This window comes from Engraulis encrasicolus, chromosome 19, assembly GCF_034702125.1.
Source record: "Engraulis encrasicolus isolate BLACKSEA-1 chromosome 19, IST_EnEncr_1.0, whole genome shotgun sequence".
Lineage (NCBI taxonomy): Eukaryota > Metazoa > Chordata > Actinopteri > Clupeiformes > Engraulidae > Engraulis > Engraulis encrasicolus.
In genome coordinates this window covers 36,706,957-36,779,045 of record NC_085875.1, presented here as the reverse complement: position 1 = coordinate 36,779,045, position 72,089 = coordinate 36,706,957, and the positions used below count along the sequence as shown (strand labels likewise).

The 72,089-nt window shown below is 42.0% G+C and overlaps 2 protein-coding genes across 3 annotated transcripts; both read left to right on the top strand.

The window, feature by feature from the left end:
* Positions 1-12,317: 12,317 nt before the first annotated feature.
* Positions 12,318-33,127, top strand: smyd2a (SET and MYND domain containing 2a). Its single transcript, XM_063184295.1, has 12 exons — positions 12,318-12,777; positions 13,806-13,869; positions 14,680-14,790; positions 17,902-17,968; positions 18,797-18,921; positions 20,810-20,877; positions 23,180-23,282; positions 24,058-24,168; positions 24,935-25,058; positions 28,257-28,431; positions 29,430-29,538; positions 32,213-33,127. The coding sequence occupies exons 1-12, from the start codon at positions 12,605-12,607 to the stop codon at positions 32,288-32,290; spliced, it is 1,308 nt and encodes a 435-aa protein (XP_063040365.1). The 5' UTR covers positions 12,318-12,604; the 3' UTR covers positions 32,291-33,127.
* Positions 33,128-34,090: 963 nt separating this feature from the next.
* cenpf (centromere protein F) lies at positions 34,091-67,232 on the top strand. Of its 2 annotated transcripts, none has more exons than XM_063184293.1 (20): positions 34,091-34,166; positions 34,773-34,971; positions 35,209-35,405; positions 35,918-36,030; positions 36,140-36,231; positions 36,348-36,696; positions 46,702-46,904; positions 47,422-47,547; positions 48,142-48,270; positions 48,845-48,967; positions 49,085-49,220; positions 49,800-53,221; positions 53,330-55,198; positions 55,310-55,453; positions 55,585-55,716; positions 56,103-56,264; positions 56,549-56,723; positions 57,084-57,542; positions 58,128-58,312; positions 66,289-67,232. In XM_063184293.1, exons 2-20 carry the CDS (start codon positions 34,810-34,812, stop codon positions 66,493-66,495), a joined length of 8,385 nt encoding a protein of 2,794 aa, XP_063040363.1. In that variant the 5' UTR covers positions 34,091-34,166; positions 34,773-34,809; the 3' UTR covers positions 66,496-67,232. The 2 variants fall into 2 exon arrangements, with proteins under 2 accessions (XP_063040363.1, XP_063040362.1); XM_063184292.1 differs by having other exon boundaries at positions 57,081-57,542.
* The last annotated feature ends 4,857 nt before the right edge of the window (positions 67,233-72,089 follow it).

Here is a 72,089-nt window from a genome sequence, read left to right as displayed (position 1 = left end):
TTTAGACATGATATATATCTTTTGGTTTCCTTTTGTTGAGTACATGGGCAGACATCTATTTTTTGCACTCTCCGCATGTGTGCAAGAGAGAGGGGGGGAACAAGAGCAACAAGACTTTGCTACAGTAGGGTGCTGTTTGGGGAGACATTAAAGTAATTTCTCCGGCGTATATAACACCAGGAGGCAGAGACATCTATTTAATACTTGGCGGCTGAGGACAGTGATAGCATATGACAAAGGAAATTGCGGCGGCGTCCCCCCGCCAGTTATTTTCCTTTATCTGGTAGCACATGTTCCTCCTCCTCCTAGGACCCTTAATGGAGACAGAGAGCACATATTGCCTGGTAAGAGCGGCTTTTTACGTGCCGACTGATGCCAGGAATCCGCCCACGGTACTCTGCCAGTGTTGAAGAGGTTAATTGGCATTGTGATAATGGATGGAAGGAAAGAGGGAAAGAGGGAGAGAGCGGGAGAGAGGGAGCTAGAGAGGAGAGGAGGGGAGAGAGAGGGAGAAAGACAGAACTGAGAGGAAGAGCACTGTTTCAAGAGGGCGAATTACACCAAACGACTTCCTTCTCAATGCAGTGGGGTCTCAGAACCCTCTGAATGGAACACGGCAGCTCAGTCTACAGCCCACCCAGAACTGCAGAGGTGCGTTTCTCCAAAGCGTAGCTGTTAGCCAGTTAGCAACTTGGGTAGTGGTCAATGGGAAATTGCATTGCAAACAACAAAGTAGCTAGCATAGTTAGCAACTTCGGTTTCGAGAAATGCACCCAGAACAGGAGTCCGCCAAAGTTCCGGCCCACAACAAGGGATGGAATAGAAGCAGAGCTGTGCTAGCCAGGCCATGCCCTCCTAGTGACGTGATACCTACAGTGTTGCTTCTAGTCAGGCCAAAAGCAATACAAATATCGTTTCTGAGCTCCTGAGAAATCGGGAACTCATCCCACTTTGCCGGGAAGCAAACAACCATTGGCAAACCAAGAGAGGCAGGTCAATCATGCAGTTTGGGAATTGTTAACTGGGAAATGCTCTTGGTCAGACCAAGTCTCGAATAGATTTAAAAGTTGATAATCAGACTAGAGCTGTGCCAGAGCTGTTCTCAAGTCTGCTACAGGACTTACCTAATTGACTGTGATTTGCGACCAAAGATTCTTTTAATTCTAATACAATGGACTGTCTCTGTTGTGACTTTATGGTCTGATCACAAATTACCTTAGCGTAAGTCCTGTGTCATAGCCTTACGGTCACCAAAATTGTAATGGCTATGTCTTAATCTGTTACTTAAGGCTCCCAGTACTGTCATAGCAATGTTGTTATGATGTACAGTAGTTAAGTATTTTCAGCAAATAGTGAAAAGGCCCGCCGGCGACCCCATCTGCAGTAAGAGGCTACTACAAATGGGACTTGTCTTCCTACGACTAGCTACACATGTCTCGACAAACAGCCTCTTTCAAGACTTGAGATGCCAAAGCAACAAAATTACTACAGAATAAAGGTGATTTAGAAGTAGACGTTTGTAATTTAAATATTAGACAAAGGTGTGTCTATGCTTCGAGGTCTCTAAAGCCGTACTATAACTATTGTATTTGCCTCAAGCTGTTTGGCCTCGGTTTGAGGCCAATTATGGTCACAGCACAAAGTGTTTTTCTTGGAGAGAAGGAGAACTGGACACTATAGACTTGAGAAAAACCTGGGTACCTTATTCATATTCACGACTAAAATACTGCTGTTGTGGTGCTAATAGTTCATACATTTCAAGCAGACGCAGCTCAACAAGGAGCTTGGGCCAAACAATGCAAAATATATTTCAAGAGATTTCAGTGAAGCAGGACACAGTTCAATTTAATCTACCAGAGGAGGAGAAAGCCTTGAATGTTTCTCGTCGTTTTGGCTTTGTTCATAGCAATTAGATATCTTTCCTTTGAATTACAGTTGTGCTCATATGTTTACATACCCCAGCAGAATAAACGCTTTCTCTGCGATTTCTCACAAAATATGAAGGATTACACAAAACCTTTTTTTTCACTCATGGCTAGTGACTGGCTTAAGATATTTATTAGCAATATTCTGTGTTTACTCTTTCAAAAGCATGATCACAACCTAAACTACCCAAATGACCCTGTTCAAAAGTTTACATACCCTAGTTTCTGATGCTGAATATGGCCCTGTTTAACATCAGGGACCGCTCTAAATTGTTTGTGGTAATTGTGGATAAGGCTCTTAATGTTCTCAGATGACAAAACAGCACATTCTTCCTGGCAGAATGGTTGTTTCCTATAATATCTTTGGGTGTCTTGCTGGAACCTCACATTTGAGGTTTCCCCTGAGTGGCTCAATGATGTTGAGATCAGGAGAGCAAGATGGTCGCTCAAAAACTTTCATTTTATTCTTTCTGAAGCTAATGACAGGTTGATTTGGCTTTCTGTGTCGAAATATTGTCATGTTGGCACCGTTGGAATTTCAATTCAGAAAGAGGAGTTTGGTTGGAATCAAGCCAATGGGCAAGGGAATCATTGCATTGCAATGATCATTGCAAGGGAAATTGTTCAGGAGGCATAGGACAACCAAAAAATAACTTCAGGTGAAATATAGGACAACATGAAAAAATGTTTTAAACTGTACAGGAAAGAGGCACTTGAGGAAAGATGGGCTGTTGGGGGTTGCCAGGAGAAAGCCATTACCACAAAAATGCAAACATGTTATTTTGCATATGATACACCAAATAGCACAGTGAGAAGCATCAAAATGCCTGTGACAAAGTCATTTGGAAAAATGAGATCAATATGGAACTTTTTTAGGCCACTATTAACAGTACCATTTGGAGAACAGTCAATGGAGCCTATGATGAAAGTTACACCATACCCTTCTGTGAAACATGGTCATGGACCACTGATTTCATGGGGACATTTGAGTTACAAATGCATTATACTTTTGATCCATACTCGCAGAATGATGAATACATTGCCCTGTGAAAAATACTGGAGGAAACTTGACACACATCAGCCTTGAAACTGCACATGGTCCATTGTTTGGACATGCCAACATGACAATATTTCAACACAGAAAGCAAAATCAACCCGTCACTAGCTTCAGAAAGAATAAAATGAAGTTTTTGAGCGACCGTCTCACTCTCCTGATCTCAACATCATTGAGCCATTCAGGGGAAACCTCAAATGTGAGGTTCCAGGAAGACACCCAAAAATATTATAGGAAACAACCATTCTGCCAGGAAGAATGTGCTGTTTTGTCATCTGAGAACATTAAGAGCCTTATCCACAACTACCACAAACAATTTAGAGCGGTCCCTGATGTTAAACAGGGCCATATTCAGCATTAGAAACTAGGGTATGTAAACTTTTGAACAGGGTCATTTGGGTAGTTTGGGTTGTGATCATGCTTTTGAAAGAGTAAACACAGAATATTGCTAATAAATATCTTAAGCTAGTCACTAGCAATGAGTGAAAAAAAAGGTTTTGTGTAATCCTTCATATTTTGTGAGAAATCGCGAAGAAAGCGTTTATTCTGCTGGGGTATGTAAACATATGAGCACAACTGTACAATGATTGCGCACGGAGCACAGTACGAATTGAATTGAAAAGACTGTGTCCTGCAATTGTAATAAGCAAAATGCAGTAAGATCTTACATGAAGATGTTTAGGGTGGTGCATAATCCACCTACCATGATTGAGTGGACCTTCACCCGTGTGTTTAATCCTGAAAAAGGACCAGGGCAGCTCTCTCTCTCTCTTCAGAATCTCCCCCCTTTAGCTGAATCAAAAGATAAGTACACAGGAAGAAGATTCACATTTCATCAGTTATATGCAGCCTTAGATGCACCATTTCACCATTACATCAACATACTGTACAAAAAAGCAACAGCATTAGCACTGGATATGAAAATGCACATATATATATATACATATATACATATATATATATATATATATATATATATACATATATACATATATATATATATAATTATTATTATTTATTTTTTTTTTTAAATCAAGACCATTGGTCCGCTATGATTCTGACTGGATGTTTTCATCCTGTGCAATTCAACGAGAAGGAAGAAGATTAAGAGAAAAAAGAAAGAAGACATTATCCTAAAATATTTATTTATTTCTAATGTTGATCTTGTGCAGCCATAAGTGGCCTCATCCATATGAAGCAGGTCACAGCAACATCTGTAGACGGCCATAAAACAGCATCTGCTCAGAGCACATAATGGAGGGCATTTAAATGTCCAGATGTCCCATTTCATCCGTATTAATAAAATAATTGTGACAGGGAAATTAAACAAAATTGCTCTCATCAGCTTCTCCACCACAATGCAATGCTTTTCAGAATACCACGCGGCGTTGCGCTAAACTTAATGCGAAGAAAATCCTCCTACGTATTATTTTTGGCCATTGTAAAAGCTGTGTTAATTACAGTTTGCTTCAGGGATTCATTTGACGACAGTTTTTTCTCCCATTCACTTCGCATGATGCACCGGCAACGGTGGCATTTTAGGCTCAGCACTGAGAGACTGGTGATGAGCATAAGCAGAGGTTGACTAAGGGCCAGTCTAACCATATTGTATTGTGAAGGGCAACCAGCATCACCTGGCTCTAGTGTATTGAGACATTTGTGAACTGAACAGACAAGCAGACAAGGCACAAAGGCATTTTGCAGATTTTGTTGGATAAAACAATGAAAAGATGTGTGACACATTGCTGAAACGGGGAGTAGTCACCTCACCGCAGGCTGTTGCACCTGTCTGCCTGTAGTCACACTGACAGTTGAAAGCTAAGCCCTGCAGTGAAAGCAAAAGATTACTGAGGCAACACGTGCCACAAAATTCACGGCCCTCGCTCCGCTCTGTACCCTCAGTCATACCAACTAACGAATGGAAGGCTAACGCCTCTCAGAGTGGGGTGTTTCTGTCTCCATAGTTGACAAATTATAGGCCTTGGCTTCTACTACACCAACATAACTGAATGACTGTACATGTTTACGCTTCAGTGCCAAAACGACACATTATTGGAGCCCCAGACTGAATATTTTTACTTCAGTTGAAGGTGAAGATTGTGCACATCCCAGGAAAAGGTGCAGGACAAAGGCTGACTGTAGTTTCGGAATAATCCAGCCATGAAATAATAAAAGAAAACAAAAAGGATTTTAAGTGTGCGGACCTCTCACTCCGAAACTACTGAATATTTTTACTTCTCAGAATCCCAAATCAAGGTCAGTCACTACCACCTGTGACAACAGCAATCTTCATCCCGACACTTTCAAATAAGCCACAGCCCAGTATAAACAACAGCCTGAACTGAAAATACCCAGAAATGCCCCAGCACAGGTTATTAAAGAAAGAAGATACGTAGCAGAAGACAAAAACAAGAGACCAGAGATAAAAATAAAAATACAACATGAAGATCCAAAGTGAATGAGCTTAGGCCAAAGCTAAGCCGTGCATGTTTGTCGTGAAGAGATTTAAGGGTAGGGGACAGCACAGCGCTGTCATCTGCACAGATTGTAATATTTTATCATAACCGAGTCTCCTTGAGCACTAAATCTACTTATACATCTTTTTTTCTCCCTTCCTTATCATTTTCTTTAATTCGAAATGGCAATCTGTACCATCTAATCCATCTTACTTTTTTATTTAAAAGAATATAAATATAAAATTATATTCCCATATGCTTTCTCTCTTGGAAAAAAAATGAGGGAATGAAAAAGAAAATGATTTGGGACTTGTTGTTCAGGAGGACTGCCAAGCCACAGAGGAACGGAAGGGTGGAGCGGAGGAGAGGAGAGGAGGGATGGCAAAGACCACGGGTCGTTTGGTAATCAAGACAAGAAAAATGAAAATGACAGTAATATTCATAAATGCTTCTTTGCCTTTGATGGATTTACAAACAAGGGCTAAATCTTTAGATTAGAACGATTGAAAAAATTGAATTAGGTTGGGCAAGTAGGGCAAGCCCGGTTGGCCAAAGCTCTGCAGACACAGATGCGAGCAAAGTCTTAGCATTTGGAGGAATATTATAAACATGTATTTGTTGTCGTGATGGATGGGGTGGGCTGATAGGGATGGTGGTGGGGTGGGGTGGGGTGGGGTGGGGGTGGGGGTGGGGAGTTAAGGAGGACAGGAGGACAGGTCCCGTGCTCCCTGCATGAATCTTATATTTAAATCCTAATCCTACAAATACATAACTGCTCTAAGCAGTGCCCAAAGCTCATATTCTACTGTGCAAAGGGGTTTGCCAGCATTGACTGAAAGCACAGTTGATAAAAGAAAATCAACATTTAAACTGCATGCATGTTAAAGAAAATGTGGTGGATAAGTATTGACCATGTATCGTCAATGCATGCCTTCCCTGAAAGGGCTAGTTTATTTTGTTTGTTAAAAATGCTTTGGTATATGAAATCTTAATTGTCATGTATTCTGGATATTGTGACCAAATAAAAAACATATAGGACAGATGAACAAACTCAATTGTGAAATCCCTGTGTTAATAAGTAGGCCATGTCCTATGTGGAAAATTGTGATTTGTGTTTGGGTCATGACACCTGGATTCTGCAATGAAGAAGCGAGGGGATGTTTTAGCCATTTTGATGAAGACAATATTGCGGCGCCTCTCCCATCTAGCCATATCTGCACTTTGAGTTGCTAGTTTCAATGCATTTGTCCATTTTGACTCACATCACTACCAGAAGGCCTTCTTTTCAACAGGACATGCAAACACACAAGAACAAGACGACAGACAAACTCTGCTGAGAGACGTCATTCTACTGTAATCCCATCAGAGGGCGATGTAGAGATGCTGGCTCGCAGGTTGAACAGCCATCTGACTGCATTACATGGTCATAGACATGGATACAGTTGCTTGTAACAACCAGCAGAGGGTAGTACAGGATAAAGTAAGTTTGGGTTCGCCATTTCTGCGGTAGCCTTACTTTTTGATGTATTTTGGTTTCAAATGTTGACTTTAGGGATTTCGTTGAACAGAAATTCAAATATTCACATAAACATAAACACACCTTTTAATTCATCTTGTTTTACTTATTTGCAACATTTGTGTCAGGTCAATCAATTTCTGCAATCATTTAATCTTTTTTTCTATTTCTACTTTATGCTGTGCCTTTAAGTTCTTACTTTATCTGCATAACTATAATATCAGAAATAGTAACACCATGAGATGAGATGCCTAACCTGTAGGCCATGTTCCGGTATACAAATACAAACCAGGAGGCACACACATTCCATACATTACTGTCAGTTGCTCTGGATTAAAATACCAGTGGGCACAGGATCAGTCCATCATTTAAATTGCTAAAGTCAAATCCCTTACGTTGTTCTGCATATCCATACCCACAAACTAGGCCTATAACCAGGGGCGGCCCAAGCATTTATAGGGCCCTAAGCAAAATGTCATCCCCTGGCATGGGGGCCCTAAGCCATCGCACAGTTCACTTATGCCTCGGGCCGGCCCTGCCTATAACCTTGTTAGGAAACTGGCTTTTCACCAAAACAGAGACAGCAGAGTAAGAGTAAGAGAGTTATAGACTAAACATGACGAATTTGCTGTTATTTCAGGTAGCAGTGAAGACCGCGTGTTTAATAGTAACATAATAATAAGTATGACAACATTCATGGGTTTTTCATTAAAAGGAAACACCATGAGAACAAAACTAATCATCATGGTTTCATGGTTTGTCAAATTCCAAATAGACCTTGCTTAGTCTATTTGGAATTTCATGAATGCACTTGCTAGAAAACAAGACTGTGAAAATTTTGCAAAACCAAATGTATAAAAACTAAATATGAGCAGTGTTGGCAGTTTGCTCCTCTTGTAAATGTTATTTGTGAGCAGGAATTTTAACATTCACTTACAAATGGGTGGGAACAAAAATCAGCAGGTTCCAAATTTGATGCAGAGATGAATAATTCGAGGGAAATAATACATAGGTTCTCAGTTTTTGTTTTCCCTGGCTGCACGATCCTGGCTGTGCACAACTCAACCTCTGATTGTTGGAAACCGCTGTCGGTCAAAAAATTAGCTCACATGGTTGGCTGCCAGTGTCTTGACCCTCCTCACAACACTGTGTTTGTAAACAAAACAAAAACATGTATTCCCAACTGCCCCTGTGCTTTACAATGTCTACTTTCCTAGTCTGTTTTAATAAAGTGTGCTTGGAAGAAGTATGTTTTTGCCTGCTGATGATGTTGTAATAGTCTGTTCCTCTCATGTTCGAAAGTGTGAACAAAGTTAACATGTAGTATGTGCCTCAAAGTCTGAGCCATGACAGGCTTGAGCAAATGGCAAAAAAAGTTAAATCATGACAGTCCCATGGATTTTTTCAAGATTCATGTCACAAAGCAATCTTAGCATACTTATTAGCATTTGATCATGTGGTCCAGTTCAATTCGTATGATTTATATGTGTGGAGCAGCACCACTTAAGCAAATATTGTCCTATTTATTTTCTGTCAATAGACCCCGATGCTGTGGGTACTTTGTGGCTGGAGCACCCCTACCCACCCACAGAGTCAGAAATTTGCCGGCACACTCCAGTATCAAAACTTTGATTATTGTTATAGTTGAGGATGGTATGGCCTTGGCACAGTCCCTATGTTTACATGAGACATTTAATTCTGAATGAAGGTTAATTCCGCTTTAAAAATGTCATGTAAACATTTCACAATTCAAAATTAAATGAAATATCAAAGCAAACTCGACTGAACTATTTAATTAGGAATTATTAATTCTGACTTAAAAACGCCATGTTACCGTAGAGGAGAATACAGTCGGTCATGGCCAGCGTGCTCTTCTATGCTGTGGCATGCTAGGATGGTAGCAGTAGGAAAATAGACACTGGACGCCTGGACAGACTGGTGAGGCAGGTTCGGTGGTGGGCATTGAGCTGGAGGCTCTCACTTCAACGGCTGAGAACAGAACCTTGAACAGACAGACAATCAGGAACACCAGCTGAGTTAAGTTTTTGCACAATTGCCTTTCTATTTATTTTTCTGTAGTTTTTATTTTCCCTCCCTGACTATTACCGAAATTACATAAAGTTACTCTACTCTGCTACTTTTTTTGTAGTAGGCCTGTTCTTGCAACAGGTTGATAGGCCTAAATGTTTTTGAATAAGAAATTACACGTGTGAAAAAATGTGTTCATGAAATGCCAATCGTGCTACAGTCATCTCACTCAACTTACTGAAGAGTTTGCACATCATGCGAGCCTAGGCTAGGTTGCCTCTAGATGGCAGTAGAGACCAACAAGTAGCAGAGCTGTAGATTGTTCCACCTCATTATCTATCCTTGCATCCTCTCCTTTTGCCCCCGTTTCCCTGCTGTCAGCCTGAGCACAATAACTTTTGGGGAACTTTTCCCCATTAAACATTCCGAATGCAAATGAGAAGAAATTTGAATTGTGCTTTAGCTAGATTTCTTTCGTCAGATAAATACATTTCTCCTTCATTATCAAAACAAGCCACACTCACACTTGTGCTGTCTAGAGGCACCCTATTTGTGGCTTGCTGATGCTCGCATTTTTTAATTGACTCGAGCATTAGGCCCACTGACCGGTAAAAGTCAATCATTAGACAGGTGCTCTTGCAAAATACTGAATAAAACTCATCTGAATGACATCTTGCCTTGATGAAGAGGCCACAAGAAAAAGGAGAGATGACGCGAGATTAGATAATGAGTTGAACCCTAGGTCTGGCGCCTGTGTCACTAAGTGCACAGTTGCACACGCACAAACCTAGCACTACTTAATTTTAACATCCTTTCCCCCACACTTGTGGATGCATTCATCCTGAGGGTTGAGGAGAGGGGGGCACACCTGTTGACTACAGTGGTTAAGACATCTGTTAATTTTATGACGACTCACATCCTATAAGCAGGGCCAGATTAAGATGACCTGGGGCCCTAGGCTACAGGTTGCTTTGGGCCCCCTCATAAGGCAAATTTCACGACAGTAGATAGACAGTGTCACAAATGCGGGCATTCAGGATAACATGTCTACTGTACTCAACACGACAGAAGATTTTTTTCTATATTGAATCTTGTCACAATTCTGCAAGTTTTCACTTTTGGCCAATCAGGGGCCCCCTGGCAGGTGGGGGCCCCTTGGCTGCAGCCATATCTAGCCTGTGCATTAATCCGGTCCTGCCTGTAGGCCTAAAAGGCTGCTTGTTCCAGACCCGGCTGCAGAACAAAGTTGTTGGACGGGCATTTGATGCAGTATGGGGGGGCACCTTGGCGGGGGTTATGGGGGTCCTTCCCCAGACAATGTTGTACACCCGTCTCCAAAAGAGTAGTTGCCTATCCATCTGTTTGGAATAACAGCTAATAACCTGACTTTTAATTAATCACTTGGCTTCAGAAGTCACTCATATGAAAGCTACAACCCTCCTGAATGAAAATGTATGTACAAAAATAAATTTCATGCACCAAAGAAAGATTGACCCTTTAATGAACTGGGCAGATTTTCACAAGACAAAAGTTTTGTCGCCTATCGAACATAATGTGAAAATGAGCAGATAAGTCACTTCAAAACACTTCAAATACGCAGATCGGGTGTCATACTTAATCACTGAATCACTCTCATCTCTCTAGAAAATCAACTTTGGCCTTAGGTGTATGTTTAGGGCCATTGTAATCATGGAAAGCAACACAATGGAAATCAATGCAGTTCAATGACAGATGGTGACATATTTGCTATTCGTAGAGCAATACATTTTTAACTTCATGATGTAATCAATGATAAGAGCCCTCACACACCAGCAGCATGCATGCAGCTCCACATAAGAGCGGTGTCCCTCCCATGTTTGACTTTAGGCAACATTTACTTATTCCAAATTCTTCACCTTTAACACCAAAGAAGTCTCTCCCACTGTCCTGTCTCAAAAAAGCCAGCCAAGAGTATGTCAGGCCTAATTCTGACAAAAATGAAGACTAATGGGACTCATACTTTGAAGTCAAGATCCCAAGATCAACCATTTTAGAACTGATAGCATCAAAACTATATGGTGTTGGAGATGAAGAATATGAAAAAAGAGAAATGGTGCATAAAGTGAAATATGGTACAGATACAGCTCTTATGAGGAGCTGCATGCATGCTGCAGGTGTTTGAGGGCTTTTATCATTGATTACATCATGAAGTTAAACATGTATTGCTCTACGAATAGTGAATATGTCACCATCTCTCATTGAACTCCATTGATTTTCATTGTGTTGCTTTCCATGATTACAATGACCCTAAACATACACCTAAGGCCAAAGTTGATTTTCTGGAGAGGTGAGAGTGATTCAGTGATTAAGTATGACACCCAATCTGCGTATTTGAAGTGTTTTGAAGTGACTTATCTGCTCATTTTCACATTATGTTCGATAGGCGACAAAACTTTTGTCTTGTGAAAATCTGCCCTGTCTGTGTTCAACAAAGGGTCAATCTTTCGTTGGTGCATGAAATTTATTTTTGTACATACATTTTCATTCGGGAGGGTTGTAGCTTTCATATGAGTGACTTCTGAAGCCAAGTGATTAATTGAAAGTCAGGTTATTAGCTGTTATTCCAAACAGATGGATAGGCGACAACTCTTTTGGAGGCGAGTGTATTTCTTAGATGCAATTTCCTGCATTTTAACCAAATTGTGGGCTCAGTTTCAGCTCTACACGGAACAGTACTAAATATGGGACAATCCCATTATTTCAAAGGATCACTGTTCACTTATTAGTTCACATTTAGGTCTACTGACAATGTCTCAATGGTGTAGCCTATTCATTCATTTGTTTATTAGGGCTATGGTGGTTAGGCAAAGGTGGAATTTTATCTTATACTTTATATTTACTGTATTCAGAAAAAAATACTAATTTGTTGCATATTAATGACCATATCAGCATGTTTAGGTGAATAAGCCCTGGGGGGGGCACAGCAGCTTGGCTGGGGGGGCAATGCCCTCCAATGCCCCCCCCCCCCCCCGTGGCACCGGCCCTGGCTTGTTCCAAATCTACTTGAGTTTTTAATTACAAATTCTCCACCCATAATGTTTTTTCTCCATAGGCTATACTGTAGGCCTATATAGCCTATTGTATGTTAGGCAATATTTAAGGCAATAATACATTTCATATAGCCTAGTCTGCCATAGGCTATATGAGTCAAACTCTACTCTTCACAACACAGAAGGTAGGCCTATGTGCAACCCAATGACCTCTGCAGAGCGCAGAATCTAACGGGCTTTAAGACAGTGAGGATAATTCCGTAGTCATAAAGCTTCTGGTTTAGGCTTGTGAGTTAGCAGCAGGCTGACCACTGTTAATGGAGCGCTAGCAAGCTAGCATGGGAGTGGTGTAAGCACTATGCCATGCAACCACAGTTACTGCAGTAGCTGGCTAGCTAATCGCACACGCAAGGCACAACAAATCTCCTGAACATCATCGTTCACGTAGCTGTTTTAGGCCACACAGGTTTTGAGGCACACGGTTGTTTGTTGGTGTTCGTGGTTTGCTCGCGAATTTCGTAGCTCAGAAGCGGACCTAGCTCCTTGTTGCAGGGAGTCGTTTACGTTAGTAAGGAAAATAAAGGTCTGGCGATAAAATGAAACAAGAAGGAATAGAGGGCACGGAGAGGTTTTGCAGCCCTGGCAAAGGGCGAGGACTGCGAGCCTTAAAACATTTCAAAGTAGGGGACCTCGTGTTCGCCTGTCCAGCGTACGCGTACGTCTTGACAGTGAATGAAAGGGCTGCCCATTGTGAATTCTGCTTCACGAGGTATGTCAGTCATGTTGAAACCGTGTAACAATGTTACTCTAGCTGTCAACAATGTTTACATGCAATGCGTTATTGTTGACATTATGTCACAGTACAATGTTTTATTAGAGACAAATAAATAAGGCAAACGTGACACTGGCCTGACCTGCACTGACACTCTGACTTGAATGAAACATGTATCAAATTTGAAGTAGTTCTAATTATACACAGGAAACGCTGGTCTTGTAACATTGTAAAATTGTCAACTCTCAATGAACGCACGTCACGATGAAGACAACACCGTACCTTTTACTTATGCAAAACTGGCTGGATAACATTATATCACATGATTGTCATTGGAATTAATCGTTGTGATTTGCATAGGCCTACAGTCTAATCTGACCTAGGATGTGTAACAACATATGTCCCTCCCCTGTTCTAGCTAAGGTCTTGGCTCGATTTGATTTGCCTTCACATTTGGCCTTTCATGTAGCCTATTTTGAACAGAGATGTCTTTCCTTGTATCACTTTAGGCCTACGGTTAGGCCTATAACAAATAGTTGAGCTAATCCAAAGAGATGATGAATGTTTTCAAAACAAACAAATGACAAAGTCAAACAAAACACTTATGCATGCATGCATTGTTTTTAAGCATGCATGTTTTTATGTATTGAAATTATAAACAGTCAACTGGTAAGTGTAGGCCCAGAAATGGCAAAACGACACCACTGTGAAGTGTGCGTTTTAATTCAACCAGCTGTTGCTCTCCAAAGAGCTAGTCCCCCATCATCACCCCCACCCCCACTGTTTTGAGCCTTTATTTTAGCCGTATCATGGTATCTACTGTCTGGTTTGAATAACTGAATTTGTTTCTGTACTTCGACATTGCTCTGAGAAGGCTGTGGCTGTTAATGCCTTATGTCTTGTCCATATAGTAGATCTAAGCTTATATCACAAGATAATCTTGAAATGTGTTTCATAGAGAGTGTGTAACTAACAGCACTGATCTATTGATTAAAATGTGTTTGTTTTCATAATTCCTTTGGCAGACGAGAGGGCCTGTCCAAGTGTGGGAAATGCAAACAGGCCTTTTATTGCAATGTGGACTGTCAGGTAAAGAGGATCACACACATTCAAACTTCACACACAAGTCTACAGGGAGATACACATTAGTGTTATTTTCTGCCCACTGTGCACAGACTTGTGACTATTATACCCTGAACTATGTGATGAAGTTGGGTATGGATTGACAAAACACATGGCCCAGTGTTCTGTAGTGTTCTGAGCGCAGTCAGGAATTGTTGGGTAGTGGGGTTTTTTGTTGACAATTTGACATTTTCTTTTCATATATATTATGTGAATGTTTTTGTTTTCACTTTTGAAATGTAGACATGGGTCAAAAGGACCATTTTGGAGGGCCAATGACTCTGATCAACACTGGGTTACTGTTACAGCAAGGTGCTGTTCAACTTGGCTTGGGTAGCTCATCAGTATTGGTCGTGTTAAAGTGGTAGTTTGCCATTTTACATTTAAAGCCCAGTCTTCAGATAGCCTCTGACGATTGAAAATGGATTTGAATTTGAACAGGTTTGATTTGATCAATACAGTAAGCCAGCCATAGCCCACTGGTTAAGGAGATTGGCTTTAGATCAGAGGATTGCGGGTTCGAATCCCACCCTTACCACTCCCCACCACACTCCATGGCTGAGGTGCCCTTGAGAAAGGGACCTAACCCCACACTGCTCCAGGCACTGTAACCAATACCCTGTGGATTTTAAAAAAACGTCAACTAATTGTAATGTAATGTAAGATGGTGCTACAGCAGCTGGACCGGTCACTGTTATACTGGCAGTCCCTTGACTTAGGAATCAGTTTGCTGAAATGGGTTTCTTACACCTGAACTGCCTATGATTTCTCCTGCAGAAAGGCGACTGGGCCATGCACAAACCGGAGTGCGCAGCCATGTGTGCGTACGGCGAGAACTGGTGTCCCTCAGAGACCGTCCGGCTGGTGGCCAGAATCGTGGTGAAACAGGTGAGGAGGAGCAGAGAGGAGGATGAGGGGGAAGGGGAGGTGTGTGGGACAATAGACTTTTGCCCATTAGCCAGGTTAGAACGGAACTTCATCCCACCAGAGGCGTGGTTTCGAGTTTTATTTGCATTTACCCCGCCATTCTACAGTTCTCACAGTGTCGATTTTAGAATCGCCTCAGACGTGCTTCTAGGCGTGCGGAGCCTAGTTCCACTGTGACATGTCGCCCTCTCTGTATTTACCGTCATGTGCAAACATCTATCCACACCCAGGGGAAGTGTAGAGGAGGTGTGTGGGACAATGTGGCACGCTAACGGGCTCTTGCACACCAAAACTATACGACCAGGCTCCCAACTACGATTAGGCAGTTGCCTGTCCCTTTCAGTCTCGGTCAGCCGCAGTCTTTTTGCCAAACACACCAGGTCGACTTCAACAACCATGAACACTTCCCTGGGGTGATGCCGGAGGAATTTTGGTGAAACCTCTGTGTGAATTCTTGCAGCTGGTCCTTTTTATATATTTACGCTGTGCGAAATGAGGACTACGCTTGCGAAAATGTGCCTTGACCAAAACAATTCCTAAACCTAACCGGTCAGTATACAATAGGAAACGATGCCCTAACCCTAACCGTCAGTATACAAAACTATGCCCAAACCAAAACAAAAACTAACCATCAGTAAAGGCATGTGTTTGCTTGTGTATTTTGTTTGAAAAGGTACAGGGTCTGTACAATGTGAAAATTTGAAAGAGCTGCTTAACCCTCAGCGTGAAAGGGATCCCTTGCGTTCAGGGCTCTAAATTGACTTTCGATGTTAATCTTACTAGCCAAACACACACTCACTAATGGGTCAAAGTGTCTAGTGAGTTGATCTTCTCTACTAGCCAAAGTGAAATTTCACCAGCATTTGGCCGGTTGGCTGGTGTTAATTTAGAGCCCTGCTTGCGTTGTATGATACACTTTCTCATGAGACTAGGTAGCCACAGGCTGTTTCCCAATTTCCATAAACAATGCAGAGCCAGGAGTGAATCAGGAAGAGCCTATAGGCCTATACTTAACGTCACATCGAAAAAAGGCTTTACCCACTTGGGTTTATGCCCAACCATTGATGTGCTGTTATTCTAAAAACAAGTAGTGGCGGGTGGCACGAAACTTCGATTAGACTAGCTATGAGCTGGTTGCTCCTCTCGGATACACAAAGCAGGGGGAGGGAGCCAATCAGAGATGCCTCATTTCTCAAATCCACGAGAAAGACCACAAGCCACTTTACCCGTCTACAAAGACGGCTTTTTTTTTCAAACAAAACCGATGCATAATGCATTCAATAATAATGGTGAACACAATATTGATGAAATGACGATGAAAGTAGATCTTTAAGAATGCACAGTTTAAAAAAGGTGTCTCCATGCAGAAAGGATCCCTCATCTAAACATTTGTTACCTTAACAACTTTCAGAAGCATGAGGGCCTTATTTTATGCAGTTTATTACCTCACAATAAACGAGTTATAATAGCAATTTGCCAGTCTTTGTTTTTCAGTATGTTGATATGATTTGATTAGTTGTTTCAACAATAACAAAATTCCCATCATTTTCATCATACCAGATTTTTTTTTATAAATGGTTCTCTTTTCATTGAAAGTCATGGCCTGATTTTTTGAAATTGCTGTTTCTGCCTTCTGTTTGAGTACATGTGTGGGAGAGGTGGTTATAAGCGGTTGTGTGTAAGCGCTGGAGAACGAGCCCAGCAGAAGAGCCTCAAGTGGTTCTGCTTTCATTCATCTGCAGTAGTTTTCTTCTGAGATCCACAAGTGGCATGGCAAGGCCATCGAGAGTAACATCACTTGGCCTGAGTTGGTAGGAATGGAATGTCAAGTCAACGTTTGCATAGTAAAGTGTCAGATGGAGTCTAACACCTGACACACCTTTATGTATAATTGTATAATTTGGTTATGCCCATCACTAAATTGTATACTTGCATGTATTTGTGAATACTAAGTTTTCACTTGTTTTCACCTGACACACTTTTATGTATAATTGTATAATTTGGTTATGCCCATCACTAAATTGTATACTTGCATGTATTTGTGAATACTAAGTTTTCACTTCCCTTTGATATGCACTGTATCATTTGCATCTACATGTACGTATTTGTGGATGGACAGCTCTATTTTTTGTGAGGAACATGAGCGTGAAGAACACCTCCACTATGAACGCTAGCATAGGCATAGTAGGTCAGATGTCCCTTTCTCTTTTCACTAAACTGGATACCTGAAAGCGTTGACCTTTTGTTGTTCTTTATCTTCATCTGGTTATCCAGTATCAACAACTAGTGCGATGTACTGAGCTTTATTGAATTTGTTCCACGATTAGATGCACCACGCCAATAGCATTGCAGAGAAGGCCTGAATCTACCTCCCCTCCTTCTTTCACATTGTATCTGACTTCAGCACCAACACAGGCGTCACAGCAAGCCGGCGCAAAACGGGTGCAATGACCACTAAAATACATCTTGCTGCATATGTCATGCTGTTTTGGTAGCATATCATAGAACTTAGATCTTTGAAGAACATAGAACTTAGAACATATAGAACTGCACTGGGCAAGGCTGAAGCTGTCAGCTGGGATGGCTGCAATGGTGCATCATTGTGTTTATCTGTATTTCTTCTCTACTCTCCTCTGAGTCAAGGATATGATGACATACTGTGAAAACGTGCTTGAATGTGATGGCAACTCAAGCTGCTATAAAATGTGATCAAACAAAACTGTAGTAGTAGTAGTCTCTGGCTAATTTATAAACATATGTGTTGTATCTCTTATCTTATTGTGTGAATTCCTTCTGACCTCCCTCGCATTTAATGAATGTCATTGTCTTCTCATGGCTGCTTATGTATGAAAGGAGGGGGTGAGCATTTTGCCATTTGACGGTGACTGACCTGAATCAGAATCACAAACAACCCCTGTGCTCACATGACTCAATCAAAGCTCCAGCATCAATCAGACTAATGTACTCACAGGAGATTACTACTTTTCCAACCAGGGTGCCCCTGCAACACATTGGTGAAATTCATATAATTATCTCTCTCTCTCTTTCTCTCTCCCTCTCTCTCTCCATCAGAAAGGGCACAAAGGACAAGACAGGAGTCCATCCGAACGACTGCTAGCGTTAAACGAGTTTGAGTCACGTAAGTACACTAGGTCGTAATGGACCTTTCCAGGAATTGTTTTCCTTATGTACCATTATGTACCATTAGCTTTCAGTGTACTCTCGGTGTTCACTTAATGAGCACAGGAGAAACTGATTCAATGCTGTTTCCATATACATAAACATGTTTGACTGAGCATTTTCACTTCAGATGTAGCATGATGCCTCTTCTGTTATTTCTTCCATTCACAGGTTCTAGAGCAGGAGTGGGGAACCTATATCTCGAGGGCCGTTTGCGGCCCTTGAGGCCGTTCTATTCGGCCCCCAATATAATTTTAATGTTATGCAGCTTCACATGAAATATGACATATTTATCTTAGAAAATGTTAGGAATCTTAGAAAATACATTTGCAATACAATTAAGTTATATTCAGGGGACCTAGAGAAGTTGGGGTCTGTTTTAAAGGTGACTGCCTTCAATGGGAAATCTTGGTTTGAGTTCATAGTACGGCCCTCTGAGGTCTTTTACGGTCCTTGGATGAATTTGAAGTGGCCCCTCTAATGAAAAAGGTTCCCCTGTTCTAGAGACTGTTGCCATATTGATTTTGCGTCTTTCAAATTAAATAATGGTGTGACGTGCTGCATGTTATATTATTTCTCTAATGTTTCATCAAAAAACTTTTGCGTGAAAGATACTTTGGTCATACAAACGTAATGACGCCCTTTGAATGTCTGAAGTGGTCTAAACCAACGCAAGTTGGTATTTCATATTCAAGACGAATCCTTTCTTCCTGAGCCGTTTTTGTCCTTTGTGCTGCCGTGAGGTTGAGGTGAATCCTAAGGACTCTTGTGGTCTCTCTCTCCTCAGACCTTGACAAGCTAGACGATGAGAAGAACGAGATGAATGACGCCGACATCGCCGCACTTCATCACTTCTACTCACGACACATAGACTTCCCGGACAAGGCCACTCTGATTGAGCTATTTGCTGGGGTAATGTGGCATTCTTGTAAACATCACTCACACACATTGGACGTTCTGCTGTTGTTGTAAGATGATGTGTTTCCAAAAATAACGAAACTACACAAACGCTTCTTTTATCACCGTCCTGTGGTGACAGGCGTACTTCTAAACAAAAATTAGGGGTTATTATTTAATGACGGCCATGTCAGCAGCTACTGGCCTGAGCTATGTTAATATGTTTGCTTCTGCCAAGTCATTAGGGTCCTGATTGATGCCAAGATAGCTCTGTGTCCATGTGGTGTTCCCTGTGTCCTGTGCGGCCCAGCTGCTCACGCCCATTCATTACCAGCTGCTCCGGCCCCCGCCCCCACCGCCACCCCCTGTCTTCCTTCCCCTTCCCCTTCTCCCGCCAGGCAGGGCCCCTAGCACCTTAAAAGGCCTATCCCACTAGTGACTAGCACATACCACAGAGGCCATCAAGCACCCATGTGCTCGCTCGCTTCCTCGTCGTACTCCGTTCTTGTTTCCAGTGTGACTTCTTCCCTGCTCCCATGGTGGCCTTTTGGTGTCTATCACTTTGTTTACCTCCTTACTCACACACAGACAGGTTTACCATCTGTGCCTTGACAGACAACTTGCCAGTCTGTCTTCAGGTCTTCCCCTCCCCCCCATTTCTTAACCCTCTCTCGCTTTCACACTCTCTCTCACTGTGTTCACCATTTCTCAGAATCACCCCATAACCCAGTGTTTCTCAATCTTTTTTGAATAAACGCCCCCTTGACCTCATCATAAGCCTCCACAACGCCCCATTGACCTAATTATAAGTCCGCCAATGCCCACCTTAGTATTGAAAAATAAAATTCACTGATGCCCCCCCAATGGGAACTAAGGCCCGCCACCACTCAGCTGTATCCTTCTCAACGCCCCCCTAGAGCTTCCCAACGCCCCCAGGGGGGGCTGTAGCGCCCCTGTTGAGAAACACTACCATAACCTCTCACATTCACTTCTCACCTCTCAGCTGCTCCGCTTTTAATGCCGTCGAATGCTCATGGTGTTAGTCAACACTACACTGCCCTTATCTCTTCTCTGGCCACTGTAGGGCCATCAATGAGCCTGTTGTCCCCACAGTACTATCAGTCTACCGCATACAGTATATGAACAAAGAATACACAGCCTTATATATTTTCCTAATTTAATTTTGTTTAAAGTCTGATACATAGTACCGTAATTGTAATGGATCATTGGTTCCTTAGTGTGTGTATATACAGTATCCCCAACACCAGGGTGCGATTTGTAGGGGGGGATGGGGGGGATTGTCCCCCCTTCTGGTCTTGATATCGACACTTTTTCTACATGATTTTATCTCAGTTCAATGTAATTCCATTGATATTGCTTAAAATCTGAAACATATCCCCCCTTCTGGTTTTCCGACAACTCACACCCTGCCCAACACTAATTATAATTCTAACTTATGGAACAGCGTATATGATGTATTCTTGCACGCCTTGTTATTAGGGCTGCACAATTCAAAGATGTATCGAAATCGCGACATCAAGAGAAAATGACTTAGCTATCGCTAACAAGCAAAACATTTCTGTACAGTCCAATCACTAGCTGAATATTACAAACACAAATGCGCAATAGGCCTGCCATGACCAAATCCACGCCCCCACACAGGCCGACAAATTAGTGACAAGAAAAACACTCGGCTATATTTCTAAATATTTTTAAAATATCGTTATTGAGGTATTGCATGCTGTCATCGCATATCAATGTTGTTTCTGATATCGTGCAACCCTACTTGTTATCCTGCACAGAATCGATCATTCGTTTCATTCACCAATGGAATGCTCATCACATAATTAGTGAACGTTATGTACCAAAGTGATATGTTCATTTTGTTGTACTTCACCAACAGGTAAACAATAACGGGTTCACCATTGAGGACGAGGAGCTGTCACACTTAGGCTCTGCGGTATTTCCAGAGTGAGTATCCAATGTTTGCTACTATAGTTAAACTTCAGCTTTTTTCGCACACCTCAGCTGGCAGGTGCGTCGGAGATGGCACCATGGGTCACTCAGCAACAGTTCAAAGAAACTCCCGCACACTGACCATTTCGCTGTTCTTTCTTTAATAAACGACGTTTCGGTACTAGACCTTCATCAGGCAATCTCTTTCATTCATCTCAGCACAGGCTTTTTCAAAACTTGGTTGACAGATAGCGGACCAATCAGGTCCGATGTTAGGATCACGTCACTCATTCACAGAAAGACACACCCACAGTGGTGGGTGCTTTGAGTAGGTTATAGTGTACATGAACACTGTTAGAGCATTACACAGAAGATGAGAGAACAAAAAACTGAAATAAAAAATAATAATAAAATAAACATTTTCACATTTTTTTCTTCTTGGCTACAAGTGGAGACTGTTGAGGAAAAGATGTAAATTAACCCAACATAACATTTAGATTAAATTCGTCATTTAGTCCTTTTGGTGCTAGAGTCTGTAAGGTAAAAATCCAATAGGCCTCGCGTCTTTTTAGTAGCAGGTCATGGTTACCTCCCCTCCGTGGTGCAGCCACCTGCTCAATACCACAGTAGCGCAATTGGGAGATATCATGTTTGCAGTCATTGAAGTGCACTGCTACGGGGTAGTTGCGGTCATTCCTCCTAATCGTGCTCTTATGTTCACTGACGCGTTGTTTGAGCTGTCTTGTGGTTTTCCCCACATATACAAGACCACACGGGCATGTGAGCGTGTATACTACATGTGTGGAGGCGCAAGTGATTACACTTTTTATGGGGAAACTTTTGTTGTTGTGAGGGTGACGGAACGTGCGCGTCTTGAAAGTATTATTGCATTGCGCGCATCCTCCGCAACGGTAGTTCCCCGTCGGTAATGGACTTAGAAGTCTCTGAGATGTTCTTCTGGGCCTGTATCTCGTGAAGTCAGCGTGAACAAGTAGATCTCTGAGGTTCTTTTCTCTCTTGTATACGAAAAGGGGCATGTCTGTCATCAGATGGGAGAGTTCTGGATCAGATTTTAGAATGGGGCAATATTTTTTAAAAATTGGGCGTATGATGTGTGACAATGGAGAGAAGGATGTAACACAAGTCACTGAAAATTTCTTTTCTGTTTTTTTGCTTTTCTTCAGCAATTTTCTTTTCTGTGCAATGATCTAACAGTGTTCATGTACACTATAGCCTATTCAAAGCACCCACCACTGTGGGTGCGTCTTTCTGTGAATGAGTGACGTGATCCTAACGTCGGACCTGATTGGTCCGCTATCTGTCAACCAAGTTTTGAAAAAGCCTGTGTTGAGATGAATGAAAGAGATTGCCTGATGAAGGTCTAGTACCGAAACGTCGTTTATTAAAGAAAGAACAGCGAAATGGTCAGTGTGCGGGAGTTTCTTTGAACTGTTGCTACTATAGTAACAACAACAACTAGATCCTTAGCTAGATCTCCGTCTTCTCAAGTAGTCCAGTCAAATTATCACAACTAAATGGAGTGCTGGAGACCTTTAACGAGTTATGAGTTTTAATTTGTGAGGTTTGTTTAAGCTACACCAAAGTGGAATATGCCTTCACAAAACAATGGTGCATGTGAGTATTGTTAGGATTTTGGGCCCAGTGACCACTGATCAACTGGAATACGGTTTAGAAACATTTTAGAAATAATATCAATTTGTTTTCAGTAGTGCTGATGTCCCTCTCACATAAACAATTCTCGTTTGAATGAACCTGACCTACCTGTTGTGAGTCAGCTTTTAGAGTGTTGTAACCTTATTGGGATAATTGAGCAGTGTGACACGAGAGGATGGCTGGAATAGTGAGCAAGTCACTACTGCATATTCCTTCTCGACTAAAGTGTAATGTTTATGCATTTTTGTTACCATCCTGGTGAAGTTCGCTGTCCTCCCCCCTTAATCTTTGTGTTTGATCAAGAGTCAACAGGATCATCTTTTTATTAAATACACATCGAGGCTATTTTTCTATGTTGGTCTCCCCTTTATGTTGCACTTTGTGGTGATTGGTGTGATATGGTGATTCATGACTTTTTAGGTCTATGTGTGCAGAAAGTCAGTGTTATGGTGTTCCACTTTTGACTCAGACTGGGTTATTTTTTAGGACATTGGTTTGCTTTGCATTTTGAGGACATTCTATTTTAGCTGACCTTGCACATGAGGGGCTAGGTCCAGCTGCATCTCTTGTGTTTTGAGACTGTGCTCTTGCGGTGCGCTCTTGCTCTGCTCTCGGTCATGTCTTCTTGGTCTCCTCTCCACAGTGTCGCTCTGATGAACCACAGCTGTAGCCCCAATGTCATCGTGACCTACAAAGGGACAACGGCAGAAGTGAGAGCAGTGCAGGACATTAGTCCCGGAGACGAGGTGAGCCACAGTAGCCTAACCACACAGCATCAGATCACCCCAGAATATCATTTCAGGGCTAGGGTTTCAAGGTGCAGTCTGGAGTTTCTGAGGTCAAAAGTAACACTTTCAGGATGTGATTTTGATATCATTTTGCAGAAATATGTGCATATCATCTGTGTTTATTTTTCAGGTGCTGCTTATTTATTAATTTCCACCTGTATTGGCGAATTGTTTACACAAGCATAGACAACTACACACAAAACCAAAAGCATCCAGAGTAAAAAAAAAAGTGAAAGAAAGCCCATTGGGAAACTCCAACTCCCATTGTCATTGTGACACAGCACTCCACACTGCACACAACGAAATTGCATTTATGCCTCACCCGTGCAAGGGGGAAGCCCTCAGTGGCGCCCCATGGGGAGCAGTGCGGTGGGACGGTACCATGCTCAGGGTACCTCAGTCATGGAGGAGGATGTGGTGAGATCACTCCCCCCACCAACCTGGCGGGTCGGGAGTCGAACCGGCAACCTCTGGGATGCAAGTCTGACGCCCTAACCGCTCACCCATGACTGCCCTAGTAGTTGGGGAAAGATCCATGCTTCTTAGCAACAAAGCATACCATGCTTTTCCAGCTTTAGAATTTTAAGAATATGTACAGACAGTAATATGACCAAAAGCTAACAAATGGTCAATGTTTTTACATTTCACACACTGCACAAGAACAATGAAGTTAAAACCTGTGTATTCTGTTGTACAAATCCTGTACCACTTCTGTGTGTTCATTTTGCTCCAGATCTTCAACAGCTACATAGACCTACTGTATCCAACAGAAGACCGCAACGAGAGGCTGATAGACTCCTACTTCTTTGAATGTGATTGTAAGGAGTGCACCACAAAATCAAAGGTCAGAACTTTGGCCATATAAAGCCTTTTTTCTTTTTTGTGTCTTTTTCGACTGTATTTGACAAGACAGTGTGAGAGGTGGACTGTAAGCGAATGGGGAGAGAGATGGGGAAGGATCGGCAAAGGACCCGGGCCGGAATCGAAGATGGGTTGGCCGCGTAGTAGACAAGTTCCCTACCGTTAGGCCACAGTAGGGCCGCCTTTTCACAGTTCATATGCCACATGTACGTTTATTCATTCAGTAAATTCAATTCAGAATTTGAGAAGACATCACAGATTTTGAAAATCTCAGCCCACTATAGTGCGGAGAGAGGTAAATAACATTCAGATTGGATGGAGGCTTTTTTTTCAGTCATTGTGAAGTTAAGCCAAGCCAAGAAAACGAAGTTTTTGTCTCTATTGTGACTGTGCTCTAAATTGGGATACAATCTTTCAGATTTACCTCTGGGATCAGGTTTCCAGCATTTTACTGCAGAGCAATCTGTGGCATAATGAGTAGCTGAAAGAGGAGCTGCCGCCGTGTCCAGGCCTGGACTGGGGGAGAAATAGGGTCTGGGCACTTTTTGCTGAAAAGGGGCCCCTCTTAATTAACGGCGCAGAACTGACTCACCGGTGGGCCCTGCACCCTCATGGGCCCCTATTTTCAGAAATGTTTAAGCAGGGCCCACCGGGAAATGCCCGCTATGCCAGATGGCCAGTCCAGCCCTGGCAGTGTCCCTGACGATCTGTTCTGATCTGTTCTGTTCTGTTCTCATCTGCCTCCACAGGACAAGGCCAAGATGGCGCTTCGCAAGAACCTGAGCTCCACCCCCACGCCCGAGGAAATCCGAGAAATGGTGACGTACGCCAAGAATGTCATTGAGGAGTTCAGGAGGGCCAAGCACTACAAGAATATCCTTTCTTGCCCTTTGCTTTTCTCAACACACACACACAGACACACACACGTCAGCATGTGTCTGATGGTTGTCCCTCTTGAGTCTGTCAGGGAGTTTCATTCCTGAAATCTATAATATTCATCCGGGCAAAAACTTAATGTAACCTATTTTCCTCATTTTGCATTACCGTACAGTGACTCTGCACTTGCATTACATTACACTGTGATACAGAAATGGGTATACATATTGTCACAGACAATAAAGATGCTTTTTCACTTGTCTCCTGATGGACTCGGCCTGGTAACAGCAACATCAATCTCAAACCAGTGGTACCCATATTTGTCTAAAATAGTGTTTCTCAATGGGGGTCTTACAGCCCCCCCCCCCAAGAGTGATTGAATCGACTAGAGTATGTCCGTTGAAAGCAAAATGCAAACATTCCCATTGGCTGTGGTTACTGACCTCTATACAGTCATTGGCTGTGGCGGCTTGTCACCGAACAGCGTCATAGCTCATTTGCATAACATTTCCAGGAGTTCAAACTGGACTACAAACTGTCGCTCTCATCGCGCGAATCGCCTCTTGTCTCCAGAATCGCTTTTGTCGCCCCACTCAATACAAAGTCAATTACTTCCGTCGCTCGCCTCGCTCATATCGCGGCTGGTCTATTCGCCCGGTTAGGGGGGCGTTGAGAAGGATACAGTTTGGTGGGGCGGAGCTTAGTTGTCATTGGGGGCATTAGTCCATTACATTTTTTTTTTTTAATACTAAGGGGGGTGTTGGCAGGCTTATGGTCAAGGGGGACATTGAAGGGCTTAGGATGAGGTCCAGGGGGCGTTTGTTCAAAAAAGGTTGAGAACCACTGGAATAAACAGTCCCTCCAGGAAATCGCGATGGTGCGATCGCGTCGTTTTTCGCAACTTCAATGAATTCCCGCGAATTCTGCGCGAGAGCGCAACTTTAACCAATCACCGCGATTTCCCGCAACTTTGAACACTTTGAACCAATCCATGTTGCGCTGACTTCACTGACGTCGACAAACTTCCTTTCAAAAAGGATAATACAATAAAAAAATACAATAAAAAAGTAACCTAGCAATCAGTCTTTACTATGCACTTTACTATGCATGTACAAAGTTGTCGGTGAGGGGGAAAAAAATAATAAATAGAATGTAAGAAACGCCATGTTCTCATTGCGCGTCTGCTCGCATGGTCAGGAGGGAAAATGTATGACTACTAGTCTGGCATAACCAATAGGCCTACATTTTTAAAATGTGGTAGGCCTACATAAATATATAGCCTAATTAACACTTCATGACAGTCATCTACATTACGCCAAGTATAGGGCTCCTACAACAAGATGTGTTTTCTTTTTTCTAAAGCGGTCCACCTGCTGGACCACTTTGGTGTTTGACTTGTGCGCATACCGAAGGCAACATTTTCCCTCCGAATTGAGATGCGCAAATGCCTTGTCCACAACAAAGCAGTAATTTCCATCCTTCATTGTGAATGCTGCGTGCGTGCCTGGCCGATATAGTAATCTCTTTCGCGCAAATTGGGCTATGGCAGGGTTCACGTTAGCCGGCTGTGGCCGGACATTGGCCGTTTGCATGCATGAATGACCGGCAAAATAAAATGTGGCCGGACAAAATGTCCGACAAAAATGACTGCAATCAGTCAGTAAATAATATTAGCTCATTTTAAATAGGCCTACTTAACGTTACAACAGACCAGTAGGCCTAATATGAAACTGAACAAAACGGAAAATATTTGTGAATAGCCTATGTAAATGAACTTGTCATAAGCAGCACGCAATATTGCTTGCGCTCTCGTCCCCACCGTCGTTGTCCCCAATCACGTTATGCTTATAATCACTTGACTCACGCTGGCTGCTGTGCTGTCGAGGAACGATTCTGTTTTGTTGTGGGCTATTTTTTTTACCAATATATCAGTGAACACAACAAATTAGGGCATTGTATTTGCAAAATCGTTTCATGCACTTTGAGAAGTCAAGCCTAACAGTTTGGGACTCAATGGCATGCGCAGCATTGCATCACTTTCACTTTTACCTCTGCTGAAAAATGGTGGTGGATCTCCAAGTAGGCTACAGCCTACAGAGGGTCAAGTTAAACATTCCAGAGAACGATGGACTCGCCAGAAGTCACAGTGAAAGTGCATGCAAGGCTTTATAACTGTTTTCATCACCGGCCAAAACGTGTAGCCCATATGAGCATCGTTGACAGCTGAGACCTCCGTTCTGCAGGCGACGTGGTGTTTTATAGATAACAATGTCGTCGTCTTTTATATTCACAAGAGCACCAAAATTAATATAATTTCTGAGCATTATTCAGCAAGCACCCTTCACAAACGGAAATCTGTGAACTCCATCCTCGTTACATTGAATGATGATCATCAGCCGGCTGACGGCGCGGGAGAACAAAAAAAAAAAAAACTAGGCTATGCCTTCTTTCGAAAGCGACCCCTCTCTCTGCTTTTATTTGTGTTGCTTTTGACAAGCTTGAAAATTAAACGCCGACACAGGCAGGCTATGTGTAGCAGACGACTCACATTAACCAGGATTTCAGTCAGTTCCTGTCGCGCAGCCTCTTCAACTGGGTGGACATGCCAATTCCGCCCGCCTACTTATAGTTAATTATGTATCCACTTTTTTAAAGTCAGGAATGGATATCGACATGATACGAAGTTTGTATGCTTACAATTTGAAACGATGATGACATTTAAAACAGAGTCAAACGGCCATAAACAGCATTGTAATGAAGGGTGTCGTAATGGCAGCATGAAAGAGATGGAACTTTTCACGACGACATTCTGGCTAAAAACTCGCCCTGGCAGCTTCCCTGCTATGCCTAAGAACCAAAATTATAATATAAAAATGGAAATAATATAAAAACACCAGAGGACTGGAATGTGGCAGTGTCCTTTACTTTCAAGCGTGGGGAAGCACATTAAAAATCGCAACAAAAATCGCACCTTTCACTTCATGCCGCAACAAAATCGCAACAACACAGTAAGAAGCTCCGCAACTTTTATCGCGATTTTCTGGAAATCCTCGTGCACCATCTGGCAATTCCGACCGCGATTTTTTGAGAAAATGCCCGCGATTTCCTGGTGGGACTGAATAAAACATTGCTGCTGTATACATTAACCATTGTGCACTACTATGATCTTTGTTCAAACCCTTGACTCTGTGGCACCCCCAAATGAACTGTTGGAGATTTGTGAGTTGAGTATGGACAAGATGGGGGCCATCTTCGCGGACACCAACGTTTACATGCTCCACATGATGTACCAAGCAATGGGCGTGTGCCTCTACCTCCAGGACTGGGACGGAGCCATGAAGTGGGGGGAGAAGATCATTAAGCCATACAGGTAAGCTGAAGGCCTGTTTAGACTCCTCCTTCAGTGGGGGGGGGGGCTGTTAGGTAGAGTGGCAGTTTAACTGAGAATTCAGCCTGGGAGAAACATACGTTGAGCGCTGCAAGGGGTCATTTCAGCTGGGCGCGGTGGCTTTTTGGCTACGTGATCTGCCGCCGACCCCCGCTGACAGTACATGTCCTGCAACTGAAGGAGAAGTCTGAACCAGGAGTCTGAACCAGGCATAACTCTATCAAAGTCTGGATGGATTTCTCAGCTTGGCGCAGGCTTCACTCTTAGATATTTCAATAGCGAGGGTGCTAGCCCAAATGCTCGACTCATCATTTGAAAAAAGAGGCATCATCTTGCATAATATGCATATATTATACTGCTGTTTTTTTATTGCACAAATGAGTTTCAGCATGTGACATCTTCAGTGTGCTGGCAAGGTGTGGCCTCTTTCTTGAGAAGTTATGGTAACACTGATCAAAAGATCCATCAGACTGTGATGAACTGGTTTCCATGCAACTTGACGTTTTATTTATATAATTGAGATAACATGCACATTACAAAGCCAAACTAGGAATGAGCATAACTTATGTGAAAAACTGTAAAAGAGAATTCCAGCCAATTTCAACATGCAGTGGCATTACGCACGCTGCCCTTGACTTGTCAGTACGCGATGATGCAGCATTCTCCAAACATCATCCCAAAAACTATTGCTGTGTTATAAGGTGTCGGCTGATGTTGCACTACTTTTGAGGCGGTTTCCTTTAACAGACCATGCCCCCATTAGAATGACGAGGATCTTGGAAAGGCCCAAACAAAAATGCTGCGTCAGATAATAAAACATCAACATTATTAGTGTGAGTAACACAACTGCATGTTGAAATTGGGCGTAATTCTCCTTTAACTTAACACCCAACACCCAACGCCTTGCATTGCAGTGATTGTTGTGAGTTTTTTTTTTCTTGTCTTGTGATTTACAAGCGGTTTCTTTCTTTCCATTACAGTGTGCACTACCCTCCTTACTCTCTCAACTCTGCCTCCATGTACCTGAAGCTGGGTAGACTATATTTAGGATTGGAAAAGAAGTCACAGGGAGTCAAGGCTTTAAAGAAGGTAAAGTGTCCTAATTTAACATTTTAAACTGGTGGTTGTGCCAAGACAAATGGGAGAAGCTGCCAAGCATTATTCTATTTTTCATTGCTCCAAGGCCTCTGGAGAATAGATGTGTGGTAAAAATAATACATGAAACAGGCATTTCTGGAGTGCAAAGTAGTGCAGAGTACTGCCACCCACATATTTACCATATAATGTGATCCAATACTATTTTTATCGTCATTTTGCACTGACATTCTTGCATCATTGCATCCCTGGGCAAAACTCAAGATATTTGTCAGCACAGTATTGCTCCTGCGGTGACTTTTGCCACTCGCACACCAGGGGTGCATTTCTCGAAACCAAAGTTGCTTACTACATTAGCTACTTTGTTGTTTTCAGTGCATTTTCCCATTGGTAACTACTGAAGTTGCTAACAGGCTAACAACTTCTCTTTTGAGAAATGCACCCCAGAAATGAATGACAATAACATTTCCAATCCCATTGACCTCTGCAGTCTGTTTTTTTTTTTTAACGCATAAATGGCGGCACATAACTGCTAATGGACCTCTTATCATTGCCAGGAAGTGGTTTCCACAGCAAGGTGTAGTGTACGTAGCCTATGTCTTAAAATGTCTTCTTTCGCGGATTAACACAAATGTCAGCTAATTTAAATGAATTAATCATTAATAACCCAATTGCTAGTGCATATATATTTGTTGGTAATTAATTACCCAGAAATATAGTTCATTTCTCCATCATTTTGGCTTGTTACAGTATGTAGTGATTCAGTGACCAAAAAGCCACTTCCTGGCACTATTTCAATCTACTTTGAAACAAGTGGCAAATGTACTTCTGATACCCCAGTTGTCCCACTGCCTCTGCTCCAGGTACTCTAGGAACCTCTAGTAGACCTTGGAAAGGTTCTTTCCTAGCCTTCAGATTTAATTTATGTGTCAATTGATGGCCTCACACCATGCTTGTACATCCATACATTGTATGCACTATGCACACATTTTCAATTTCCTTTCACAATGGAAACTTCTGGATTTAGAGACCTCCCATTGGATTTGTCCATTTATTACAGTTCGCAAAGACGTGTGATATGGCTGGTGTTAGTTACAGCTTTTACCGGGCAAATACACCGTCCGCGACGAGATTCAAGCGACAGAGAATCGCTTCTGTGCAGCAAGAGCGATACGAGCAATTGAAGCGACTAGAGCAGGGGTCGGGAACCTTTTTGGTGGAGAGAGCCATAAACGCCCATTTTAAAAAATATATTTTTTGTGAGAGCCATACCATTTTCGCCATTATTTCTAATGCTAATTGTCATGCACAGAAGGGAATAAAAGTAACGCTTGCATTGGGGACAAGAAGGGAGAGCTAACGAAAGAAGAACTACTTGTGGATGTGCTGATGTGCATTTAAGAAGCCACGCGCATGCATTACCTTAAGTTTCTATCTTTTATGCATCGGAGTTGCCAATGAGAATGACGGGGGTGCTTCTATTCTAGCCATCAGACAGACACAGGGAAGGTGCATGAGGAGGGAGGAGGGAGGGAGAGAGAACTTCAAGACAGGATGCTCATCTTGGTCGCGCTGACATAGTTAACATTTTACAGTTGATATGTGGCTGACATGTCTATTTTTAGTAATTCGCGAAAATGCCCTACAAAGCGCGTCCCTTACCGACATGCGTCCCCAATACAGAACGCATGATTTAACCGCCAAATAGGCTACAGGGCGATTCCGTATTTCAGGGGACGAATGGCAACCCTACGTTTGCCTTCGCATTGTGGCACCAGTTATCTCGCAATCACACTAAACTGGGAAAGACTTACGTCAGTTGATTCAGCAAAAGTTCTTCCTGTAATCGAGGGAGAAGTAGCCTACAGCGCTGCATTTATATCCCTCACTTGCGTTTCCTCCACTTGATTTGCCATCATAATGGCACGGTCGTGAACAGTTTCTTTGTTTTGGATACAACCGTTAGCCAGCTGAACTTTAGGTAAAGCATTACGGATGGAATGTTATCTCACACGACACGACCCAGCGCTGGCACGGCATTGTCCAATAAAAAAACGCGTTTTTCATATCTGTACAGTAGCCTTCGTCGAAGGCCTGTGCTTGGCTCAGCTGATCGGACCTGGGATGGATTAAATGCGCGATCATACTTTATATTTTGAATATTATCTTAACTTTTCGATTTCAGTAGGTCCATTTTTAATTTAGTGCCGTAACAAAATTATTCATGGCTTATTGAGTAGGCCTAAACAAATAGGTTTGTCCGAGAGCCACATGCAGTTCCCAAAAGAGCCACATGTGGCTCGCGAGCCATAGGTTCCCGACCCCTGGACTAGAGTATGTCAATGCAAGCATTCCACCATTCTCATTGGTTGTGGCGGGTGTCGCCGAACCGTGTCATAGCAACTTTGCATAATATTCCCAATAGTTCAACTTCAAACTGTCGCTCTAGTCGCGCGCCTCAATTCAAAGTCAATTACTTCCTTTACTGGCCTCGCTTATGTATTTGTGTGTGTTGTTTAAGATCCTGTTTACATGTAAATGGATATTTCTGTAAATGCTGTTTTGTTTTTTTTATCTATTTGGGCCTTTTGTAGATGTCCACGTGTGAATACGGGGATTTCATGTACATTTTTACATCTAAAAAAGTGCTTATTTCTTTTTTCCTTAGGCATTGGCCATAATGGAAATTGCTCACGGCAAGGACCACCATTACATAGCAGAGGTCAAGAAGGAAATGGAGGAGTGAAGATCAGAGACGATATGGGAACTTGGGAAGTCGATGTTTTGCAGGAATGGGAAGCTTGATCAGTCGATGTTTTGCACCAACAGAACTGCATGGCATGCCTCTTCTTCATACCTCTACACTGCAGTCCTCATAGCCAAGCGATGTCAGAAGAATCTCCAACTCTTTCTATTAAATGTTACACATGATCTGTTGTTGTTGGAGCACACACCCTCTCTCAGCATTTGCAAATTTCTCAACTTCTCAACCATCTTTTTATCTCTTGATATTTTTGTGAGTTTGTTCAGTGTTTTGCGACAGCACCTTGTCAGAAATTCTGCACTAAGATAACAAGGGCTTTTTCTTTTCTTATTTTTTATTTTGTTGTCTAAAGGCAACAAAGCACCGATGTCCTCATGTTGACAAAATACTGTAGTTAATAAATAAATACACGTCTCTATTGTAGCAGTGGAAGGAAACACAAAACATTGTTTTTGAAACAGTGAGACAAGGAATGTTTGCAATTTTCAGTGTTGACAATTCATTCACAATAAAACTTAAGATATTGCATGATTTATTTTGCACAGATCACATTATGCATTAATAAAATGCATAATATTTTAATGTCTTTATTATCTACTGTATGTGTTTGTTTCCAATTGGCCGCCATCATAACCAGATCACAGTGGTAATGGTGCACTCCTCTTTCTTGTGTACCTTTTGTCTCTTCTGAGTTGTTGTTCTGTTGTTTTCACATGTGGCATGGGCCATTCCGGAATGCAAAAAATAATGACAATAAATATGGTTCTTCTGTGTATCCGTACTGCATCAACATTACAATAAACCCCAAATGGAATTTGACACATTGCTATTTTAATTTGTGTATTGTGTCCTTTTCTATTAATTTGTACTGGTAATGTTGTTCCCCAGTGTCTGATTAATGTGTTCGCATTGTCCACCCATCCATAGGCATACAGCTTGCAAAGCATGAGGTCTACTTGTGCAGAATACAAAAATCAATAGCTGTAATGTGATGACTGATTTCAAATAAATTAATTATGATTTATCAGGTGAAGAATAAAGCAACAGTTCCATGTTCTGTATATCTCATCCACGCCGATCATCTTCATTCGTCTACTCATTTATTACATTTCTTTTTAGATGAATGAAACATTTGGGAAACTTGAAAAAAATTATTGGGGAGTGACAGTGTGTGCGAGGTCTGGGATTAGCACTCCACCTACTGGTCATTTGCAGTAATGCAAGATAGAAGGCTGTTGCAACGCTTTATGCAAATTAATGGGTTTGCAACATGCTATGCCACAGCTTCACTGTTCACTGCATGAAAATTAAACAGTGCCAGAAATTTTCTACACATCGCTCATGCTTTTCTGTTTCCTGGTGGAAATCGGCATTTGTTTCTGTCTCTGATGGCACAGTTTGCCAACCATCCCAAATGTGTTTCCCAGGAAGCATATTACAGACAGCAGTCCAGATAGGGTAATACTTTTACTTTTTTAATACCCTTTTAATACTTTTTAATAACCTTATGGTAATACTTACCATATAAACACGAAGTAAAGATGAGCATTTACTATCTGGAACATTTCATCTCATTCAGAGACGAGACGTTGCGGCTCGGATTGCATACGATTTTGATGCAACAACAAAAAAAACCTGCAAAAGGCAAGCGGCGGCGAGGGTTGGGCATAATTTTAAAAGCAACGTCCAATAGAATTCGAGCATGTGATGACGCGTTGCTGCACATCCAATGGAAAGGGTACGCCTGGTCTAACAACCAATCACATGGCTGGGCTGTCCTTTGCGACAGAGGAGAACATTTTTTGAATTTTGCGCAGAATCATACACGCACAGGGATTTTAGACAGCTTTCCACCGAGGTAGGTGCATGTCTTTTAGATGTATTAACGTGTTTATTCAATGAAACATTTGAAATGAAATTAAACGAAATCTTTTGCGAACTTTGTTATATAACAATACACATTGTCTTGGGTTAAAAAATAAATAAAACAACGGTTTGGTGTGCGGCTCACTGCAACTTATGGTCGTGGCAGCTACCGTAGTTTATGTTTGAAAACAATGCCATGATGGGTTCTCCCGTATCGTCAAGATTTACACTTATTTTCCCATAGTACCTTTCGTATTGGTTATGGTGGATTGGTTTCGAATTGGTTATGGTGGCTCCTAAGTTTCCCAGTGATGTGAATTAGCATGGCCTCCCCTGAAGATTCTTCATAAACTTACCGGTTGGTGTTACAGAGCGCCAACGCTTGTGATCCGTGATGTGTAGCGAGCTGCTATCTTGGCGCTTGCCCGTAGTAGTTCTAGCTAATTCAGTAGCTAGAGTTGCCATTAACTATTTATTTGTGGAAGCTGAACGAGATATCTTGCTGATCGCAAACTAAATATGCGATGGGCAAGAAGCAGCACAGGCCTATGACTGGTTTAATTGGAGTTGAATGTTTTGTTACTATTCTGCCCTGCAGAGTATGCCAGTGTAAGTGCAATTAAACCCGAGTCATCATGAGTTGGGCTGTGGAGGAGTGGAGGGATGGCCTCTCCGGGAAAGCACTCCAGAAGGTACAAGAGTTCGAAAGTCAGCTGGACAAGCTGAAGAAAGAACGGCAGCAGAAACAGTTTCAGGTGGAATCGTTGGAAGCTGCCCTTCAAAAACAGAAGCAGAAGGTTGGCACATAATTGCATGTTAACTAGCTTCAGTTTTTACTTATGCAATGTGTATGTTGATTGTTTTTTGGGAGTTGAGTGTGCAGTCATAAAACATTGTTATTGTTATTTTGGTTTGTTTACCAAATTAGTGTAGGAAGAGGTGGATTCCTTTCCTGTCTGTCTGTAGTGTGTCTTGTATATCTGTATGAAAGCCATTGTGGACGTTTGAGCCTGATGATGTTTTGTTGACATTAGTTTGACTCTGAAAAGAGTGAAGCAGCTGCTCTGAAGAGGGAGAATCAGTCACTTGTTGAATCGTGTGACACCCTGGATAAGACCAGACAAAAACTTAGCCATGACCTCCACGTAAAGGAGCAGCAAGTGAACTTTCTGGAGGGTCAGCTGAGCGCAAGCAAGAAGCAGATTGAAAGACTTGAGCAAGAACTAAAAAAGTAAGTGTGCCCTCCATTTTGTCAAACATTCATAATATGTGTTGATATAAAATGCATAATGGTTTGTTAAAGGTGCACTGTGTAGGATCGTGGCCAGAGTGGGTATTGCAACTATGCTGCACATTGAAAATATGCTGCTTATTGCCAAATTTGATATTTTCTTGAAATTATACTAAATGTATAAACTAATATTTACTATAACTAAAGTAAAGTAAGTTTTGTAGCTAAAAATGTCAATTTCTGGTAATTCAATAGGGCGGGCCATGGAGAAGATCCCCCTTTTTATGTATGAAAAATGCTATTTTCCCACTTATGATGATTACTTAGAATGTAATGAGGGTGGTAAGTATTTGTGGAAAAGGTAACATTTGTGCATGGGCAGCATGATTTCTGGAAAAAACTACAACAAATATTACACAGTGCCCCTTTAATGTTATTGAATGTACGGACACGTTTCTCACACTCAGCCTAGAAAAGTATGTAATGTCCATTATGCATTTGTTTATTTATAGATACAAGAATGAACTGGAAAGATCTCACAGCTCAAGCAATAACGACATGCAGCTGTATGCCACCCCACAGAAGACCTTTGCTGCCCCTGCTACTCCGGGCTATAGGCAACATGGTACAAACCTGTCCTCCCATTTTTTGCACAAGTGTAATGTTGCATGGTGTTGTGGTGTGCGGAACTATGAATGAATTGTGTTTTCTTTGTTGACATTTAAACCTTACAGACTCCAAGTTGGAAGAACTACAGGGAAAGTACAGCCAAGAGGTTGAGGAGAGGAAGAGGCTAGAAGCTGAACTCAAAGTCTTGCAAGTCAAAGTGAGTTTTTAAAGTTGCTGTGACATCCCGAATTGTTAATTAAACAAAAAAAAACTTTTTATTGCTCATGTCTCTTACACATGTTTCTGTTCTGTCTTTGTGTTTGTGTCTTGAAGCTGCTGAATCAGTCGTCAGTTAGTCACAAAGACATTGCGCGGCAACAGGCTGGATCGTCCGTATTTCCATGGCAACAGGAGCAACAAACGCCCTCCAAGAGGAGGAATGCAGCAGCATCATCCAGCTCGATGTGGTTTGGAGAGGAGACCCCACTGAGGCCGACCCACCAGAGCTCGACCCACCAGAGCTTCACCAACCAGAGCTCGAGCCACCAGAGCTTCTCCAACCAGAGCTCGAGCCACCAGAGCTTCTCCAACCAGAGCTCGAGCCACCAGAGCTCATTCATGTCTCAGGGAGACACGCCTGCAAACTCTCAGCAAGCTGACCAGCTCAGGTCCCTGAATCAAGGTATGCTCATGTGTCTCCTAGCCTGGGAACTCCCATACTGCCTTTAGTTCTACACAATCGTTTCCATCTGAAAGACAAGCATTTCGACCTTTACAGTGTCTCGGTCCAATCAGAGAGCAGGGCAGTGTGTCATAATAGCCAAGTATTCTGCCCCCTACGGAATTTACAGTAGGCAGGTCCCCAGACCTAATCTCACTTGTGATTAGGTCTGGTGGTAACCAGGCAACGTGTCTCCTGGAATGCTTGGAAATTATTTACAAAAAATATGCTATAGCACAGTTCCAGCGTTGTGTATATGGTAAAAATTGTGATGAATGACCTAGTACATTATTATTCGTTGCCAGTATTTAACTACAGGGTTTGTACAAAATAACAGAAACACCTGTTATTTTAGTGTGGGTAGTTTCATGGCTCAAGTGGAACGGCCTGTTGGCCAATTCATTAATTGCACATTGCACCAGTAAAGTGAAGTGTGAAGGTTCAATTAGTAGGGTACAAGCACAGATTTGCTCAAAAAATTGCAATGCACACAACATTATGGGTTACATAATCAGAGGTCAAAAAGGAGAATTTCTTGGTGCGCGTGTAACTATTGCATCTTTGACCGAGACAGCAAGTCTTTGTGACTTATCAAGAGCTATGGAATCCAAGGTATTGGCTGCATACCACCAAGGATGAACCACATCCAACAGGATTAACTGTGGATGCATGAAGAAGCTTCCACACTGAAGTGACAGGTGTTTCCATTATTTTGTCCAACCCCTGTAACTTAGATGTTGGGCAATTCCATGTAATTTTCAGCCAGACCATGAGACAATAAATTTACCTGTAATTGAACTTCCAAACTATCATGAAGGCCTCTCTATCACAGAGGCGTATAAGTTGAAACCGTACTCTGCGATCCAAATTATTATGCAAATTGGGTTTTCATTGATTTTCCTAAATTGTCAATATAATCATATTTTTCCAAGTAGAGCAGAAATCAAGTGTTTTTGGATGAAGCTTCAATAATTTGGAGCCAAGTCTGTCATATATTGGTCCAGGGCAGGAATTTTCGTGAGGGGCCATGGCCCTCGTGCCCTCCCACAGTGGCTTTGATGCCCTCTGACAAAGTTTTATGGATTAGCTGTCTGCCTCTTTTCTGACACGGCTTAAACACCAGCATCTTTTGAAGGAGGGAAAAAGTAAGTGATGCAGTGGGAGTCGAACCGGCAGCCTTTGGGCTACAATTCTGACAGGTTTCCCCGCAAACTATACTAGCTTCCATGTCTATTTTGTTGCTTTCGTTACGTACACCAATCGAATCTCGCGCACATCCAAAAAAATAATGGCTTCGGGTGCAGGTTCAAAAAAGTTAAGTCCATAGGTAATGAGAAAAGCCTCAGATATTTTGTCACATCATGACAATAGACTTGTGTTTTTCCTCTCCTATGCCGGTGGACTATGGATAAAACCCTTGTTGATCATGTTTGTGACAACACGCACATTAATCTATCCTCACGCAAAGAGCGAACTGCGTGAGGCTGTAAAGTTTATAAGAAGTCACTTATGCCAACTGTTTTAACCCTGATTTATAATGATACACAAACATGTCAACACTGCTAGCGTGCCAATGCGCCACACAGTAAGTTCAGTCAGTCTGTGCAATTACCCCGGTAACTTAACCCATGTGAGTGCAAGCTGTGTACTTTTTAAAGTGGGTTTTGTGGTTGTGGTTGGTTGGTTGCGTATTTCAAGCACGTCCGCACCGGTCGGCCATATTAGCATAGCCTAAACTCCCCACAGACCCTCTGTTACACCTGAAGTAAACTGAAGAATTGAAACGTTGAGATGCTGAAATATGTATACTGTTATTTCGCTGAAATATTGACACGTGTGTGTATCATACCTGCAAACTTGTCACCTTTCGGCGAAATTCGCCGTTTTGATCTCAAAATAGGTCACTTGGTGAATCGTGTTTTTTGTTTTTTTGGAGGGGGGGGGGTAGGCAGGCAAACGGAGACAGACTACAGACAGATATATTGGATACGGTAATACTTCTCATAGAATCTCAGCTAGTTTTACAGACATTACGGTTGAGCGACATTCTATTTCTTTTTTTTTTCCATTATATTTTTTATTCAAGAAAGCAGAAGTAATATGCATGTTGTTACAATATCTTGAATTGGATACTTTTCTTTTCTTTTTAACAAACAAACCCCACCCACCCACAACACCCATATACTGCTGTAAAAGACAAAAGAAACACATAAGTACAAAAAACAAAGTTTCCTGTACAATAAATTATATAAATAACTCAAGAGAAATAATAATAATAATAATAACAATAATAATTATGCTAGTTATAGTGACAAAGCCCAAAAGGAAAAACTTAACAATAACAATAATAATACTGAAAACTGAAAATAAATAGTGAAATAAAAATTGAAATAAAATAATAATAATTAAAAAAAAAAAAAAAAAAAAAAAAAAAAAAAAAAAAAAAACATTAGCAATAATAATAATGACAGACAATTGGGGTATTACATGCTCATATACATGTCAATAATTAAGCAAGATCAATAGTAAATCTCAGGGCTCCATAGGCTTATGGAAGGGTCTTGATATTTTTAAAGTACTCAATCAGAGGGTCCCACATCTTGTGACATTGTCTTGTCGAACCTCTAGTAAAGTATTTAATTTTTTCTAATTTCAAGAAAAACATTAATTCAGTGAGCCAGACAGACGCTTTGGGTGATTCAGGGGATTTCCAATGTAAAACTATATTTCTACGGGCTATCAAAGATGCAAAAGCAAAAGCATTCATCTTGTCAATGGATAGCGTATGCTCGTCAACCAATACTCCAAAGATGGCCATATCTGCAGATGGTTTTACTTTGGTGTGAAATGCATCATTTAGTATTTTACAGATAGATGACCAAAATTCAGTTAACTTGGGGCAATCCCAAAACATATGGGTCATATTTGCTGGAGCTGAATTACAGCGCTCACATCCGTCATCAACGTTGTCATACATTTTTGAGAGTTTAGATTTAGTGTAGTAAATTCTATGAAAGACTTTGAACTGTATCAGGCTAAGCCGGGCACAGGATGAAGTTCCATTAATTCTTTCCTGAGCACGTTCCCAGAAGTATCCAGGAATTTCAAAGCCAAGTTCTTCAGACCAAGCAGTTCTTAGCCTATCTAATGATGTCTCCTGGAAGAGAGGTTATTATATTGGAAATATTTGCAATATGTCTCCCCAAATGCATGGGATGACGCAAAATTTTCTCAAGTCCTGAATCTGCTGGGAAATCAGGGAATGTTGGACTCTGGCTTTGAATAAAATGGCGGACCTGGAAATACCTGAATAAATCAGATTTCTGTAGATTGAATTTGGCAGAGAGGTCATTGAAATTGGCAAAAATTCCATCTATATAGAAGCGGTGACATGCGCTCAAGCCATTCTCCATACAGTGAAGGTATGGTCTATTCTGGCGGCAGGGAAAAGGTGGTTGTTACAAATAGGGCTGTATGTAGAAAATTCTCTCAGTTTGAAGTGTTGTCTGAATTGCGTCCATATCCTAAGGGTAGCAGATACCACAGGGCTAGAAGTGAATTTGGAGGGTGACAGTGGTAATCCAACAGTGACCAAAGCAGGAAGTGAGGTAGAGGTGCATGAGTTTGCCTCAATCTTACACCAATCCGGCTGTGGATTCTGGTACCAATATATGACTTTTTGAATATTAGATGCCCAGTAGTAGTTTCTCATATTAGGTAGTGCCATGCCACCCTTATCCTTGGCCTCTCTAAAAAACTCTCTGCGTATTCTAGCATTTTTATTTGCCCAAAGAAAAGAGGAAATTAATTTATTTAAAGATTGGAAAAAAGATTTAGACAAAAATACTGGAAGACATTGAAACAGATATAAAAAACGGGTAAAACATTCATTTTAATACAACTAACTCTACCTGGAAGAGATAAATATAGGCAGACCATCTCTTAAAATCCGCTTCCAATTTTGAGCAAGAGGGGTTTGAAGTTATTTTCATAGAGATCAGAGAAGGCACGGGTGATATGTATGCCTAGATATTTAAATCCAACTTTTGATACATGGAAGGGGAACACGTTGTCAGTTAACTGAAGGGCCAAATTGTTAATGGGAAAGCATTCGCTCTTAGAGAAGTTTAATTTGTAACCAGAGAAAAGTCCAAAGTCATTAAGGATATTGACAATCTTAGGAATGCATGATACTGGATCAGAAATATACAAAAGTAAGTCGTCAGCATATAAAGTGATTTTATGTTCAGTTCCAAACCTGCGTATGCAGAAATGTAGGGGGTTGTCCTAAATTTTATTGATAAAGGCTCTATAGCTATTGCAAATAGAAGTGGGCTCAGGGGGCAGCCTTGGCGGGTACCCCTTGAGAGAGAAAATAGTTTGGAAGATATTTTGTTAGTAGTTACTGATGCCTTAGGAGATGTGTATAATAAGCGTATCCAGGATATGAAGTTTGAGCCAAAGCCAAATTTCTCTAATACAGTGAATATAAATAAGTGAATTCCACTCTATCAAATGCTTTTTCAGAGTTCCATGGAGATAACAACTTCAGGAGTCTCTCTCTGGATGCAGGGGAGTGAATAACATTTAGAAGTGTACGGATATTTGTAAAGGACTGGCGACCCTTTATGAAACCAGTTTGTTCTGTTGAGATGATAGTGGTGGTAACATTCTCTAGTCTTGAAGCTATCAGCTTAGCTAAGATTTTAACATCAACGTTAAGCAAAAGAAATAGGTCGATATGACCCACAATCATTTGGGTCCTTGCCTGGCTTCAAAAGAAGTGAAATGGAAGCCTCTGTTAAAGTTTGTGGTAAATGTTTCTGATCGAAAGAGTGATTAAACATTTCAAGTAGCAAGGGAGCGAGTTGAGAAGAGAACTTTTTATTAAAACTCGACAGTATAGCCGTCTGGCCCAGGTGAATTTGCCACTTTGCATTTTGCGAATGGAGTCAACTACTTCCTGTAACTTAACGGTTTCTTCAAGGCTGTCTTTGGCTTCTGTATCTACTTGTGGGAAATTAATGTTGTCTAAGAAAGTCATCATGCTTGCTTTATCATGTGGGGCAGAAGATGTGTATAGATTGAAATAGAAATCTCTAAAAGTGTCATTTATCTCTATTGGGTCTATGGTCAAGGATTGTGATATAGTACGTATCTGAGGTATTAAACGAGATGCAGATTGGCATTTAAGTTGGTAAGCCAGAAGACGACCTGCTTTATCTCCATGTTCATAATAGTGTCCCTTTAACCAAAGTTGGTGTTTTTCTGTTCTTTCTGTTGACAATAAATCATATTGGGCTATCAATGCAACTCTTTCTTTATATAGCTCAGGAGTTGGAGTGATGGAATATTGTTGGTCAATGTGTCTTATCGATTTCAGTAGTTCTTCTTCTTTTTGTTTTCTCTCTTTGCTGCATGAAATAGAATAAGAAATAATCTTCCCTCGTATAACGGCTTTAAGCGTTTCCCATAACATAGATGGGGATATGGAGTCAGATCTGTTAAAGTATATGAACTCATCTATTGCTTTGCCAATGAATTCACAGAAGCGACTGTCTGATAGTAGGGACCTGTCTAATCTCCAGACTCTTGGTTGTGTGACATTTTGTGAGAAGGAGATATCCATGGACACTGGTGCATGATCAGATTCGACAATTGCAGTATATTCAATTTTCTTTGTGAAAGGGAGAAGTGTCTTATCAATGAGGAAAAAATCGATACGACTATATGTGTGATGGACATGTGAGAAGTAGGAAAATTCCTTTTTGTTAGGGTTAAAGAACCTCCAAGGGTCAACACAGCCCGCTCTGTCAGTAAACTCACCAAGAGCTAAAGACATTTTAGAGCGTGTCAAAGTCCTAGGGCTGGAGCGGTCCAAGGCTGGGTCCATAACTGTGTTGAAGTCGCCAGAAATTAAAAGCTTATGTCTGTTTAAGTTTGGGAAAAGAGAGGTAAGTTTATGTATAAAGCTAACATCATCCCAGTTCGGGGCATAGACACTTGCTAGTATTACTGGAGTGTTAAAAAGCAACCCAGATACGATCACAAATCGCCCTTGGGGGTCTGAGATGGTTTGAGATGGTGTAAACAATATTTTTTTATGAATCAAGATGGCTGCCCCCCGTGATTTATTATTGAAGTTAGAATGGAAACTCTGGCCTATCCAGTTCTTCTTAAGCCTGATATGGTCTGCCATTTTCAAATGTGTTTCTTGTAAAAATATTATTTCTGCATTTAGCCTCTTTAAATGAGAAAAAATCTTTCCCCTTTTATTAGGCCCATTCATTCCTTTCACGTTCCAGGTAATGAAACGTGTTGGCATTACACCTATATCCGCCCTGACATTATTTATGTTATGTGACATGCTTAAAAAATGAGAAGTGGGATGTGCTCCCCAAAGCGCCTGTCAATATCAAACAAAAACGTAGTAAATAAAATAAAAAAGCAGTATAAAATCCCTGTTCAATAGGAGAAAACCATGATGCTTCCCCAGGAATAACCCCCCCCATAACCCCAAACATAACAAATCCTATGCCCGCCCTTGGAACATAGGCAGACTGCAGGCTCTCTTCTGACTCCTGAACCTTCCGGTACACCCTCTTCTTCTAAACTAAACTGTGAAGAGCCAGTGACCATTTAGCAGTGATAACTGGTAGTAAATTAAAACCATATTCAAATAACCATTCAATTGAAAAAGCACACAGATAAATATGCTGCCGACGATACCGTCACTTTCACTGTTAAAGTAGGAAAAAATAGGCCATGATCGTCGGTAGCCTAAACATTGGCAAAGCAACCTCCAACATGTAAGCTATCAGTTGACCATTATCTCAAAGAAAGACAACAAAAATGAAGTGAAATAACTGAAAAGAAAACAGGTAGCCTAAAGGCACTTACCGGGGAAAAGTGAAAGAAAGAAAGAAGAAAACAAAACAATAAAAGGTCCGTTAGTTACCCAGTCTTCAGCGTGGCCAAGTAGTTTGACCATAACACGATGGTTACAGTTCCAGTTCAATGATATTTCAAAACGTCCTCCAAGCTGAAAAGCGTCTCCCTCTATCAAGCGCGTGAACTGTCCATATCACATCAGTCTTCCTCACCAACCACCTGTCGATCGTAATAGGCCCGTGCTTCCTTCGGTGTTTTGAAATTGAACGTATTTCCCTCGTGGAAGACTCGTAGTACAGCTGGATAACGCAGGCGGAATTTGATACCCTTATTGTAGAATGCTTGTTTAACGCCTTTGAAGTCTGCGCGTTTTCGTGACAGAGCAGCACTGTAGTCTTGGTACATTCTTAGTGTAACGCCCTGATAGGTGATAGTGTTCTGACTTGCCCATTGAAGTAATCGCTCCTTCTCCTGGTGGCTTTGGAAACATACCAGAAAGGGTCGCGGCGGGGGGTGGTCCTCGTTGTCGGATATCTTGCCCACTCTGTGCGCGCGCTCCAGCACTGGAGGCGAGTCGAACAGGGCATGGTCGCCGTCGCCGGTGATCTCCATGAACAAGTTCGCCATAAAGTTAACTGTATTCCCCACACCCTCGTTGCCCTCTGGAACATTTAAAATCCTCAAGTTATTGCGGCGTGATCTGTTTTCTAAATCTTCGATTCGGTCCAACAGTGCCGCATTTTGGGCTGCCAAAGCTTCCACAGCTGATTCGGCGGCACAGATCTTTTCAAAATTATCACCTGCAAGTGATTCTGCCGCCGTCAGTCGTTGTTGCACAGAGTTCACACTCTCTGTCAAAGCATTCACTGTAGTCTGTAACGGCACCAGTGATTCTTGAATGAGGGTAGAAATATCTTCTTTTAAACTTTCTCGCTGCTTGGCCAGCTCTTGTACTAGCTGAGTCATGGTTATTCCGTCGCTGTTGGGAGGGCTAGCTTCTGATGCCATGGTGGATAGCTTACTAGCCAAGGTGTTTCGCGTGGTCATCAAAGAAGGTTTTTTTTGTTTGGAGGTAGCCATTCGCTGTTCAAGGTAGCATAACACTGTAATGTGCGTTAATTACACCACTCCTACGGTAAAGGTATTACATTTGGTCACATAAATTGCAAATTCGGTCGGAGCTCTTCACACACGCAGCCTACTCCTTCATGCCAAAACCGGAAGTCCTCGACATTCTATTTCTAATGAGCTTTTCTTGGTCTGTCTCTGCCTGCCGTTCCCATTGGCCGGCAACTGTGTTGGGGGAAGCATTGACCAATCAGCGCGCTAATTCAAAATGCTAGTTAGCGGCAAAACTTTCCGAGGCACCAGTCGGAGTGAACAGCTGATGAAACGGTGGTCGCGAAACACACGTATCCCCCCTGTCATTATCTTCTACCTTGGTACTGTCGCTTTGCTTTTACAAATGACCGCTGTCCAAATCACCGTTTCAAAGGTAAATGGGATTTGAACAGGGTTTGGGAATTGTGAATCGTTTCATTTAGCTAAGCCCGTCCACTTGTGAAAATAAATAGCCCAATGGTAGAATGTCTGCGGTCCTAACATGGCTGTTTCGCTTTATTTGTATTGACGGCAATAAACGGTAGCCTATTAAAAACTTCAGAGTGAGAAAATGTGTTAGAATGACGGTAGGCAGGGCCTGACTGCGCTATAAATTGGCAGATTAGCAGATAACTAAATTTGGTTCCTTATGTCAGATCATTTAACCGTGAATAGCGAGAGGCCCACTCTACACACTCTTTGAAACCTTCATAAACGTCAGAGGAATGCCTATTTGTCATGCCCCCGCATATTTTGCAACGTGTGCGATAATGATTTTAATGTTAGCCACCAAGGACATAATATTATTAATAGCCTAGATGACATCTGTCTTTATCTTTTTCTACAATCTAATGCTTCTTCATAGTACAACACCATTTTATTGGGGAAATGCTGAAATTCGACTATCATTCAGTCATACATTCTATAAAATGCCTTGATTCTATTTTATAAAGCTAATTATATTATAGGCCTAGATTTCCCTATTACCCTCTTTAGCCATGAACAGCAAATGCTTTAATTTCATATTTAAATGCAGTGGGGCTCAAAGTTAAGACAACCTAGTGACCATGTGCTCCCTCCTTTTGGCTGGTAAATAGGACAACTTAAATTTTGACAGGTGGTGAGTGCAGAGGCGCTTCTTGTCACTAGGCTAGATAGGCAGCCGCTTGGGGCCCCCAAACTAGATGGTAAATAACAGCTAAGAATTTTCGCTTGGGGTCCCAGCTTAACCTAGAATTGCCTCTGGGTGAGTGTATGTTTGGCTTGTAAGACATATATTGGCTGGTGAAGAATACAATTAATTCAGAAGTCTGATTTCTAGTGTAGGCCTAGTAAATAAAATATCGTCTTTTTCCCTGTTGTTTTTTTTTGGGGGGGGAGGGGGGGGGGGTCCACTGCGCCGTAATGCCGCGATTAGTTTCTCACCTTTTTCAACCCTCCTGAGTTCGCAGGTATGGTGTATAAATGGTAGGGCTCCTTAAAACAAGCGTCACGACTTGTTTTGAATGTAGCAACATGGGAACGTTTAATTGTTATTTTACTGAAAATATAAAAGAATACTTTGTGCATTTGTTTATGGGATCTATTTGATTACCTTAATACGCCTACTAAACTATATTATACATGATTTTAGGCCTATGCACATTATAATATAATGTAATATAATATAATAATAATGTGAATATTCATCACTTTGCAGTATAAACATATAATTTCGTTTAGAATTTTTTTATGTACTGTATAACAAATCGACCCTCTCGAAAATCAATGGAAATTTGAGGGAATTATGACCATCTGAAGCGTATACAACACCAAAAAAACTCACTGCAACTGGGTGAGCCAGCAGGCTGTGGCCGCCATGCGTGGACGTTCGACTTGATTGACGGGAACGCGGATAATGCATCTAGTCTTCCTATAGGATATTTGTGGCGTGGACTATGTCTGATTTGTGTGAATCCTTTGCTTTTTCTACAGATCTCAAAATCAAGGTAGCTGAGCTTGAGGACCGTCTTCAGACACAGGACAAGGACATCAAGAGTCAGATGAACAAGTTTATCGAGACCCAGAGTCTGCTAGACAAGGCCAGGAAGGACTTTGCTGAGAAGGAGAGGAGCTTGACGAAGTTGCAAGATGACTTCACTAAAATGACTTCACAACATGAGCAAGCTCAGGCAAAGGTAGCAGCACAAAAGAGGTCTTCACTGTAGTTGCAAAATGCTTGTTGTTTGTGTGTGCATTACTTTAGAATTTTAGAATGGTGTGAATTAATGTTGAGTGGTGTGCTATGCCCATGACCAAATTGGATGCGGATTACCATCTAGGCTTTTACAGATAGCAAGACTTAAAGGTGCACTGTGTAATATTTTTACTTAATTATACTTATTACAACCATTAAATTCTAAGTATTCATTATGATTGGGAAAATTGCATTTTACATACATGAACAGGGGGATCTTCTCCATGGTCTGCCATTTTGAATTTCCACTATAGGCATATTTAGCTGCAAAACTTAGTGTCCTTTGCTCATACTAGCAAATATTGGTTTATTATTTTATTCATATTCATGAAAAGATCAAATTTGGCAATAGGCAGCACAGTTTCAATGAGCAGCATAACTGCAATACCTACTCTGGCCACAATCTTACACGGTGCACCTTTAAGAAAAATATCTACCTCTTTGGGAACTGCTTTCAGGGTACATCACTGGAACAGAAATTGAAGCAGGTGACTGAAGAAATGAACTGCCAAAGGCACAACTCTGACAGCACACGACGGGCCCTCGAGCAGAAACTGAAGGACCAGGAGAAAGAGGCTCAAAAGGTTAGTGAATTTAATTCTTCCTTCCTTTTAAAGGTACACTGTGTAAGATTTTTAGTTGTTTATTTCCAGAATTCATGCTACCTACCCATTCACTAATGTTACCTTTTTCATGAATACTTACTACCACCATCAAATTCTAAGTATTCATTTTGACTGGAAAAATTGCACTTTTCATACATAAAAAGTGGATCTTCTCCATGGTCCGCCATTTTGAATTTCCAGAAATAGCCATTATTAGCTGCAAAAATGACTGTACTTGGGCCATACTAGAAAATATTAGTTTATTACTTGGTAAACATGAAAAGATCCAATTTGGCAATAAGCAACACTGTTTCAATGAGCAGCATAGTTGCAGTACCTTTTTTGACCATCCTGCACAGTGTACCTTTTAATGTTCATTTATTCAGTACACAAAACATATTTTAACCCAATTATAACAATCAAATTCAGTTGTGCCAGAATGGGTCAAAGTGAATTCGTTGCCCTTCGTCAGATGTCTCTTCAAAGCGTAAGCATTAATTTTGTGATGAGGTATATATGCCTTCGATCAGATCCGTACCTGATCAGGATCTGTCTTTATTACCCTGTAAACAGGAACTTGCACATGTGCAAAGCACCCATCAAGCCTTGGATCAGCAGTTCAACCAAACCAAAACCAAGATGAGCCAGGAGATTCAGCAGATGAAGAAGGAAGCCAACATCCATCAGTCTGACATTGATAAGGTACTACTAACACACTACACTGGGGGTTGTAGAATACATAGGGGTCTGTTCTCCCATGCACCCCAGTTTAAAATATAAACGCTTTAAGTGTAGCTAGGTACTGCTGTATCTAAGCACATTTTACTGTCAAATCGAAGATGTCATTAGAGCACAATGAATCGTGTTGCCCAAGGAAGGGGACGCAAAGGATAAATCTGAGCATTTCTGACGTAAATGAATCTTGTATGCATTGTAAAACATTTAGTTACCATCATTTTTGGTTTAAGGGAGTGTTAAGTCTGGTTACAGTTTAATATTCTTTAGAAACTTATTTGTTTCTACACAGAGTACAATAATATGTCACTCATAATTTTGCCTGACACAAAGCATAATAATAATAATAATAATAATGTGCTTTGTGTCATGCATAGTAATAGTAGTATCACGTGATCTGTCAGAAGAGCCTGCAAGTGGCAGGTCTGTGATGGTGAGTTATTGTAAGTAACAATATGGGATGACGGCAACATTGGCCACTTGTATTTGATGCAGTAGTTTTGCAGTTCCTGCAAATTAACACTCAACTGTCATTTTCAAGATGACTGCCCTGAAGAATCGTTTAGAGAAGGATCTGGAAGAACAGAAACAGAGGCTCTTCAAATCTGAGCAAGGGCTGCAGTCAAGTCAAACAAAGGAGGCGGAGCTGAAGAAGAAATGTGACGTATGTAATTTGCTTTGTTTTCTTCCCAAGTCTGTGTAATGTTTTAACCATTAATTTATATTTATTTCTTTAATTTTAACTTATAATTGCCCCACATGATTCATGTGTATGTAATAGGAGATGCAAAGGGAGCACAACAACCTCAGCAGTCAGTTGCAACAGGCAACCAAAAGACTTAGTCAACTAGAGGAGGACCGAAGCAGTAACGAGAAGAGCCTCAAGCAGAGCCGCAACATGGTGGACGACTTGAAAGGTGTGTGTCAACCTGCCATTCACTATTGTATTTATATGCTTGTCATTTTAGACTAGTAAGTGCTGAGTTTGGTAGTTGCCATTAAAGGGGCACAATGTAGGATTACGTAGTTTGCGCGGTGCCCATGGCATGCCTGTCTCAAAATCTACACTTTCATGAAAAAAATGCTGTTTAACTAAGGTCGTTGTGAGAATGTTTTCATCACAGAATGTGAATATGTATCTGGCGGTAGGTAAAGCAATTTTATTTATTTTTTTCGTATGAGAAGTGTTTCCCACAACACTCGACCGGGTCGCTCTGTCTAAAAATGACATTCAAGTTTCTCTGACAGCGGACCGTGAAAGTTCACTTACTATTGACTCAAATAAGTACCGGCTGACTCGGAAGTGATTAATTAACCTTTTAATCCTACATAGTGCAGCTTAAATGGAAATTGCTTTGTACTTTGAAAGAAAATGTATGTTAACTGTAAGGTGTCTTTTTCCAAATTATATTTTCCACAGGCATTTTAGAGATGGGTCAAGTTGGGTGACAGAAATGTGTTACATTAAACTTTCATCCATTGTTCTTGTTCAACAGCTAAGACTGAAGCACAGACTGAGGAACTCAAATCCCTTAACAAAAAGCTAGAGTGTCAGAGCCAGGCCAGTGCCCAAGACGTTGACAACCTGAAGAAAACACTTAGTGCCCTGGAAGCAAAAGAGAATTTGTGTCAAGAAGAATTGAAGAAACAAAAACAACAAGTTGAGCAATTACAAAACCAAATACAAACTCTTCAGAAAGAGAAACATGATGCTCAGCTGTCCTTTGAGGCGAAGCAAAAAGAAGTGGAACAGATTAAGCAGGAATATGAAAAGATTGTCGAGTGGAAAAATGAAAAGGCTCAGCTGATTGAAAATACAGAATCTGACCGTAACGCCATGCAAAGCAAAATTGACGAACTGGAGAAGAATTCAGTGGCGCAGACGTGTCTGCAGGAAAAACTCCAGGAACAAAACAAGGAGAAGCAGTCACAAATCGATTCTCTCAAGGGTGAACTTCTGAACAAGTGCATGGAGCTTGAGGAGAAGGGTCGTATGTATGATGAAATGCTTGAGAAGTACAACGACGCAAATCAGAAACACGCAAAGGATGCCGAGAATACTTTGGCACAGATGAAGGCACTCCAGGATGAGGTTAGCCGTCTAGAAACGAGGCTTCAAGTGGAGACCAACAAGATTGGGAGGATGGAACAGTCGCACAGCGAGCTGCTGGTACAACTTGAAGGCGCCTGTGATTTGGCAAAGTCCAAAGATGCCATCATTGAGCTACACCAAAGTGAAATTTCTGATCTCCAGGAGACAGTGTCTCAGTCGAGTGCCCAACAGGAGCAGCTTTTAGCCAAGCTTGAGGAGGAGAAGAGCTCATTGGTGAAGGATTACGAGGAAAGTATGACAATAAAAGCCACGGAAGCAGAGGAAGCAAAGTTGAATTTAATGAAATGTGAACAAGATACTCTATTGTTGAAAGATCAGGTCACATCTCTAGACTCTGCTGTGACACTCCAGAAAGGTTTAAATGCAAAACTCCAGACAAGAAATGCAGACCTTCTCCAGAACAATGAAGCCCTCACACAGAAGATCAATGAAGGTGAGAAGAGAGAGGAGGAACTATTGAATGAGGTGAAGGCCCTGTCTGACCAAGCAAAGTCTCTTGCTGGTCTCCAAGATCAGTGCACTGAATTCGCTGCAGCTGCAGAACAAAGCAAATTGTCATTAGAGACTCTGCAGGGAATCCACAATCAAACTGTGGAGGAATTACAGACTCAAAAGGCAACAATGGAGAAATTTGAAGTTCAAATCAGTGAGGTAGAGGCCCAGCTATCCAGTCTAGAGGCAGAAAAATGCTCTTTAATTGAGAATATTGAAAAGGCAAAAAGAGAGAAAACTGATCTGTCCTCAACATACACAAACCTCTTGGAAGCTCACCATGCTGTTTGCGAAGAGAAAACTGATTTGCAGAACCAGTTGTCGTCAACATCCGCTGAACTCACTGAGAAAACGGCAATGCTAGAGACTGTAAAACATGATCTATCCACCTCAAATGTGCTGTGCACTGAGCTGCAAAGCCATGTAGAGACTCTTCGAATGCAGCACGAAAGTCTTGTTAACCTGAATTTGAATTTGGAGAAGAACTTGGAAGAGAAAGCGGTCAAGATTGGGACACTGGAGGCAGACATTTCTCAGTGGTCTACAAAGTTCAATGAAGCAGCTGAAGCACATGTTGCCGAAATGGAAAAACTTCAAATGCAGCATGAAAGTCTTGTTAACCTGAATTTGAATTTGGAGAAGAACTTGGAAGAGAAAACGGACAAGATTGGGACACTGGAGGCAGACATTTCTCAGTGGTCTACGAAGTTCAATGAAGCAGCTGAAGCACATGTTGCCGAAATGGAAAAACATCTCCAGAAATATAAGAATGTGAAAGAACAACTGGATGTCCTTAAGGCTCAGCTCCAGGAAAAATGTCAGGAGGCTGAAGACTTTGAAGAAAAGATGGCAACTCATACATCTGAAATATCCAAACTGAAGGAAGATCTTGCCCTAAATAACGCCAAACTCCAGGAAGTCAATGAGGCCTATGACAGGACCTCCCAGGAATTGTCTAGCTACAAACAATCTGCATCCTCACTCACACAGCAGTTTGACGATGTGAGTACTAAATTGGAAGCATATCAAAGCAGAGAAAGAGCTGAAAAGCGTGAGATTCAAAAACTTAAAGACCAGTTGTGTGAAGCAGAACAGGAGAGGTCTAAAGCATCTGAGGCGCTGAAAGAGAAGAATGTAAATTTGAACAAAATTAAAGTTCAGCTTGAAATGCTGCAAATGGATCTGGAGGACAATGAAGCCTGCATTACCTCTTATGACTCCCAGGTTGAAGAACTCAAAGGCACGGTTAGTATTCTTGAGGAAAAGCTGGATAAAACTGAAGCGGAACGGTCTAACTTGGAGGTGGCGCTGGACGGAGTACAAGAGCAGCTCTCAACCAAAACAAGTGAAATCTCACAGTTGAGTGAATGCCTGGAAAATACCCAGAAAAAGCAGCTTGATCATTCTGCCTTGGCCTCTGAACTGCAAGCAACAAATGAAAATCTCAAGGTGGCTTTCGACACAGAGGTTTGCAAACGCACAAATATTGAGACAATTTACAACAACCTGACTGAGCAAAAGCGCAAAGTAGACGAAGATTTGCAAGAACTCAAAAAGGACTACCAGAATGCTCTTGAGGGTTTGGATTCATTAAAACAAAAGAATGACAGTCTTCAGGATGTCATCCAGAATCTTACAACTGAATTGGAGACCCTCAGATTAGCTCTTGAGCAAGCAAGACGACAAACTGAGAGCACATCTGTGAAAAATAAAGAATTTGAGGAACGGCACGCTGAACTTTCTCAACAACTTCTCACGTTGCAGAATGAACATGTTCTATTCAATGAGAAGTACAGTCAGTTGCTGTCACAGGTTGTAGAGCAACAGTCACTCATAGCACAGCTTCAGGAAAATAAGGAAGAAGATAGGGCCCCGAATACGGAGTGTGATTTGGACAGACCAGCTTGTGAGAATTTACAGGCAAGCACTCCTGAGCCGATCGCTCCAGCTAATGAAAATCAAGAGACTGGATTAGAAGATCTTGAAGTATCACAGCTGGTGTGTGAGGAGTCTCGTGCTTTAGCCGAAGAAAAGCTGCAAGCGAAGTCCAAGGAGCTAGAGGAGCTCTCCCATGCCTTCGAGGAGGCTGTGCGAACCCTGGAGGAGCAGCAGGAGGTTCAGCTAGAGCAGCTCAGAGTCCAGCACAATGCTGAGCTAAGTTGTTTGCAAGAAAAAATGGAAGCAAAGCTTGCGGATGAAAGGCAGCACACAGAGATGTTGACCGCACAGCTGGAGGTCACCAGACAACAGATGGAGGAGCTGAATCTTGCCTCGCAGTCTCTGCTCTTGGAGGTCGAGGACAATATTCCACAGGTGAGATATATTTTATACATTACACATACCCCCTGGTGTATATGTGTTTATCTAGTGCTTTGTGTAGTAGAATATGTACATTTTTAATGTTTAATTATTTTGTTACAGACTATGACAGAAGAAAAGTCCTCCGTGTCCATCGAAAAGGGGTGCACTAAGGAAGAAGAGGCCGACGATGGCGAGTTCTTTGATGCTCCAGATTCCCCAGAGGAATCTGCTGATGGTGCTCTATTACAATCCTCAATCAGTTGCATTCAAGGAAATCCTGAAGAACAAAATATGTCACCTGTGGATCTGCAGGTTCGTCATGACACCATTAAACAACAAGATGAGGATCTACAAGCCAAATATGAGCTCTTAACAACTGAAATGGCTATGCGAAAAGATCTATGTACTGACATGGAAAACAAGGCCCATGAGTTTGAGAAAGAAAAAAGTGAATTCCACAAGAAGATGGTCTCTAAGGATGGACTTGTACAGGCGCTTAGCTCTCAGGTTGAAATGATGACTGAAGAGATTAACTCATTGAAGCTCCAGCTGCAAACTTCAAACTCCCAACTCTCAGATGTCCTTGAGATGGTTGACAGCCTGGAGCATGCTAAAGGTGGCTGGGATGACAAATTCTTCCAACTTGAGAGTGAATTGAAACGGACAAGATCAGAGAAGGCAAACTTGGAAAAGCACATTTTGTCGATGGAGGTCGACCTAGAGAGTATGCAGGAGCAAAAAGAGAGATTAGAGACTGAACTAGAGTCGATCAAGAAAGCCAAATTCTCACTAGAGCAAGATCTGAATAAAGCCGTGACTGAAGGAGGACAGCTGAAGGAAGAGCTCCTCTCCTGTTCAGATGAAAGGGAAAAAGAGGGTCAAACTCTATTGAAGTTGAAAGAAAAGGCTGATCTTTTGGAAAAGAAAAACATTGATTCAAAACAGTTGATCAAAATGCTTGAAGATGACATTCACACAGGAAAGCAAGACTTGGAGGAGTCCTCTAACAAAATGGACAACCTTGTTAAAGAAAAAGAAAAACTTTTAGAACAGGCCCTGGCTCTGGAGATAAATGTTGCAACTCTCAGTCAAGAGAAGGAACAACTTCTAGCAGAGCTTGTGCAACTTAGAGATGGTGATAGCACCGTGCTCAGGGAATCAGAAAACATGGTGGTTAAAATCCATGCTTTGCGGGATGAGAATGTGAAGCTCTCTCAGTCGCTCGAGTCCTCCCTACTGGAGAAAGGTGAAATTGCTGCCCGTTTGATTGCTACTCAGGAAGAAGTTGCCCAGATGAGAACTGGCATTGAGAAACTCAAGGTCCGCATAGAGTCAGACGAGCGCAAAAAGGGCAAGATGAGCCAGCTCTTGAAAGATGCTCAACTAAAGTCTGATTCCTTGCAAGATAGTATTGACAAGCTTGAGAGAGAAAGGGTGTTGTCCGATCAGAGCCTCGAGGAGGCAATTCTGCAGGCGGAAACTGCTAAAGCTGAGCTTGAAGACCTCGAAGTTGAAAAGGAAACCCTCTCTGCTAAGATTGCTGAGGTAACCAATGACCTGAACAACCTTAGAGAGGAGAAGGACCGACTTGAAAGAGAGCTCCTCCAAAGAATCGAAGAGGAGAAAGAGAAACTCAATTCTCACCTTGAAGAGCTTCAGGGGCTGATGGATGAGAAGCAACAGTGGATTGAGGCCAGTGAGCAACTGAAGGCAGCTGCTGCCGAATGGGAGGCGAAGGCACAGGCCGAGTCTACTAGAAACGAAACGCTGCAGACCACCACCACAACTCTGCAAAGCAACATCAAGCAGTTGGAGAAGCAATTGGAAACTGCAAATGCCATGAATACAGAGCTCACTGAAAAGGCACAGACCGAGTCTGCTAGGAACGAAACACTGCAGACCACCACCACATCCCTGCAAAGCAACATCGAGCAGTTGGAGAAGCAATTGGAAACCACAAATGCCATGAATACAGAGCTGACTGACAAGGTGTGTGACTGGAAACATTATTCTAAGAATTTTATGCACTGAGGTTATTCCATTATTTTTTAGTTATTGTGGTTTAATCTAAAATGTATTTGTGTCATTTCCCCCCCTCAGATTAATGCAATACAAGAAAGCAACTTGAATTTCCAGAGCCAACTTGAGAATCAAAGTAGATCAGCAGGAGAGGTTTTGCAACAAACTCTTACCTCTCTCAATGTCCAACTTGAAGAGAGTCGGAGAGAAGCACAGAACCACAAGGTACGGCTTCCAGTCAGCTTGACATGTTTGCATACTAACATCCATAGCTTCTGTTTTAGGGTCTGTCTTTCAGAGATGCATTGCACAGACAATGTGCCATATTCATTTTTTCTATTGTTCGTTTATTCCAGCTATCCTTGGAAACATTGGAAGCCGAGAAGCAGGAATTGGCAAGAAAGCTGTCAGACATCGAGAAGAGTGTTGTTGAAATGAAGGACCGTGAAGTGAGCCAGGAAGAAGCCCAAAAACGGGCTCAGCATTTGGCAAGTGATCTATACAAAACGCCCATCAACAAATTCATGTACTTACTTGTGTAGCTGCCATCTTGTATTTTATCTGCATGTGTTCACTACAGAAGGAGTGTGTTTAAAAAGCATCATCTATAGGCCCCTTGTCAACGGTTCAAGTTTTCAGACTGAACTAAATGTTGTTGGTAGTTTAATTGTCATCGTAATTGTTTAATTGATATGTAATTGTTTAATTGACATTTCGTCATGGCCTTTGGTTCCCTTCTCACTATATCTTCTTGTTTCGCCTGTATTTATTTAAAAAGTATTGCACAACAGAAATAAACAGCACTCTGCTGTTCAAAGAACTTGCATGGCATTTTGTCGAGTTCCCTTAGTGAAGTTGAATGTGTGTTTTGCAGCACGTGGAGGAGCTCCGAGCCATGGCGGTGGCGCTGGCAGCAGCCGAGAGCAAGGCCACCGAGCTCCTAGCAGACAGCAGCAGCCTGAGGGTGTCTGAGCAGCAGCTGACCGCTACGTTGGCGGAGCTGCGGTCACAACATGACCAGAGTAAACCGGCCCAGGTGCGTACAGCTTGCCCCCTTATATTATGCCAGAGGCAGTCTGAGCACTTCACTGTAAAATGGCATGTTAAACAGATCTAATTTACTGTTTGCCATTCTTTAATGTTCTTTAAATAATTTCCATTGTTCAATATTCATCATCGTCAATAATTACAATCGTTCAATATTCGTACAACATTCTGTTGCGGATGCAAAATTGGGGGGTTGTTGGGGTAGTTGTGGGTTTCTGTCTTTTAACCGACTATGGATTTCATGCCATGTTTTTAATGCTGCTTTCGTTATAGGATGAGCTCAACAAGAAAGTAGTCAAGCTGTCTAAAGAGCGAGATGGCATCCTCAGCAAGCTGAACTTGTGGATGAAGTCCTGTAAGCAGCTGGAAGGTGAAAAGCAGGCCCTGGTGCTGGAGCTTCAGACACAAGAGAAGCTCGTTGTGAGTCTGAAGGCTTCACAGACACAAGGTAAGGGCTCATTGAGAAATATCGAGGGGTGTCAAAATGAGGACATTTTCATAAGTGCCATATATTTTCATTTTTTGTAGTTGGTGTTTCTCATATTGCGTGTTTTGTGGATACTATTGAGTAGACATTAATAACTAGATTGTGTGAACTGTAATGGAAGTAATTCAAATGAAAACATATTATTATTTTTAATTTTTATTGATTTATTTTTTTATTTAAAATTAAGCTGCGATAAACCAGTGACGGTTGTGGTAAGTTCTGGAAATAAACTGCTAAAAATTACACGGTGCACCTTTTTAAGCTGTGTCAACCTGAAATGTAACTTTAGTTGCTACTGTTGTCATCTGTTTCTCTCAGCAGCAGGTGCCGGTGAGTGCGGCGATGCGGATCTGCAGGCGGAGCTGGTCGAGCTGCGGGAGGCCCTGGAGGAGAAGACGAGGGAGGCGGACGAGAGCATGGACCGCTGCTGCAGCCTGATGGTCAAAGTCCACAAGCTGGAGGAGGCCAACGAGAGCCTTCAGAACAAAATGAAACGTCTCTCCAGCAGCAGCAGCAAGGGCAGGAGGTCCACCACATCCACTAGCACCCAGCCAGAGGACACAAATAGCAGAACACCGGGCAACAACCTGGACAACAGCTGCAGAGAGGAGCCGGACGGGCATGCTTCGGTAAAGAGGACCAGGGCTCAGGCCGAGACGCCCAACAAGGCCCAGGAAGCACTCCAGAACCTGGCCAAGAGGCTGAAGGCAGGCACGCCACAGAAGGGTTTGGTGGAAGAGGACTTTACTCCTGAGGGACTTCCTGAGCGTGTGATGAAAGGTGAATATCTTTTCAAGTCAGGTTAGCTTCATATTTTCATCAGCATGAGTGTCAGTAAATTGCAGTAAACTACAGGGTGTCCCCACACACCCTCCTCCCCCCACTCAGTCCACCAATAGGGCTTTCAGGCCAACCAGAACGGAGCTGGTGTCGGTGACCGCACCATTTACGTACGGCACTAAAGTGCTTGTCTGCGAACCGTCTGCGTTAATACCGGGCTCTGAACTTTTTCCGCACGTGACTGTGTGACCCGGATGAACCTGCTGACGGCCACGCTGTCCCACAGTGGTTCCCAAAGTAGGGCCCCCCCCTTGGTGTTCGCTCACACCAACTTTTTCTAGAAAAATCCCAGAGTCTCTCTTACTGCTTCACCTGAATTTTTTCATGAAAAAGGTGTGGGAACCCTGTAGCATAGGTCTGACCAGGTGCTAACCATTTTGTAGAAAAATCAACAATGTTGTCCATCCATTGGGGTGCATTAACTTTTGGGACACGAAGTTATGAGTATGAGGTTCTGCATTATCAGATGGATAAAAGACCATTAAGTTACAAAATTTATTTTGTACACTGTGGTCTTATCTACAGGATTTGCTGACATCCCGCGTGGTGAGATGAGTCCGTTCATCGTGCGCCGCACCACAGTGCAGCAGCGGTGCAGCCCGCGCCTGGCCGCACAGAAGTCCACACCCGCCCAGCAGCAGGTGTCCTCAGCAGCAGACACGTCCACACATGGCTGCAAACCGCCAGCAGAGGGCAGCAACTCCCAGGAAGTGAGTCTCATGCATGTCACTCGCCACCAGTGTTGCCAGATTGAAAATGTTGAATTATCGTACCAAAACCTCAATTATAATTTTTGGGAGGAAATTATTGTACAAGACCCAAATTGTTGTTTCAAGGCATCTAAATGAACTGAATAACAACCCTGAAATTGTCAGTTTTTTGATCGTACAGAGGACAAAATGATGGTACAAATGTGGTAATTATCGTACATCTGGCAACACTGCTCGCCACCCTCACCATTCGCCTGAGCACTTCAAACTCTGCATTTGCACTCATTCACTCTGACTTTGCATGTGTGGTTTAAAAGTTGCAGCATATAGAATAGGGCTACCCGGTGTAATGTCCCTTGGTTCAGACCTAAACTGACCCCTTTTAATACACACAGTCATCCATGTCCTCTATTTCTGTCTGATACTTGGATTTAGACTTTATTTTGTTCATTCATCAATACTCAAATAGATCAATACATAACTCGCACATTTGCGCACAAGTACTCACACCTGCAAAATAGCATGTGCCTACAGTATGCCACAGACCTAGCCTGATACACCAGCCCCTCCTTCATTTGAGTTTGTAAACAAGGTCACCAGCAGGCTTTTTGTAGATGTCACAGCAAGATGTTAATGTTTGGGTGGAGTCAGAAGAGAGACCTGGCTAAAGTTTAAAACAATATAATCTGAGAGAATGTTTCTCATTACAGCACAGCCAGCGTCTGTACAAAAATAAATGTAGAACTAGGAGCTGTTTCTCTTCCTTTTTTGTTTTTTGGGGGCTTTTATGCCTTTATTTGACAGGACAGTGTGAGATGGTGGGCACTTTTTAAGATTGCTCTGGGGTCAAGCATACCGGAAGTTCTTTAGTGCCACAGTGCGCAGACTCAGGGACTTCAACTAAAACAAACCCGTCATTAAAAACAAACCAGTCATCTTTTTAGGGGTGGAAAGTAACACATATATAATCAGGTATTTTAATTGAGTAGTACTTTGTAGTTCTTAAGTAGCCTACTTTGGGGAAAAAAATATGTGTAGGGTTACTTTATATGTGTACTTTTGTAGCCTACTAGCCTACGTTTTGAACCCAACCAGTAGACGTAATTTCGCGTTAGCAAACCGTTTGTTAACATCAGCGAAAACGCTTAAATAATGCATTGATTATATCTTTAACACAATAAACTTTGTTTTTAAAAATATGTGACCCACCTTAGCACCAGTCCGCCTTGATCTCGGGCATGTATCCATCAAGACATGCATACCGGTAATACAAGGTGTGTTATGTGCTACCAGTTAGGCTACAATCCAAGGCTACAATCCAAGCTACTATTATATGCAGAGGGGAATCACCTTGCATTAAGACCTTAACACAGTCTCTTGATTATGTTGGGATTATTTTTAACAAAATGCAAGGAGCAATGACTCAGGGTTTAATCATTGTATCAAATTCAAAGTGGGAAACGTCCTTTCCACATGAATTGTAACAATTGTTTTTTTAAAAAACAAAATGCAAGGAGAAACAACTTGATGTAATTCATTTATTTATTTAAAAAATCTATAATGTTAGGCTACATAGGTGAATTATGATTTGAAAAGTCATGCTACTAAAATAAAGGCATGCAAGGCATATATCTTGAACTTTGCAGATGTTGCATTATTCACAACTGTGTAAAACTCTTGTGTTGATTTCCAGTAGATGAGGCATAGTTCCTTCCTCCCATTTTATCTCCTGTTGAACTCACTGTTGCTATACTGTGTAGGCTGTAAATGTGTTACTCATAATTTGTTCTTCTCTTTATTCTCAGGTGTTAAATATTACATGGTCAGAACTAGCTACTTTTACATTACATTATATTGCACTTAGTTGACGCTTTCATTTATTCAAAGCGACTTACAGTTATTATTTTTCAGGGTATTGGTTACAGTCCCTGGAGCAATGTGGGGTTAGGTGCCTTGCTCAAGGGCACTTCAGCCATGGATGGAGATGTAGGGAGAGGTCAGGGGGGATTCGAACTTGCAACTCCTAGATTGAAAGACCAACTCTCTAACCACTAGGCCACCGCTTAAGCATACATGCAACATACATGCAATACCAAATCAGATGAAGTCAAAAACATTGAGGGAAAACATGATGAGCTAATAGCGGTAAGGAGGTGGGGTGATATGTTGGCTTTCATAGGACCACAGCGCAAGTGGTGCCCTTGCCCTTAGCAGTTGAGAGTGCATGAAGGCCTGTCTGTGTAGCATCTGTGTAGCGTCCGCTGATACATTGGTGTAGCAGGAGAGGATGGTTGGTCCAACAAACTGGAAAGCAGAAGGATATTTTAATATGTGCATCACAACAACAACGTCAATGAGGTACATGAAAATGCACAGACATGATAAAGGCTTTCGACTTGATGCTGTATTTAGGCAAATGCATTTTCATGTCTACTCAGTTTCCAACAACATCTATCTATACCATCTACCACCAAAACAATGTGAGCAACCACAGCATGCATAGACTAAGTCAAAATCTATGTGATTTATGGAAAGAAGTTTGACCCCTCTGGTAAAAGAAGACAAAACACTTGGTGGCAAAGACTTTGTTTTCTTGCACAAAGGTCAGCGGTTTCTGCTAGCCTTAGCTCGACCATAATGTTAGTTACCACTTTATTGCATGATGGTGATGTGGGTGTTCAAGTTGGCATCATAGGTGTGTGTCTAGGGCAGGGGTGGGGAACCTTTTTTTCACTTCAAATTCTTGCAAGGGCCGTAAAAGTCCTCCGAGGGCCGTATTACAGCCCCTGGCAAAAAGTATGGAATCACCTGTCGTTCAGACTGCTTGTAAGATGACATGTTCTTCTTCAATTAATGTTATCACAGGTTCTACAGTATGGCAAGTAAAGTAAAGATACATTACCACCCCAGGAAAAGATTTAATCTCCAAGTATCCCTTCAATTGATAGGATGGGGAAAGTGTTGTTAACTTTAACTTGTGCATTGATTGAAAATGTAATCCAGTCATGTCCCCAGTACCTTCACCTGACATGCAGCCTCATAGGCTATTGTCAATGACTGTGGACATTTGTATGTTTTCATCAGGCAGTCATCTTCATTTCTCATCAATCTCATACTGTAAGAATGCACCAGACAGCACTCAGTGAATGTTTCTCTATGCAAAGCCCATTTGCCTCAGGTGATGGGAGGTGGTTGACAGTTCCTTTTCAATGACTATTAAAGTTTATGTTGACATTCTTACAAGTTTCTGTTCCGATCAGCTGAAATGATGCTTAGGGATGATGGAATCATTTCTCACTTTGAAGCGGAATGTTCAACTCGCAAGCTGGGGCAAAATCGAAGCAAACCGACATCGTTCCTATTACTATCGTGATGTCATCGGGCCACGTGTACTTAATGGTTTTGATTCCATAATTATTCATTATCAAATGAATTTTCCGGCCCTGTCATGGCCAAACAGTAGGGCACTCATCTACCATGCGGCTGACCGGGTTCGATGCCCTGCCCGGGTGCTTTGCCGGCCCTTCCCCGTATCTCTCTCTCCACTTGCGTCCTGTCACCACCATCACTGTCCTACCATAAATAAAGTAGGAAAAAAACTTATTTTTTCTACCATTGAGATTACATGGCAGAAGGTTAGAACACATACAATCATAACTACAAATAATAGGATGTAATGGTAACATTCGTTATTATGACCTCCGCCTAGAAGATTATGTGCTCGCCTGCTAAAAGCGCCTAGTGGTTAGTGAGGTGGAATTAAGATAAGAGGGTTGCAGTTTCGAATCCCAACCTATGATCCCGCCATCGATGGCTGAAGTGCCCTTGGGCGAAGCACCTAACCGCACATTGCTCCAGGGACTGTAACCAATACCCTATAAATAACTGTAAGTTGCTTTGGATAAAAAGCATCAACTAAGCTTAAGTGTAACGTAATGTAATAATGCACACTGCAGCTGATTTGAAAACAATTATGCAAAGACAAGTTGGCAACATGAAAAATAATGTCTGTAAAATCTAGGTAAGCGTTCAATCATATGTATAGCTTTTTTGTGAAATGGTAAGATGTACCTCTCATCTCAATGTTTATCAATAGTCCTTTTTCCATTCAATTCTGAAGCTACTTGTGCCCTATGATTTGTATGCAATAAAAAAACATTTTGTCAGTAAATAAACCATTTAATTGGATGGGGTGATGGAAAAACAAAATCCAAGTATTCCCTCTTTTTAAATTGACCCCGAAGTAAGTGGGCATAAAGGGTACATGGGCTTAATGGGTATGTTTACCCGTATCATATTTTGGAAGGTACATACATTTCAATGAGCAATGGGTTAAGTGTCAATAATGTTTTGTGACATTCTGTGTATATATTATTAGGAGAAAGCTTACTTTCAAAAATACCAATTCATGTGTGTAGTGGGACCACTGGTCATTGGTCTTCCATAGCAACCTGTAGGCCTACATCCCCCTCAAAGCCATCCATCACAGATATAGATTTGAGAAAAGTCTGAATGAGAGAATGAATACAATTATTTATCAGTGAAACTATGAAGGACACCGCATGCAAGAGAGATGGAGAGCTGACAAATAAGCTTAATGATGGCCAGTCATTTATAGCTTGGAGCTAAAGGCTGAATTTAACAATGCCATTGCTCTGTCCTTATATATTTTGCACATTTTAAGTAAATATACAGTTAATTAACAACACGTGCAATGTCAGCTCACTATAACACGGATGTCACGTAATACATCACCAGGCTACATGCCGGGAATATCCAACATTGCATTGAAAAGCATGTAAGTAATGTGCTATTTTATGAATTAAATTCGGTAAGAAACTATCAGTGCAACTTTCTGACACTACATAGCTACTTCAACAGATGAAATGGTTAGGTAACACTCACCTCTCGCCAATTTCCATGATGCAAGACACCGAGATAATGAAGTTGTTGTATGACACGGTGATATGCACGATGTTTTGACTTTACTGCATGGGATGCTAATAGCTCACAGCGATCTACACGTAATTCCGCGACAACAAACCGAACCAAACAGATGTTAATAAACGTACACAAACTACAAATCAGTAGCATTCCAATACAATAATTTTAAAACATGATAAGCGGCACACATTTACGTTTAATCTGTTACAAATGTGCTTTGTCCGTAGTTTTCTCCAACTGCAATCCGGTGATTGCCGCCATTGCAAAATCAAAACAAAGTGCGTCCCTCATGATGTCACTTCCGCCCTTGACCCCAGAGCAATGTTATAAAGTGCCGACCAGTGTGAGATGGAGACAGGAAGCGATAGGGACAGAGAGACCGGGGAGGATTGGGAAATGACCTCGGCCGGACTTGAGCCGGGGTTCCCGTGGGCATGCAAGCCCAAATGTAGGGGGCTTCGCGCAAGAACTAGGAACTGTTTCAACAGTAGAACTAGAAGCTGGTTCACCAGGCTACCACAAAGCAGCATTTTGTGACATTCCTAATTGCTCAGCTTCTCTCAATGATTCTTCTTTAAGAGGAAAAAAATGGGGCTTTCTGAAAAGAAATCCTTTCTCCTTTTCCTTTGAGGCTCTTGCTGTGTCATCCTAACCCAGGTCGCTTGTACATGTTGCCGCTCTCTCCCTTTCACACAACTTCAAGGAACTGGGGATGGCAGAGATGAGGGGCTGAAATCATTACTTTACAATAAGCTCCCCTGTAATACACAGACCTTTTCAGTTTATTTTCAGTTTTTCTGTTTGTTTTTTTTGTTTTTTTCCTATTTTAGCACTGGTTCTATTTTAGGCTCGTTCGGAAGAACCATGAGAAATGGGCCAATGAGAAATGGGTCTCTTGAAAGAGAGGTTTCGGATCCTTTTCTGAATGTACTGTTCCCTACACTATCTGAAAGCGTACACACTACACAGAACGTCCTCCTCAAGTATCTCTAAATCGAAACAGTGCGGGACAAGAAAAAGAAAAGCAAAAACACTTATTGCCACCTGATGCACGACAGGTTTCACTTTGTGGCCGTTTTGTTTTCCTTTTTTGGGGTTCTATTATTATTATTATTATTGTTCGGAGACGGTGCTCAACAGACCCTCCATTATCAAGCTTCAGTGTTGTGGAAATTGAAAAAGCAAACTGGCAGGACATCCTCCTTTCACACGTGTTGACACAGACAATAACTTAATCTCTTGGGGTTTATGGGAACACACTGCTCAATGTGGTCTCTCTCTCTCTCTCTCTCTCTCTCACTCACTCACTCACTCACTCACTCACTCACTCACTCACTCACTCTCTCTCACACACACACACACACACACACACACACACACACACACACACACTTTCTCTCTCTCTCCCTCACAGACTCTCTCGCTCTCGCTCTCTCTCTCTCTCTCTCTCTCTCTCTCTCCCTCTCTCTCACATTCTCATTTTCTCTCTCTCTCTCCCTCTACCTCTCTCTCTCTCTCTCTCTCTCTCTCTCTCTCTCTCTCTCTCTCTCTCTCACACTCTCACACACACACACACTCTCACTCACTCACTCACTCACTCACCTTTCCCCGCCTCCTTTTTCCTGCTAACTCTACTCCCAGTGTGGGTGCATCAGAAAGTTGTGCGTTGGCCAGGGTTGCCAGTCATGTCGGCTTTACTTTGACCAATCAATTCGGCTTGGCGTGAGTGGGGTGGATGGGTTGAGTTCACTCGGGCAGATTAGCCCCTGCCGCTTTGGGTCAGAACCAATTCTGGCCCACTGCGTTGACAACGCAAGAATGCACCAATTCCAGGGATCAGTCATGCGTTGCTAAGCCCCAGGTCATTTCTCCCTAAGTGAGTTCCTCGTTGCTGACTGGCACACCATTCATAAAATGAATTCCTGTTTTGAGTGGTTCATTCAGATGCAAGTTATTTCTCATTGAAACAAAGTGGTTGAGTCATTACACTGGCTACCAGTGATATTTAAAATTGAGTTTTAAACTCTTCTGATGGTCTATAAGCCACTAAATGGCTTAGGCCCTAAATGCATTGTAGATGTTAGAGCAGCCGTTCTCAAACTTCAGAACACCAAGGCCCACTTTGAAATGTGAAAAAAATCTGGGGCCCACCAAACCATATAGCCCAATGTAACATAATAACTTATTATATTACATATTACTTATCAATCATAACAATATAATAATATAATATAAGTTAGGGCCTATTTTCAGAAAGTTGTGGCCACTGAGGGGCCTCCTAAATACTGAATATGAAAGCATTAGATAAACACACCGGCTCCGACAAAGTGCTGAGCACTGCTCAGCTAAAATTCGATTCCATTGTTTTCAATAGAACCACGCACACTGGCGCCGATGTTCGCGGACATTCGCCGATGTCGGATAGCAATTAGAGACAAGTTCTATTTTGTCGGCGCCGCCCATTGACTATCAATGCAATGTTCATGTGAAATTGGGTTTGGGGGTCCGAATTCTGTCGGAAGCAAAAGTGCCCCGCACTTTGTCGGAGCCGGTGTGCGGCCGGCCTTAGAGCAATATCATCTTAATATATTGTAGGTCTTCCTCTCCTGGTTGCGCCTATGGCAAAATCCAGACAGGGTGAAATGGCATTTAGTCATTATCCTGCCAAATGTTGAAACCAGCTTCCTGTCCAAATTAGAACTACACCAACAGGATCATGTTTTAAAAACAGCTTTTATTGTCCAAGGTTCACATGAGTGCACACACACACAAATGGCAAATACTGCTAATAATAGTCCTAAATAAGATTAGTCTGGAGGCGATCATAACATGGCCTAATATCAGAACTAGACCTAATGGCTCATGTAATTGCTTGTGTGTGTGTGTGTGTCCTTATAAGTAGAATTACACAGTAGACAGGCTGATAAACCGATACAGCCACATGAACAGACAAGAGACAGAAAGACAAACAATCCCCTTATTGCCAAGGTGAATGTACTGAGTCCCTTGTGTTTCTGTGCTCCTCTCCTCAGGGTTTGACGGGGGGTGTCTCTGGTGTCCTGGCCGCGGTGACTAACAGCCCCAGGCTGCGGGGGCCAGAGAGTCCCGCCGTTGGTCTGGAGCAGAGGAAGAGCAGGCGCTCTGGCACTGTCCGCCGCACCTCCGACCAGCACAGCAAGAGCCTGCACCCGGCCAACGCCACGCCGGCCAAGCAGGACGAGAACTGCCATGTCCAGTAACACCATGATCAACTAACTCTCTTTTGTATATATTGTCTCTCTCTGTCAAAATCAGTCATTTATACTCTAGATTTTACTATTTTTTATCAGTTTTTTTCTACTTCTTTTTTAATCAGCTTTTCAAAACTTCATTTCATGTTCCAGGTTTTAAAAAAGAAAATGTATGTACATGTTTTTTCCTGCCATTGTTGCTGTTAATATAAATAGGTATCTTGGTAGCTACCGGTAGGATCCGGACAAAACTCAGCTCATCAAATTTGCAAAGGTGGACGAAAGTCCGCTCATCAAATTGTCATGGAGGACATTTATTCGCTCGCGGTTGTTTGGTTTTTCTATTGACGGGTTAGGACTTTCGGGTTTTTCTACTGACGGGTTAGGACTTTCAGGTTTTTCTATTGACCGGTCCAGGCACAAACATTCTCTGGTTATCACAAATACAGTTTCTCCACTGACAGGTTAGGATTAGGGGTAGATTTTGGTCTATGCACAGTGACATTTATCTCACATAGAAAATACATGAGCGAGAAATGTGTGCCTTGACAATTTCATGAGCGGAGTATTTATCCACCTTTTGCAAATTTGATGAGCGGAGATTTGTCTGGGTGAAGACTCGTCGGACATTCCTAGTGACTTGACAATTTATACACACTGCTCTGTACAGACAAATGATGCACTACTCTATTTTGTAGATTTGTTTATACTGATTTTTAAAGTAAACATTAACATTTCAATCAAAACTGCTTTCATGTCTCATGTTTAGTACCCATAGTTCTCTCTCTCTCTCTCTCTCTCTCTCTCTCTCTCTCTCTCTCTCTCTCTCTCTCTCTCTCTCTCTCTCTCTCTCTCTCTCTCTCTCTCTCTCTCTCTCTCTCTCTCTCTCTCTCTCTCTGCTGATTCTTATCAGCCTGGCTTGTGTCCGAATCATGAGCCTACTCTGCAAAATGTCTTCCTGTTGCCTTGCTGCAAGATTAGTATCCTCTTAAAGTGTCATTTTGTTCCTTCCCTGATGATTTTCCAACAGCCTACACTATTGCTTTGTTTGCTGATCCTTATAAAACTGATGATTGATCATTCCCTACAAAAAAAAAATATGTTTAAGATGTTAAATATTCAATCTTGTGAGTTTTTAGCACTGCATGGCACTAAAATGTTCTCACGTTAAAATATACTTTATGGTGGTTTCTCAAAAATTTTGATTGATTTTATTCATTATTATGCGTTTCTCATGGTGGTATAACTGTCTTGGTTGTCTGTGATGTGAGATTAGGAAGAGGGCGTTTTGAGAAGAGGTGTCCAAATGTGGTGACCTGAGTAGGTGCCCATCCTTCCATTAAACACCTCTTCACCACAGTGCCCCTCACCTCTTGCTGTAAGTCTGTGATTGGAGGACCTGCATGCCCCAAGTGCTTTGCTACCAAGCTGGGCGTCCGCTTGTCTCTCCCAGCGAGCAGCTGGCGGTCTTACTACTCCCCTGTGTAGGCTGCACAGAAATCCAATCTTCTGTCCTGCTGGTGTGCAGTCCCTCATGTGGGTGTGGTGGGCTTCTTTTTTATGATTATTATTTAAACATGCCAAGAAATAAAATGTGACCCCCTTGGAGCACACAGGGGAGCCTTATATGATTGGAATGTAAGGGGTGCAGGTGACAAAAGAACACCCTTGTGATCTACTATGCCACTGACTGACCTCAGAGCCGTAGAGCTACAAGTGAGGTGTCTGGCTATAAGGGAGGTGGGGAGCTACAAGTGGTGGTCATCACAGACTTTTTTTTATTTTTTTGCTGATGTGGAAGTGTAAAATTACCGTCCACCCAATCCCAAGGGCTGTAGGTGTTTATTTCAGAGATGAGTCTAAACTCAGCTCATCAGCTGTTTTCAGATTAAACATTCAATTTCATATTCTATTTTCAGTTGCACTTTATTATACAAAAAAGTTAAATGTCTGCTTTCAAGGAAATACACTAGAAACCGCATGAGGAGGGAAATGATCATATCTGTACCTAATTGCTGCTTGAAGGAGATTTGTGAATTCATCCGTGTCTGCTGTTTAAAGTTCAGACAATCTCACAGGGCTGTAGTCAAGACCACCTTCATAGAGAGTGAATTCCAATATGCGGACTTCCCTCCTCCCTTGCTCACTTGCCTGCTTGTGATCTCATGATGATGTCACTGACGACAGAAAATGAATTCAATATCTTGCAAAAGCGCAATTGTAAAGTCATTTTCTCATTTGCAAACTGGATGATGAATGAAGAATAGTCCCCCAAAAATTATTTTGGCTAGGCTGACAGCTGGGAAACTTTATTGTTTTCTCCACGGAGGAGGGGCCAGGAGGCGGGGCGAGGCCACAAGCACAAGTGGAGGAAGCAAGGTCGCATATTGGGATGCACCCAGAGTCCAAGACAAGGACCAGTAGAAACCAAATCAAGACAGGATCCACTCATAATACAAGACCAAGTGCAACAAGATTTGAGCCAGTCATGTGAAAATGAAAATGGGAAATGATGATAATACAGGTCAGTGTAATAAATTATTATTCTGACCTGTATTATCATCATTTCCCATTTCCCAGTTAATCGCAACAACACAGTAAGAAGCTCCGCAACTTTTATCGCGATTTTCTGGAAATCCTCGTGCACCATCTGGCAATTCCGACCGCGATTTTTGAAGAAAATGCCCGCGATTTCCTGGTGGGACTGAATAATGTGAATGTTTTTAGTATGTGGGCAAACTCGGACCCAGGGGCCACATGCGGCCTGCTGTGACATTTCATATGGCCCGCAGAGCCTTTACAAGAAAAAGCTTTGAATCCAAAGTGATACTCATACCCTGCCTTGCTACCCAAGGGTCTTGCAGGTCTGAGATGAACCATGTACATGGGGTACTGTATTCATCTCTAAATACATTTCAATATAATGTGCAGTAATGAAATAGTCAACAAGTTATGCCAGTGTATATTATTATGGTTAACACCAGTAAGTTGCCTGTGATATCCGGCCCCTCAGTCAATATTCTAAACCCAGTGTGGTCCTTGGTCCAAAATGAATTGCCCACTCCTGTTCTAAGGACTAGATGCTGCTCATGTGAGGATAAAGTATGCTGTCATTGGACATCAAATTGCACTGGATGTTTGATTGTTAGTGTTCTAAACAAAATACACAGACTTGGTCGAGTCATGAAGCCATTCTTGGCAAGACCAGTGGTCGAGACAAGTCCAAATCCAACAAATTCAGGGCCGTCGAAAGAAAGTCTCGAGTCTGGCCTTGAGTGGGCCTACTACAGCCCTTCAATCTAACCTTACATTCACATAGGGCATGTTATCCGGCCCCCGATATAATTTTAATGTTATGCAGTTTCATAGGCCTATGAAATATGGTATGTTTTGTAAAGGATAATTACATTTTCAATACTAGAAATGCATTCAAGAGAGTACAGAACCCTGCCAAGGAAGCTGATAGAACATTATTTTGACCCTTGCACCCGTTCCCACAATGGTGGTGAATCACCACCAAAATGTGTTCCTTTTATCATTTCCAGCAACTCCTCAAAATGTCATCAAAATCTGTGCAAAACTTTTTGCGTTATCCTGTTGACAGACAAACAGAGAGAGAAACCAATGCGACTGAAAACACCTTAGCGGAGAGAAAAAAATGTGGTTGTATTTTCAGGGGACCTAGTGAATAGAAGGTAGGTTCTGTTGTACTGGTGGCCACCTTCAATATACTGTAGGCCTAAAGTGCAGGGCGAAATCCTGGTTTGTGTTCATAGTATGGCCCTTACTTGGAGGGCTTTATAAAATTTAAGTTGGCCTTTTTTATTAAAAGGTAACATTTTACAGATCTGAATGTAAAGACAGTCTAATTGCATTCTAGGGGAAGCATGTTGCCATAAGTGCTTTTGAATTGCAAAGGCTTCTGTTATTCACTTCAATGTCAATGGTCAAGTCTTTTCTCTGGTCTTTTTTTTGCCATTTCCACTCTGCATAATAATATGCATGGATGTTTCAGAATCAGATCATGACATATTTTTAGTTTACTAAATGTGTTCACCCTCAGTAGCAAAAAATGTGTTTACACAAAGAAATGCTCTTCAATTTCTTAGAAACTGATGAGGTTTGTTGGGAAGTGGTTAAAGTGTGACTTTGACAAATGTTCCTCTGCTCGCAGGCTGCAGAAACTGACTGTCAGTTTGTTCCAAAAATAAAAGCGTTTTTTTGCTTTGACTTCACACAGGGACGCTTCGAAATGCAATCACGGCATTATTATATCAAATCTAGACTGCAGTTCCTAGCGGGGACCACGGGAGATAGCATCGGCTTTCCACCCGTTGTAATAGGGTTGCCGGGGCATTCTTCAATTGCCATTGCCTGACTCAAAACAACAGTTATAATGTCATCAGAAATTTCCATAACCCATTTAAGGCTTGCTCCTATTTTTTTCCACTTGCCCTCACCCCTCACCCCCCTCCTTATTGAATCCTATTGTAATTTAATTGGTGTGGCTTGGGACCTTTGTTGTACTAGTAGGAGGAATCGTTTTTCCCCCAGGTTGGGTAATGAGGAGACAAACAGCACAGATGCAGCTCTAGGTTCCTTTGGTTTGCTCCACACTTCAGTTTTATTCAGGTACAATTGAATTCCCGTCTTTTGTCATACTCAAAACAAGTCACAAAACTATATTTTTCTTGGAACAAGCATTTCCTACTGTATGTCCTGACTCTCCTTTCCCTGGCTATTTTTAACAGCTGTTAATGAGGCCTTGCTGGTGTAGTTGTAGGATATTGTGAGTGAATGAGTTTGGAGAATATACCAAATCTGTGTAAGACATCTCCGTGAAGCCAACCCAAAGTGTCCCTTGAGGAATAGAGAAAAAGAAGTGTGTGTGCGTGCGCGTGCATATGCGTGTGTGTGTGTGAGAGAGAGAGGAGCCCTATCTCACGCCTTTCGTAAAGTCTTCACGAAAAAAAATAACTTTAATTTTCGTGGTGCATTCACTTTATTGCCCGTTTTTCGTGGTAGGGCAACAAAACGCTGCCTATTCACTTGAATTGCCCCACTGCTGCTATGGTTATCCAAGCGTCTGCAGGGGCGGGGAGGGGGTGCTGACAGAACACTGCTGATACACTCGGGACTCACTAATTCGACGCCCTTTCGGTACTTACGCCTTATGTCCCCTAAACCTAACCCTAACCCTAACCTTAACCCTACTTAACCCTAACCTTAACCCTAACCTTGACCCTAAACCTAACCCTAAATTGCTTGTTTGAAATGTTTGATTACCATGTGACGGTAGGCTACCGAAAGGGCCTCAAACTAGTGGGTCGCTAGGCAACAGTCGGGCAATTCAAATGAATAGGCAGCGTTTCATTGCCCAACCACGAAAAACGGGCAATAAAGTGAATGCACGACGAAAATAAAAGGTTTTTGTTCGTGAATACTTCACGAAATGAGTGAGATACGGTTGGAGCGAGCGAGAGAGAGAGAGAGAGAGAGAGAGGGAGAGAGCATGTGTGTTCTGGTCTGTGGCCTAGGCATGAACAGAGGAGATGTCCTTGGCATGACCTTCTCAGAGCACCTTGGGACGGCATGGGTGCAGC

Excerpts from the sequence above, each read along its gene's own strand:
- smyd2a (XM_063184295.1), top strand. The coding sequence starts at position 12,605 with ATGAAACAAGAAGGAATAGAGGGCACGGAGAGGTTTTGCAGCCCTGGC. Across the intron at positions 23,283-24,057 it reads ACATTAGTCCCGGAGACGAG|ATCTTCAACAGCTACATAGA; the intron begins GTGAGCCACAGT and ends ATTTTGCTCCAG. Across the intron at positions 24,169-24,934 it reads AGTGCACCACAAAATCAAAG|GACAAGGCCAAGATGGCGCT; the intron begins GTCAGAACTTTG and ends CTGCCTCCACAG.
- cenpf (XM_063184292.1), top strand. The coding sequence starts at position 34,810 with ATGAGTTGGGCTGTGGAGGAGTGGAGGGATGGCCTCTCCGGGAAAGCA. Across the intron at positions 36,232-36,347 it reads TCAAAGTCTTGCAAGTCAAA|CTGCTGAATCAGTCGTCAGT; the intron begins GTGAGTTTTTAA and ends TGTGTCTTGAAG. Across the intron at positions 55,454-55,584 it reads GAGAAGCACAGAACCACAAG|CTATCCTTGGAAACATTGGA; the intron begins GTACGGCTTCCA and ends CGTTTATTCCAG.